The sequence below is a fragment of the Cebus imitator genome, unplaced genomic scaffold (genome assembly GCF_001604975.1).
Source record: "Cebus imitator isolate Cc_AM_T3 unplaced genomic scaffold, Cebus_imitator-1.0 Scaffold132, whole genome shotgun sequence".
Taxonomy (NCBI): Eukaryota; Metazoa; Chordata; class Mammalia; order Primates; family Cebidae; genus Cebus; species Cebus imitator.
The window spans coordinates 1,229,561-1,299,616 of NW_016107447.1; the positions used below are offsets into that span (position 1 = coordinate 1,229,561).

A 70,056-nucleotide genomic window follows, 5' to 3' on the forward strand; every position below is an offset into this window, starting at 1 on the left:
TCATTGTTCAACACCCACTTATGAGTGAGAACATGTGGTGTTTGGTTTATTGTTCTTGTGTTAGTTTGCTAAGAATGATGGTTTCCAGTTTCATCCATGTCCCTGCAAAGGACATGAACTCAGCCTTTTTTAAGGCTGCATAATATTCCATGGTGTATTTATGCCATATTTTTTTTATCCAGTCATCATTGATGGGCATTTGGGTTGGTTCTAGATCCTTGAGGAATCGCCACACTGTCTTCCATAATAGTTGAACTAATTTACACTCCCACCAACAGTGTAAAATTGTTCCTATTTCTCCACAACCTCTCCAGCATCTGCTGTCTCCAGATTTTTTAATGATCACCATTTTAACTGGCGTGAGAAACTTAAAAGCTTCTGCACAGCAAAAGAAACGATCATTAGACTGAACCAGCAACCAACAGAATGGGAAAATGTTTTTGCAATCTACCCATCTCACAGAGGGTTAGTATCCAGAATCTACAAAGAACTAAAACAAAATTACAAGAAAAAAGCAAACCACCCCATCAAAAAGTGGGTGAAGGATATGAACAGGTACCTCACACATTTTTTTAAAGATGCTGTTTGCTTACTGTCTGTTTTTTCCTTTCTACTCTCTCTCTCATTCTGTTGTTTCTATATTTGATACAAATATTTAAATTAACCATGGCAGCAGAAGGATGGTATGCATTAGGGTTTCTGTTGAACTTGGCCTTGATGCCCAGGGCTCAGGTGCAGGTCTCTCCAACAGCAAGGCAGACGCCTGTTAGCCAGTGATTTTTTTTCTTAGAAAAATAATACAAGAACTTCTGGTTAAAGATGGCAAAATGAGGCTGGGCGCGGTGGCTCAAGCCTGTAATCCCAGCACTTTGGGAGGCCGAGGCGGGTGGATCACGAGGTCAAGAGATCGAGACCATCCTGGTCAACATGGTGAAACCCCGTCTCTACTAAAAATACAAAACATTAGCTGGGCATGGTGGTGCGTGCCTGTAATCCCAGCTACTCAGGAGGCTGAGGCAGGAGAATTGCCTGAACCCAGGAGGCGGAGGTTGCGGTGAGCCGAGATCGCGCCATTGCACTCCAGCCTGGGTAACATGAGTGAAACTCCGTCTCAAAAAAAAAAAAAAAGATGGCAAAATGAAAGTGATGTAGCTCCACTTTTTTCTCTGAAACCCACAGTCCTCCTTCTTTGATGAAATTAGAAAGCAGTTTCAATCCTGAGCTGTAGTTGGTTTTGAAGATAAGGATGGGAGGGCAACAGGGAAGCCCATTGGGAAGGGTTAAGGTGCAGCTCAAGTGAAAACAACAGAGGTGAAAGCTGCAAGCGCAGAGCCTGGCACATAATAGGTGCTCCATGGCCCTTATTCATGAAGGAGGCTTGTTTTCTTCAAGCAGAACAGCTGCTAGCTTGAGCCAGGCTAGGAGGAAAGGTATGGAGAAGAGCCAGCATGAGTGAGGGCCACTGCCAGGAAAGGTGCCTCTTTCTCTCTCTCTCTGTCTCTCTCTCTCTCTCTCTCACACACACACACACACCAAAACGCACACACATACACATGAAAGCACACATACACAAACACAAACATAAACACAATACACACACACAACACCACACACCAACACATACAAACGGAAACACACATATACACAAACATACATACACATATGTACGCACAAATACATACACATACACACACATATACATACACAGAAACACACATACGCAACACATATACATATACGCAAACACACAGAAACACATACACAAACATATATACATGGAAGCACAGACACACATAAACACACACACTTTCTCCATGAGAAGGGGCAGAATTGAGGTCAAAGCCATGGAATGAGATCCTGGGGTAGAACCAGCCACAAGTCAGCCAGTGGGAGGGGTCAGGGAGATCTGGAGGACATGTGGTTGGTGTCCTCATCCCCAGCCTGCAGCCCAAACCTTCTGCCTGGTACCCAGCCTGAGGCTGGAGAGAGGGTGTGGCTGAGCTTCAGCCCTAACAAAGGCTGAACTTCTCTGCTGGCCACAACTGTGGCCCATGGGAGACTCTCATTTGTAGACCAAAAGGTCTGGCCCTGTCCAGCACAGCGATCATCTTGATATGTAAACTTGAGCAAGTTACTCTCCCTCTTCAGTTCTGAATTTTCCCTTCTGTAAAATGGGAATAGCCACATTGCCTTGTCTTCCTCCAAGGACATGGTGGTGTGGCTCTGCTGAACCATGAACAATAGGAAATTGCTTTGTGACTCGCCCAAAACATTAGTCACTGTGTTTATTAGCGTCAGCATCATTATTGTTCCTCAATACACATGCCAACTGTCCCCCACCCTCTCTCTCCTCTTGCCCTCTGGAATGAGCTGAGCTGACAGTGGAAGGCTCCCCAGCACTCACACAAGTCCCTCCCTGACTTCTCTTTCTCCTCCAAGACCCTCCGCCTTTTGCCAGCTGTATTGAGTCAAGCGAAGGTCCCTGCTTTCACCCCAAATATTCTGCCTATTACTGACCACCCTGATGAAGTGGGAGCCCATCAAGGGGCTCACTGATGGTTTGAGGCACATCTCATGCCCTCTCTGACCTCAGCTGCCTCATTTGTAGAAGGAAAGTGTTGATGCAAACCTCACAGTGTTGGCGTGAGCACTACACAGGATCGTGTAGGATAAAGAGCCCATTTCAGGCCGGATGTAGTGACTCATATTCACGCCTATAATCCCAGTGCTTTGGGAGGCTGAGGTGGGATGATCGCTTGAGCCCAGGAGTTTCAGGCCATCCAGGACAGCAGAGTGAGATCTCATTTCTACAAAAAATGAAAAAATTAGCTGGGTGTGGTGGCATGCATCTGTAGTCCTAGCTACTCAGAAGGCTAAGGTGGGAAGATCACTTGAGCCTGCGAGAGCAAGGCTTCAGTGAACTGTGATTGTGCCACTGCACTCCAGCCCGGGTGACAGAGCCAGACCCTGTCTCCAAAAAAAAGTGGGGGGGGATGGGCAGGGTGCAGGTGGGGGCTGGACAATAGGCTCTGAGAAGCATGTCATTGTATTTGTCGGTATAGTATAAAATAACTAAACTATCCAGATATCCATTATTAAGAAATAATCAAAAGAAATACAACACAAACATAGAGTAGAATATTATGCAGCTCTTACAAAGAACAAAGGAAGGCATGGTCAGAGTTCTTGGATGCAAGCAATAGACATGCCATGCCTGGCTGATAGCAGAAAGACCATTTCACAACTCCAGGGTGTACAATCCACACTGGGCTCCATGTAAATACCTGCCTCCTGCTATGTTTTTTGAAACTGTACAACTTGGAAACTTTCCAAAGATATCAGGGAGTTTATAGAAATAATGATCAGAAACCAAGAAAGTCAGCCAAGGTCACCGGCAAGAGTCATCTGGTCAGGATTTTGTCAGTGGCGCTCAACATCACCCCCATCATAAATGACTTTCCAACTGTTTCTGTACCTTTGACTTATTCTTTCAAGACTATATCCACAAAGAAAAGGCATAGAATAATGAAACCTCAGCCATGCATTTTATTTATTAACAAACACTCATGTTTGTATATTCTGTATGCCGGGCTCTGTTCTAAGAATGTTAAGTGGATGGTCTGATTGCTTTATCTGAGTAAGTTTAATCCTCACAACAATTCTATGAGGTGGGTGCTATTAACTTCATTTTCTGAATGACAAAACGGAGAAAACGTGTCCAATTTATTAGACAAATAAGCAAACCTGGGATTCTAAACCAAGCAAACTGGTTTCGGAGCACTATGCCAGCTGCCTCTATAGGGCTTAGGAGACTTCCAGAAGGAATCGCAAGAAACGATTCTGTGGTAATCTCTAGGGAATGGGATTAATGGAAGCAGGGGATCTTTTTTTCACTTGATAGGTTCTATGCTATATACATTTTATTTGTTTATTTTTTGAGACATTCTCACTCTGTTACCCAAGCTGGAGTGCACTGGCACAATCTCAGCTCACTGCAACCTCCGCCTTCCAGGCTCAAGCTATCCTCCCACCTCTGCCTCCCAAGTAGCTAGGATTACAGGTGCACGCCACCATGCCCACCTAATTTTTCTATTTTTAGTAGAGATAAGGTTTCATCATGTTGGCCAGGCTGATCTCAAACTCAAATGATTCACCTGCCTCAGCCTCCCAAACTGCTAGGATTACAGACGTGAGCCACTGTGCCCGGCCTAAGTTTTATTTTAACAATGACCTTGGATGGCTTGTACAATGAAAAATATTTTTAATACAAAGGTTTTACCTATCTGATTTTTTTTGTTTTAGTCTGTGTATGTGAAGCCAAAAACTAAGCTAGCCCTGAGGGAAAGAGGGCTCGAGTGCGCAGTGAGCCACCAAGGAATTCTGCAGGGGTTGGAGCTGGAGGGATGACTTGTTGAGGGCCTGAGATGAGAAGGAAGCAGAGGAGGAGGTGATTGCCACCACTCTTCTGCATGCTGCCGGCGTTTGGTAACTGATAGTTTTCTTTCTGTTTCACTATCCTGGGTCCAAAGAGACAGAAGAGTAGACAACCCTTGGAGACAGCAGCTGTGCCAGCTGCAGAAATGGAGCGAGCTGTGAGCTAGAATAGAAGGAGCGAAAGGTCAAAAACCGTGGCGAAACAGAGCCAGACACCACAGAGAGAGGCGAACCTCAGAGAGGGAGCCCCGCACTAGGCTGAAGTGACAGGCCCTTCCTGACCTGCACTTTCCTGCCCAAGGCCACATCTAGTGCATGGTACTACGTCTAAGAAACAGCTCTGGAAGTGCTGTCTCTGCTAACCATGAGGGAAGATACCGTCCTGTTTCCATGATTCAAACTCTCCAGGGAACCAAGAGGGCGGAGGGTGCTGAGTTCCCTCTGCAGGACCTGGGCTCAGGACTCCCCAGCATGTCCATGCTCTGTTCCTCATCTTAACAAGCTCTGAAAGCCATATAAACCCCCGCTTGCCTGGGCACCAAGAGACCCAGGCCCGGGGTTCTTTGTCCGGCTCGGTGCCTTCCCCTTCTGAGCTTTCCTGGCAGTGTTACTCTCCTCGCACTGTTACTTGGGTTCTCACTTTCGGTTCTTGGGTTAATAGATGTTTGTTTTACTGAATTCATGAGTTCATTGTAAATCTTCTACCCCATGACATAGGATGGGGGTAGAAACAAAGAAGCAAGGGCTAGCTGCCCTTATGTTGGGCATGATTAGGGAACTGGAATTTCATTCTATCCAGCAGGGCAGAGGGGGTAGGAAGAAAGGGAAATCAGAGAAAGGAACCAAGAGGTGAGCAAGGGAACCAGTACCTGTCAACACCAACATGCACCTGGTACGTAGCAGGGCTGGTCTTCAAATCCAGCACCATGGGGCTAATGCATGGGAACAGAAGCAGCTTGTAGGCTTCAGTGGTGGGGCTGGCAGAGTGAGGAAATGAAGGGAGAAGGACAGACTCTGCAGCCCAAATGCCAGATGCCACAGGCCTGCAAAGGCGCTACGACCCAGCTCCAAATCAGATCTCCAGCGCCATCCAGTGGCCACGAGGGAGATTGCAGGAGAAACGAACTGGTGCTTTCTCTCTGTGTGATCTTGGGCAGGCAACTCTGGCTTCCAGGCCTCAGTTTCCACAAATGTAAAATGAGTGGTAAGGCAAGGTGAGGTCACACGCCAAGTGGTGTCCATAGGGCCTTAGCTCATCTGATCCTCATGGCCAGTTAAGATGATCATTCCCACCCCCCATACTCCAGTCTCTCCTGACCACACATAGTTCATTCTTTACTCACCTGTAAAGTCCCCCGTGGCCTCCTGTGAAAATTCCAGCCACTGTTTAACGATCACCTCCCCGGAATTTCTCTCTCCTCTTATCTGAAGTTCCCTCTTTCTGCTACAGGTATAGTCAGGTGGACCGCAGCCCTTCTAGCCTGGAGCTTCCACAACTCAACAGCTTTTCTCAATCGTCAGTTTCTACCTCTTCACCAAGCCTAGCAAGGTGCCTGGCACAGAGTGCTTAAGAGCAGCTGCTCTGAAGTCAGTCAGCCTGGCTTCAAGCCCCATGTGGTAGGCAGAATAGCCGTCCCCACAAAGATGTCCACGTTTTAATCCCTGGAACTTGTGATTATGTCACCTCACATTACAAAAGGGTCTTTGCAGATGTGGCTAAGATAGAGAGCCTGAGATGGGATGATTATCTTTGATTATCAAGGTCATGCCAATATAATCAGAAGGGTCCTTATAAGACAGAGATGGAAGAGTCAGAGTCAGAGGAAGAGATGCGCTGACAGAAACAGGTTGAAGTGATGTGGGGCCAGGACCCAAGGAATTCAGGTAGCCTCTAGAAGCTGGAAAAGGCCAGGAAACAAAAGCTACCAGAAGGAATAAAGACTCGCCAACACATCTTAGACTTCTGACCTAAAAACTGTAAGGTAATAAATTTGTGTTGTTAGCCACTCAATTTGTGGTAACTTATTAGGGCAGCCATAGGAAATATCCTGGTTCAGTTTCTTACTGGTTATGTTACTGTTGGAAACTTAACCTTTCTGTGCCTCAGTTTCCTCATCTGTAAAATGGGGATGATAAAAGCAAGACGGTTTTTTATTCATAAGATGGTTGCAAGGATAAAATGAAAATCAGTTACAATAATGCTCAACACTAAATATGTTAGCTACTTAACATATTTAACAGCATGCAGAAGAGTGGTGGCAATCACCTGCAAATCAGTTATAGTAATGCTCAACACTAAATATGTTAGCTATTACTATAAGAATAGTTAACAGCTACCATTAATTGAGGGCCTGACAGGTACCAGGCACAGTGTCACATGCCTTAGAAGAATGTCCTTGATTCTCCCGATCACCCTTGAGGGTAAGAATTCCAGTCTCTACTTTGCAGATAAGGAAATAAACACAAAATAACTTTCCCCAAATCACTCTAGGAAGCATTTTAAACTTCGTGGTTTCTTGCATGCACCTGGAAAATGGTACTGGTTTGTGTTCTTTGCTGATAGAAGTGTTTTCGGCGGGGCTGGGATAGTGACAGAAGGAAGGCCCCAGGCTGGGTAGACAGGGGTCCTGGCTGATACCTCCTCCTCTTCCCACCTAGTGCAGGAGGGAGTTAAAATCGGGCAAAGCTCATTTATCCACTCCCACTCCATCCATTTAGGGTTCAATTACTGCCTCTCGGTTTCCCACCAATGCCACCCCCACACCGCACCCCTCACCAGCGCTCGGCCCTAGCAGCTTTTGAGCCAGAATTGGGGGCACCATGGGACAGGCCTGGCCGGAGAGCAAAGCGTTCAATCCGCTGGGGAATGGGGTGGCGCAGACTTGCTCAGACCCCAAGGATTCCTGTTGAACCCCCTCCCTTCCCGCAGCCTGCATAAGGAGCTATCTGTTCTCCGCTGAACAAACAAGCAGGGGAAAGCGGCGCCCTAGCGCCCGACCCCCGCACAATGCGCCTTTCTCCAAGGAGACGCTGCCCGGGCGCCGGCAAAGCGTGCTCCGTCTGGCTTCCCCTCCAGCTGGCGGTGCAGCAAGATCCAAAAACGGACCCGGTGGAAATCAGATTTTTTTTTTTAAGAAAAAGAAAACAAACAAATCCAACAAAGAACTGAGAGCAGCACGCGGCAAGGGCGTGCCGGTCTGGCACGTGCCCCTTCCCCCACCACCCGCTATCCCCGTGACCCCCGCAGTCCGCCTTCTGGTCCCGGCGAGGCCAGCTCAGCGCAACGCGGGAAGCCCGCCAGCGCCTCCGCCCGGACAGCCCAATCCCGACTGGCCCAGGTTCTGCCTGGCCCCGGCGCCCCGATGGCGCGCAGCGGGCAAGGTCCGTGGGGCCGCGCCCCAGCCCGAGTGGCCCTCACTTCTGGTTGGCCAGATGGTTCTCCAGATCCTCCAGGCGCGCGGTCAGCTGGGCCAGTGAGCGGTTAAGGAAGCCGCTGGGGTTCGCCGCGGTCCCTTCACTTTCCCTCCAGCCCGGGCCACCAGCCCCAAAGGATATGGTTCCGCGTCAGGTTCTCGAGCGCCCCCAGCGTGCGGCCCTGGAACTCCACGAGGCTTTCGCATTCACAGGGGCTCCGAAGCTCTGTCCCGGCGCTGATGCCCTCCTCTGCAAGCAGGGCACAGAGGGGCAGGAGGATGAGAAATTACGCTAGCCTTGGCCTTCTGATTTCCTTGCACTGGGCCTGTGGTTGAGTATATGGGCTTTGGATTCAGAGACACCTGGGCTGAGTCCCAAGCTAAGTAGCTGTGAAATACTGAGAAACTCACTAACCTTTCTAAGCTCGGTTTTCTCATCTATAAAATGGATATAATGAAAGAAGGTATGCATTAGTGGCTTCGAGGATTCGGTCACCTGTGTATGTGTGCGTGTGTGTGCGCATGTGCACAACTTACAAGAGTGTTTCTCAAACCTTATGGCTCTTTGGAATCATCAGGAGAGCTTGTTAACATATAGATTCTGATTCAGAATGGAGAAGGAGTTCAGAAGTTACATTTCTAATAAGATCCCAAATGATGATGGTGCTTCTGGTCTGTGGACCCCACTTTGAGTAGCACTCTCCAAATAAAGTTGTATGCAATGATGGAAGTGTTCTGTACCTGCCCCATCCGAAGCAGCAGCCACAAGCCACATGTGGCTGTTTAACGCTTGAAATGTGACTGGTGCCACTAAAGGTCTAAAATTTATTTTATTTCAATCCATTTTAATTAAATAGGTACCTGTAATAGCCACTGCCTACCTTTTTGAAAAAGCACAGATCTAGAACACTGCCTGCTTCAAGTAAATACTTTACAGCAGGGGTCCCCAACCCCCAGGCCATGGACCATTACCAGCACATCACATGGACCGGTACCAGCCCATGGCCTGTTAAAAACTGAGCCACACAGCAGGAGGTGAGCAGCCAGCAGGCAAGGGAGCTTCACCTGTATTTCCAGCTGCTCCCCATCGCTCCCATTACAGGAGCTCCTCTCCTGTCAGACCCATGGCATTGTTAGATTCTCATGGGAGCACAAACCCTATTGTAAACTCTGCATGGGAGGGATCTAGGTTGCTGGCTTATTATGAAAATCTAATGCCTGATGATCTGTCACTGTCTCCCATCACCCACAGATGGGACCATCTAACTACAGGAAAGCAAGCTGAGGGCTCCCACTGATTATACATTATGGTGAACTGTATAATTATTTCATTGTATATTACAATGTAATAATAGAAATAAAGTGCACCATAAATGTAACATGCTTGAATCATCCTGAAGCCATCCTCCCCACCACCATCATGGAAAAATTGTCTTCCACAAAACCAGTCCCTGGTGCCAAAAAGGTTGTGTACCACTGCTTTATAGTGTATTTCAACTAGACCAGTGATTCTCAAAGTGTGGTCCTTGAACCAGCAGCATCAGCATCATGTAGGAATTTATCAGAAATGCAAATTATCAGACACTGCCCCAAACATACTGAATCAGAAAATCTGGAGTTGACGCCCAGCAATTTGTGTTTTTAAAGGTCCTTCAGGTGATTCTGATGTACCCTAATGTTTAGAAACCACTAATCCTGATCCAACTCTATCGCCCTATACATCTCAACATCTTGAGGGTTGAGCAGGAGACCTTATAATTAAAATTGGCACATGTTTTTTCTTAGCAGCACATAAAATAATGGTGAATCTTAAAGTGAATGGTATCTTAGATTCACTAAATTTCTATAAGCATGTGCCATTGTTAAGATTACAGGAAGGCCGGGCGAGGTGGTTCATGCCTGTAATCCCAGCACTTTGGGAGGCCGAGGCAGGTGGATTATGAGATCAGGAGTTCAAGACCAGCCTGGCCAAGATGTTGAAACCCCGTCTCCACTAAAAATACAAAAAATTAGCCAAGTGTGGTGGTGGGCGCCTGTAATCCCAGCTACTCGGGAGGCTGAGACAGGAGAATCGCTTGAATCCAGGAGGCAGAGGTTGTAGTGAGCCAAGAGCATGCCACTGCACTCCAGCCTGGGCAACACAGCCAGACTCCATCTCAAATATATATATATATATATATATATATATATATATATATATATATGACAGGGAATGACTTAAAAAAATGCTACAACAAAAGTACCTTAGGAATACAAAGGAAAAGGATTACAAGTAGTGAAATAATAAGCCCAATGCCTGTCCTTTAGCCTTCAACAACACTGCTGTAATAATTTAAAAGTTGTCTCTTCATCTTGGTCTTGTATGTACTATTAACAAACTGCTGTAAGTCTTGTTATTGACAACAGTCCAGCAAAGATCCCTAATTTTACAGATGGAGAAACCAAGGGTTGGAGACAGGAGACAGTGATACTACCATTTGGTAAAGAGCCTTGACCACAGAGCCCAGACTTCTCTCAGAACTCCAAAGCTAGAGGTAAACTTGGGCAGCCAATGCCTCCTCTGTTACAGAAAAGAAAAGTTAAGGTAAGGGTGGGGGTAAGTGACTTGTCCAAAGTCACACTTCGGGGCATGTAAGAGTCAGCACAGGAAGAGCCCTGAAAGAGCAGCTAATTCAGGGACTCCACAATAATTAAAATTAGCTGGGGGCGGGGGGGTGAAGAGAGTGTGTGTGTGTGTGTGTGTGTGTGTGTGTGTGTGTGTGTGTTTGTATATGTATATACACATGTATATACATATACTTTTTTGGGACAAGGTCTCACTCTGTCACCAGGCTGGAGTGCAGTGGTACAATCTCAGGTCACTGCAACCTCCACCTCCCAGGTTCAAGCAATTTTCCTGCCTCAGTGCCCACCACCATGCCCGGCTAATTTTTGTATTTTTTGGTGAAGACAGGGTTTCACGATGTTGCCCAGGATGGTCTTGAACTCCTGATCTCAAGTGATCCACCCACCTTGGTCTCTCAGAGTGCTGGGATTACAGGCATGAGCCACTGCACCTGCCCCCACAACATATACTTAAAAAAAAAAAAAAAAAAAAAAAAAACAGATTCTCCAGATCCAGGTCAGCCCTACTTAATCTGCTTTCTGGAGCTGGAGCCTGATAAACTGGAAGAAGAGTCACATCGTAAGCCTGGGTTAGTGTCTAAAGACCCTAGGGTACAAGTTACCCTGGAGACATTCCCTATATCACCTAGAGCACAATACACACAATTCAGGAGCCCCCTTCTCCTCCACAGGTAGAGTTAGTCTTTTTCCTCAGCTGAGCACCAGATGATGAAGCAAAAGGATTGCACTTATGAGCTGCATTGCTCCCCTGACCAAAACAAAACAAAACAAAATGAAAAACAAACAGTCCTGCCTGTACTTAAAGTATACTCAGTCCTGCCACTTTGACAAGTTCATAAGGTTGGATTCTAACAAGTACAGGGGATGTATGCTGTGACTCCACTTACAAATGCTGTCTGGTGTGCCTTCAAAAAAAATTTTCCCAAATTATTCTGAACCTCCTCTGATTTGGGGGATGGGTAGCTTAGTCTAGGGTTTCTTAGACTTTAATATGCTTACAAATCACCTGAGAATCTTGTCGAGGTGCAAATTCTGATTTATTCAGTCTGGAGAGCACCAGAAATGTTTCAGTTCTAAGAAGCTACTGGGTCACCGCCCTGCAGCTGGCCTGCGGACCACATTTGGAGGTGCAAAACTCTGTCTAGTGAGCCCAACCTCTGGCTATGACTACAAAGAGGGTAGGGGGTGACTAGGAAGGGGAGCTATCAGAGGGCGGGCAATGAGAGAAAGGAAGAGCCCCGAGAGAGGTGCTCTTACCTGGGCAGATGCTGCCTTTGAGGTTCTCCAGCAGGTGCGTCATGGTGCCAAAGTCCGGGGCATAGGACACGTGCAGCTCTGCTGGCTCCGAGGCGATCTCGCGCAGCTCCGCCTCCACCGCCTTGCCCACGCCCACGGCGTACATGACGATGCCTACAGGGCCGGGGACTCAGAGGGTGCCCCAGGCCTCGGAAAAGCTGCCTCCCCCCGTCTGACCCAAGCCCAGCCTATTGTGTCCCATGCCAAGCCCACCTTCCTCCTTGGCACGCGCTGCCCACACCGAGATGTCATCCTGGGAGCGGCCGTCAGTGAAGACCAGACCAACGCGAGGCACGTTGAGGGCACGGGGCCGTGCACCCTGTGCCTCGGAGAAGCTGTGCTCCACCATGTGCCGCAGCGCCAGCCCTGTCATGGTGCCGCGCTCCATGTACTCCACGGCCAGGACCGCCTGCTTCACCTCGGCTGCGGTGCCGTAGCGGCCCAGAGGGAACTCGGTGCGCACGCGGCTCGAGAACTGCACCAGCCCCACACGCGTGCCCTCGGGGGACACATCCAGGAAGTCCACAATCTGGTTCACGAAGCGCTTCACCAGCTCGAAGTTTTGTGGACGCACGCTCTTGGAGCCGTCAATCAGCAGAACAAGGTCCACGTGACCTTCCCGGCACCCTGCACCGCCAGAAGAACTTGAATTGAGGGACCAGATTCTTGACTGGCAGCAGCTGTCTATCCATCTAGTCATTCATTTGCAAACATTTGTTACATAACAGACAAAATTTCCTGAGTCTTTGCTGTGCCGGGCAGTGTAGTAATTATCGCCATCATCACAACCACCACCACCACCATCATCATCATTGCCCTTGACATTTATTCAGTGCTTAGAACAAACCAGACACTGCTAAAAGCATCTTTTTAACAACAATCATAATAATGACCACGATAACTACCATTTATTGATCATCTACTATGTATCAGGCACACTTCTAACACTGTACCAATATTAACAATAATAATAACAAAAACATTATTCACCGACAGCTTACCATATGGCAGGTACTGGGTGACGGGCTTATACATATTCTCAATCCTCCCAATAAGCTTGAGTATTGTCCCCATTTTCTATAACCTGAGGTTCTGATGGATAAAATGATTGCCCCAGATTTCACAGTTAGTACTGAGCGAAGACATGAAGCCAGGCCCGTCTGACTCCAAAACCCATGTTCCTGAATCACTCTACAATGCTGCCTTCCCTATTCTGAGCCAGGGAATTTGCTAGGACCAAAGAGGGCTCAACAAGAATTAAAACATAATCCTGATCGATGAAGACAGGACAGAGCAGGTCAGACATGGCACATGCTCTGGTCAAGGAAAGTGCTAGAAGAGAAGAGCATGTGGCCAGGCACAGTGGCTCATGCCTGTAATCCCAGCACTTTGGGAGGCTGAGGGAAGTGGATCACCTAAGGTCGGGAGTTGGAGACCAGCCTGACCAATATGAAGAAACCCCATCTCTACTAAATATACAAAATTAGTTAGGAGTGGTGGTGCATGCCTGTAATCCCAGCTACTTCGGAGGCTGAGGCAAGAGAATCTCTTGAACCTGGGAGGCAGAGGTTGCAGTGAGCCCAGATTGCGCCATTGCACTCCAGCCTGGGCAACAAGGGTGAAACTACGTCTCAAAAAAAAGAGAGAGAGAGAGAGAGAAGAGCATGCAGCAAGAAGATTGGTGTGTGTGTGTGTGTGTGTGTGTGTGTGCAGCATGGGGAGGTGTTGATAGTTGTGTCATCTAAGAATCAGAAAGCAGGCTCTCATTAGACACATATCTGCTAGCACCTTGGTCTTGGACTCCCCAGCCTCCAGAACTGTGAAAAATAAATGTTGTTTAAGCCACCCAGTCTATGGTACTTTGGTATAGCAGCCTGAATAAACTAAGACAGTCTTGAAAGATAGTAGGAGTTTGCCAAGGCAGTCAGGGACAGTCTAGAAGATGGGATGTAGCAAGTACAGAGGCATGCAGAGCTCCAGACACACTCAGGGAGGGGCAGGTCAGTAAGACTGAAATGTTCAAGTGTGGCAGGAGACGGGCTGATGGAGTTGGCTGAAGCTAAGGCAGCAGTTCCAAAATTTTTATCACAGCCCACAGCAAAAACAATAATAAGGAGAATACATATAGAACTAAAGTTTCAAGAATAATATAACTATTTCTACAGGCAGTAAACTCTATGTTGTCTTCCATTCTTTATTTTTTTTTTTTAATGTTGGTTGTAACCCAGTAAATTGATTTCATTATCCATTAATGTGGTTTTGCTCACCATTTGAAACATTTAGGGCAAAGTCATTTGATCTTTCTTCTGTAGGCATTGGTGAGCCACAGAAGGCTTATGTGCAAAGGAGGAGTGCGATCAAATATATATTTTTTAAATTAACATTGGCAGCCGAGTAGAGGGTTGAGGGGAAAGAGATGGAGGCAGGGAATGGTATCCCCTCCAATGTCACCCCCACACTACACACACACATTCATACCACAGCCTAGGGGCCACAGCAAGGGCAAAGTCAAGGACACTCAGAATGTGGGCAATGGGGCAGAAGCAGACAGAACACCCTCCCACCCATCACTCACTGCTGCAGCTCTTGCCATCTGCCTGAAGTTGCCGCCCCTCAGGGCACAGGCAGCGGAAGGAGAGGCCCTTGCTCACACATTGGAACTCACAGCCATGGTCCACGCCATTGCAAAGGTCCCGGACTTAAAGGAGAGACAGGGAAGGATGAGTCAGGATGAATCCCACAAGCTAAGATCTCTTATCCCTCCCACAAATGTAGGAAAGCCCTCCTTACCCTGACAGCTCCTCCCATCGGGCTGCAAGTCGTGGCCCTCCCTGCAGTGGCACCGTGGTCCACCAAGGGTGCTAACACACTCATGCTGACAGCTATGGTTCCCAAAGCTGCAGTAGTCAATGGCTGGCCGGAGGGAAGAAACAGCAAGGTGTCACCTCTGACTGGAGCCCTCGGAGGCCACAGTCCTGGGTGTGGCAGGAGGGCGGGGTTGTTGCTCACCCCTGCAGCTCCTCTGGTCTTGCTGGAGGACAAAGCCAACTTGGCAGCGACAGAAATAGGAGCCCGGGGAATTGACGCAGTGGTGCTCACATCCATGGGTCCCTTCAGCACACAGATCAATGGCTGGGGAAGAGATGAGGTCAGTCCATGCCCAGGGCTGCCCTTCTCAGCTCTGGTAGCACAACTGCCTGAAGAAATTTCTTTTCTTTTTTAATCAAAATCAGGTGGAATAAGAAATTTTTAAGAACACCTATGCCTGGGCTGCAACCCCAACAATCCTGACCTACTTAGTCAGGGCCTGTCCTGTCCTCAAGATGCTCTCTGACTTACAGAGAACAGATTTGGCCACTTTACCTGTCTGAGCCTCCATTTTACTATTTGCAAAATGGGAATATAATGGAAGAGAGTGATTGCTATTTACAGCTTCCTTCTGTGGAAGATGGGAACTATTGCCCTCCTGTTGAGCATCTTGATGGTCTGGATATGCAAAGATGGCCAAGAGTTGGACTGAAGAGAGGATAATTACCCTGTATAAAAAAGTGAGAATTGGCAGGGCAGCGTGGCTTATGCCTGTAATCTCAGCACTTTGGGAAGCCAAGATGGGCAGATCACTTGAGGTCAGGAGTTCAAGACCAGCCTGGCCAACATGGCAAAACCCCATCTCTACTAAAAATACAAAACTTAGCTAGGCATAGTGGTGGGTGCCTGTAATCACAGCTACTAGGGAGGCTGAGGCTCAAGAATTGCTTGAACCCAGGAGGCAGAGGTTGCAGTGAGCCAAGATCGCAGCATTGCACTCAACCTGGGCAACAGAGCGAGACTCTGTCTCAAACAAAACAAAAAGACAGAAACAAGTTTGGGAGGTGGTTTGGAGCCAGATAGGAGACTAGCCTGAAAACAGGGAGAAAGAGGAGCAGAAAGCATGCTGAACTGTGGGCTCCCACCAGGGACTTGTGTGACCCCGGGCAATACCTTTCTTTCTTAGGCCTGTAAAGTGATAGAGGTGTGCTTTTACTGCCAAAGGCCCTTCCAAACTCATTGGTCTGATGTTGGGGCAATGGGGAGCCAAAGAAGGTTCAGGGGCAGTGAGATTGCAGGGCAGGGGTAGCTCTCACCCAGACAGCTCTTGTTATCTGCTGCTAGCTTGTAGCCCTGGTAGCAGGCGCAGTGGAACGTGCCCGGGGCGTTGACACACTGGTGCTGACAGCCATGTCTCCCTTCAGCACACCAGTCCTTCCCTGAGTACACACAGGACTAGACTCAGTAGTGAACAGATAGGCAGAAGCCTCCAACAAGAGAGAGCTGGGTGGGGATAGGATCAGAGGCAGGCATCACCCTCAAATGGCTTTCAGAGGGAAATAACTCATCTGAGAGGGGTGTACCAGGTAGGAGGGCTTAGGGAAAGAATAAGTCTTGAGGCCTGCGAGTAGGCTCAGAAGAGGGGGCACCCAGTTAGACTTGTCAGTGGGATAGAACAGGACTCCACAGGGGCAGGAGTGGGTAGGGAGGTGGAGAGGTGCTAAATCAAGGTGGGCGGAATAAACTCAAAACGTGGCTAGAACAGATCTTGCAGCATTTGTGGGAGGAGCTAAGATGATAATGGGAGGAGCCATCCCCATGAGGGAAGGCCGTGACCCTTTGGAGCAGCCGATCGCTGTCAGCTTTGAGAATCACTGGTTCCTTGTGTACAGCGGTTTGATGTTGGAGTTTGACATTAAGCCTGTGGTAAGCTGTGGCGGGCAGGGCAAGAAACTGTAGGTTGCTCCTTGTTGATGGATCCTGAGCAGAAGTGGTCACAGCTGAAAACTGAAACAGTCTGCGGTAGGTCCGAGCAACTCTACCTGGAAAGCGCGGGGCCACCCCGAGGGATGGGATTTACTGTGGTGGGAAAGGAATTCAAGCATTTGGATTGAGAGTTGGAGCCTTGCTCCAGCACTCTCCTAACTCACCACACAGCCGGCCCTGGAACTGTAGGCCGAACTCCTGGATGAGGTCGAAGGACTCTACGAGGAAGACGTGCTCGTCCAGCGGGGGCGATGCCATGGCGCGCAAGGAGCCCACGTCCGCGCGCTGCACCCCCACCGCGTAAATTTCAATGCCACGGGCGCGCGCCTGAGCCGCCACCTCGGCCACGCGGTCCTGAGGCCGCCCGTCCGTTACGATGACAGCGACGCGCGGCACACGCTCCTCCGGCGGGCGCGCACCCTCGGCCACGCTGAAGGCCACGTTCATGGCGTACTGGATTGCCAGTCCTGTCATGGTGCCTTGCGCCAGCGGCACCAGGTCGCGGATGGCTCGCTCCATGTCCTCGCTGCGCGAGAAGGCGCCGAGAGGGAAGACACTCTGCACTTGACTCGAGTACTGGATAACACCAACGCGCGTGGCGTTGGGACCCACGTTCAGGCCGCGGACAAGGCCCACGAGGAACTGCCGCATGGTCTCGAACTCGAAAGGGCGCACGCTGCGGGAGCTGTCAATCACGAACACCAGATCCAGGGGCCCAGTGTGACACCTGGGACCTGCTGGGAGATCAGGGAAGATTCTCCTAGGTCAGCAAAACCTCACCTCCGAGGAGATTCCCCCAGGGAAACTCAAGGAGAAATGCCGCAATTCCGGCCTAACAGCGCCCAGCACAGCAAAGGCAGATTAGATAGATGCACTCACCCGGCATGTGCCTGGCACCTGGCCTAGGAGATTGCACAAATTCCCTCATCTCACAGCCCTGAGGGCTATTCCGAGAAGGTATTACCCATTGATGAGGGGGGCAAGGAAGCGTCACAAACTCAAAGCCTGCAGGGATCAGGCAGGCAACATGGATGAATTGGTTGGGTTAGGACGGCGGATCCAAACAGTCTGAGTCACTCTTAAATTGGGCAGGCAGCTCCAACCAAATGCCGCCATGCACCTGCAAATTGGATGTTAGCAGATCCCTGGCTTTTTCAAGAGAAGTACCAAACAGGGATTTTTATGTAAAATTTCCTGGGTTTTCCATGTTTTCGAATAATTTTTCCAAATTAAACATCCCATGGGCAGGTCTGCATGTGCCCCAAACTAAGCTACATTCTACAGATGAAGAAACTGAGGCCCAGAGAGGTGACGAGGGGAACTTAAACCCAGTCACTTATGTTCCAAAGCCCTTGCTTCCCTCTCCCCAGCAGGAGGAGCTGGCTGCAGAGGGAGGACCTGACTCGGCTCCCCTCCTTCCGCTGGTGAGGGCTGGGCCCCAGCTCACCTGCAGACTGGAGCTGGGTTTCCCAGGGCTGAAGAAGGAGCAGCAACACAGGCCAGCAAAGGCCTCTCATGGTGCTTAGGAACAGAGAATGGAAGTGTCAAAGCCTGGATGGAGGAAGGAAAATAGAAAAGCAACAGTATTTACAGATCTCTTATTCTGGGTGATAGGGACTTGGAGAGGAAGAGAGTTGTGGGTTTATTTAATTACTAATTTCTCTATTTTTGTGTATTTTTGAAATGATTCAGAATTTAAAATTTTTTTTATCACAGTGGGATTACTGGGAAACACAAGGTTTTTTTGTTTGTTTGTTTTTTGTTTTAATGGAGTCTTGCTCTATCGCCCAGTCTGGAATGCAGTGGCATGATCTCTGCTCACTGCAACCTCTGCCTCCAAGGTTCAAGCAATTCTCCTGCCTCAGCCTCCGGAGTAGCTGGGACTGCATGCTTCTGTCACCATGCCCAGCTAATTTTTGTACTTTTAGTAGAAACAGGTTTTGCCATGTTGGCCAGGCTGGTCTCAAACTCCCGACCTGAGGTGATCCTCCCACCTCAGCATAAGCCACCGCACTTAGCGCACAAGAGCTTCTTTGTGAAACTGCAGAACAGTAAATAAGAATAGATACATAGACACAAATATACAAAATTTAAACAGGAAAAAAAAAGGCCTTTCTTAAATGTCAGGCACAGTGTTAAATGCTCTTCTCGCTTTGTGGTATTCAATCCTCTCTGCAATTGTAAGACTAAGGCTGTGATTGTCCCCATCATATAGATGAGGAAACTGAGGCTCAGAAAAGTTAATTGCTGTTGCCTACAGTCATTCGGCCAGAAAGTGGCTGCAGCAGGAGAATCCCACGCCTGCTGGTTTCTGTGAGCCAGCCCGCGCATTGGGTGCCTCTCCTGCCAGGCGAATCTCTGCAGACAGAAGCCCTTCCCCACCTCGGCCCACTCCCTTACGCACACAAGAAGCTTCTGTGTGGCTGACTTCGCAACTCGCCAACTCCCCTATAGCCCTCCACACACACAAAGAGATAGATACGCACTGCCCAGCCGTAGGCGGCGGGGAGGGCTGAGCGTGGTGGCGCGGCAGCCAGCGGAACAAAACCCACCGCGCAGGAGAACGCGCGGCTTGGCGCCTGTTTCCCGTCTGCTCTCAGGAGCGACCGCCAGGGGGCGCCCGAGATGGCAGGGGGCGTGGGAAGCCCACATCTGCCCAGCAGGTGCGCCCACCCCGAGCAAACAGCGGGCCGGGGCCCAGGGCCTTGGAGATAAGACCTGGACAGGATATATCCCGCACAAGAACTGGGGAGCAGGAGTGTGCAGGGTTCCAGCGACAGCAGCACTGGACTCGCCCAGAGGGCGGGTGAGCGGCTGGGGCCCGGTGGAGCCGCCATGGACCCTGCAGGGGCAGCAGGTGAGCTCACCCTCCCGCAGCCCCGGAGACGCCCCTTGAGAACTACGAAGGACCCCCCACTGTACAGATAGGAAAACTAAGGCCCAAGAAGGCAGCCCACCGAGCTGCAAAAACAGGATTAGAACCTAGGGTTCCTGGTTCCCCTTCTTCTTTTTGAGGCCCCCGGCGCCTAGAAGTCACTAAACCGCTTTTCCTTCCAGTTTCCACCCTACCCTGGCGCCCCATGCTGAAGCTGTGTTAGCCATTTTTCTGTTGCTGTTTCTTGGCAGAGAGGGCCAGCCGCCCCTAACCCAACCGCAGCCCCGCCCCCACCCCCAATTCTGTGAATGCGCCTATTCTGAGCGAGGCCTGTGCCTGCTTCTCACTCCAGGCGGCCTTCTTGTCCGGATTCTTCTCCCCTTTCCCCTCCCAGGCCTGGTAGAACAGAAATCCCTTTGGCAGAGGCGGTCGTGGGAGGGTGACTAAGCTGGATGTGGCAGCGTTGGTGGAGGTGGGAGGGCAGGGAACCCTTCCCTAACTTGGGCCACGGCAAGGCCACCATCCCTAGGCAGCATGAGGGTTAAGGCATGAGGGGCCTTTGCCACCCGCCATCCTTTCCCACTCAGAGACACCTCTGGGTCCCCAAATCTTGGTTAAGGTTCCCCTCATCCTGTTCCTGGTCTGAGCCAACATCTCACCTGGCACCCTGCCTCCACCCCGGGAATCCTAGAAAGTCAAAATAGCGACTGCCCAAAGTTCATCACCTTTCCAAGCCCCTCATTCTACAAAGAAAGAAACTAGGTCCAGAGAGGGTGGTGTCTTGCTGAAGGGCACACAGCGATGTCATGGCAGGGTTGACACTGGAACCCAGGATTCCTCTGCAGAGCTCATCCTTGTGTTAAAAGAAAGATTCAGAGATGCCCTGAGGTGGGATTGAGTGAGAGAACCAGGAATGGATGAGAGGCCTGTAAATCATTTCTCAAATGTCCCTTAGGGACATTTCAGGGGGTTCCTGGAGAGATGGATGAGAGTAGAAAATGGATGACCCTATTTTGATGGCCTTGCTGGTTGGGGCTTGATTTCAAAAGGACCCTGCAGAAGTGGGGAAGGGTACTGCATGTCAGACAGGGCACCATAGGCCATGCCTCTGCTAAAATGCAGTCGCCTGATCTGGCTTGACACCTACTCCCCGGCAGACCCCGCAGTGCCTCCCAACCCTTTGACTCACCTGAGTCTGCGGGACAGATCAGAGATGCAGCTGCAGAGCGAAGCCGACAGGCGGAGCCACCCGGGCACTTGGACCAGGTAATGGCGTGGCAGCCTGCCCTAGGTGGGGACTGCCAGGCAGCTGGAGCACGCAGAGGCGGCGGCCGCATTTAACCCAGGGCTGGCGGGTGGGGAGGGGAAGCGCAGGCTGCAACCCCTCCCACTGGCAGGGAGGGATTCCTCCCTTCCTCCTGAGGGGGGGCAAACTCAGCACCCCCTGCTCCTACCACTCTTGGAGCTGCAGAGGGGGCTAGCTGCGGGCCAGGCTGGAATTCCGCTACAGCGGGAGACAGGAGACTGGGGCAGCCACACTCCGTAGCCGGAATGCGTTGGAAGCTTAGGAGGCACTTCCTCGAGGAGAGCCCCAAGGGGTGGAGCGGTCCTGGCTGTGGTTGCTGACTGCCTGGCCTGGCTTTGAAGGGTGCGGTCCTACACTGTCCCCTCCAGGAGTGAGGAGAGACTGGGTCCTGCCAAGAGGATAAAGGGCTCAGAAGGACAGCCTCAGTGTCCGCGTCTCTCCTTGGGCCTCAACCTGCTAACCCCCCACATCTCTCCCCACCGCCACTCCTCTACTCGCCCCCTGCAATTGCTGTGGCACACCCACCCACGCCGATCCAGACCCCCAGGCTGGGAAGCCACCAGGCCTCTAGGCTGTAACCTGGCTCACTCCGCAGGACCCATGTTCTCTGTCTTGACTCCTGTAATCAAGGGAAGGAAAGCCCACACAGCGACAGGCCACTTCTCATGGGAGAAAGGGAGGAATATGGCTTTGGCCCCAGAAAGGCTCAGATTCCCCCATGCCACCCCACATCCTGGGGATGAGGTTTTGGGCCCCTTCCTATTTGCAGGCAGGAGGCTAGAGAGCACTCCCAGGCCAGGAGCCCAGCAAAGGCTCCCCCTTCCCCCCACCCCTCACCCCCACATCCTGCTTCCCTAGGGTGGGGAAGCTTCATCTCTACCAATGCCATCAACCCTAAAATACTCTTCTCCATCCCACGGCCAGTATAAGTGTGGGCTTTGTGTCATAGCCACGTGTCCCCATGGCCCTGGGCTCCAATGGGCAAGACCCCAGACCTGCAGAGTGGAGCCTGGGTGGTCCCCTGTGCTCTGTTCAGGCCTCATTGAGCACCTCACAGCCTAAATATTTAGCCTACAGTTTGCAGCCTAGTCTCCTCCTTACCTAACGCTCTCTTTTCCTGACCCCATGGGGGCAGAGTGTAGAGAAGCCCCACCCTTCCCCACTCACTCTAACCGCCTGCCCGCTTCATTTTGCTCAACCTGAGTGACTGGACCCTGTGCCACCCTGACCCTTGGCTGTCCCTCCTGCAGCCTGTCGACCTGCCTGCCCCCTCCCCCCACCCTGCAGGTCATCCCCAGAGCACGCCACCATTCTGCGGGGAGGCGTGCGCAGGTGCCTGCAGCAACAGTGCGAACAGACTGTGCGGATCCTGCACGCCAAGGTGGCCCAGAAATCCTATGGAAATGAGAAGCGGTAGGTGCCTCGGTGGCCCCTCTCAGGTCTCTGCAGCTGTCGGCCCTATGCACCCCTGCATCCACCCACTGGGGCCTCCTTTGGACCCAGAGGAGGCCTCAGGACTGAGATCTCAGCTATTGGTCAACCAAGGGCATTGTCCCTCAGCCACCATTAGCCCCCACTTTGGTCTATAGTCCCACACCAGGAGATTCCCTGTGAATCTGCTGTCTCCATTCGTTCACTCATTCTCCCATTTATTCACTTATTCGTTCATTCAACAACTACTTACTGAATGTTTTTCATGTATGCACCAGGCTCTATGGGCACTGCTGGGCACTGCTGGACACTGAGCATGCAGCTGAACAAGACAGAGAGAGCCCCTGCTCTGTAGTCCACACTCTCACTCAAGTGTGGAAGAGACAGACAGTAAACTCCCCACAAATCAGTAAACAAGATACTTGCAGATTATGATGTGCACTAGAAGGAAAACTGAACAAGGCCATTTGACGGAAACTGAAGGCAGAGGGTACATTAGCTAGAAAGGCCAAGGAGGTCGAGAGACATTTTGGGAGGTAACATCAGAACTGAAACGTGAATGTTAAAATGGAACCAGACTGGAGAAAATCCGGGGAAAGCATGCTGCAATGAGAAAAAACAGAAGGGCGGGGCGCAGCGAATCACGCCTGTAATCCCAGCACTTTGGGAAGCAGAGGCGTCAGATCACCTGAAGTCAGGAGTTCGAGACCAGCCTGGTCAGCATGGTGAAACTCCCTCTCTACCACAAATACAAAATTAGCCGGGCGTGGTGGTGGGTGCCTGTAATCCCAGCTACTCGGAAGGCCGAGGCAGGAGAATCGCTTGAATCCGGGAGGCGGAGATTGCAGTGAGCCGAGATCGCGCCATTGCACTCCAGCCTGGGCAACAAGAGCAAAACTCCGGGAAAAAATAAAATAAAATAAAATAAAATAAAATAAAATAAAATAAAATAATAAGGTTTGGATATGAATGGGGTTTACAGTCATGAAAAAGCGTGGGGTAGAGCAGGAGGAGGAAACGAAGGTTCTGCTGGGTTTACGCTACTACCTGCCGTGCTCACAGGAGAGCCAAGTGAACATGTATGCACGAATCCAACGCTCACTTATCTCCGCAGGTTCTTCTGCCCCCCGCCCTGTGTCTACCTCTCGGGGCCCGGCTGGAGGGTGAAGCCGGGGCAGGACCAAGGTGAGGGCGAACTCAAGGGCTGCCGGCCGCCTGCTCGGTCGGGAGGATCCCAAGGTTGGGCCCGGGAGAGGGGCGGTTCGCAGGCACTGTCTCCCCGCGCCCTCTGGTGGCGAGCGCTAAGCTTGCCTGGCACCTGCGTCCTTCCCGGGTCCTTCCAGAGCCAGTTCGCGTCCCTTTCCAGCTCACCAGGCGGGAGAGACCGGGCCGACGGTCTGTGGTTACATGGGACTGGACAGCGCGTCCGGCAGCGCCGCGGAGACGCAGAAGCTGAATTTCGAGCAGCAGCCGGACTCCAGAGTGAGAGCGCACGGGAAGGGGTCCGATTCCTTCTCCCATCCTTGCCTCTCCTGGGAAAGGAGGGCTCCTTTACTCCCCCCCCAAAGCCAAGAGATCGGTGGGGAGACCGGGAGGCCGGGGTCCCGCGTTAAGGCCGAGCCTGAGAGCGTGGGTGGTGGAGCGTCTGGTCACCTCCGACGGGGCGGACGTCCGATATCTGGAAGAGGCTGTTTTCATCCGACGGCGGAGGGCTGGGATGACACGACCCTGTCCCCGCGAGCCCCTTAGGAATTCGGCTGCGCCAAGACCCTGTACGTCTCAGATGCAGACAAGAGGAAGCACTTTCGGCTGGTTCTGAGGCTGGTGCTGCGCGGGGGCCTGGAGCTGGGCACCTTCCACAGCCGCCTCATCAAGGTCATCTCCAAGCCCTCGCAGAAGAAGCAGTCGCTGAAAAACACCGACCGTGAGCAGGGCGGGGCCTGACCGCGGGCCTGGGCGGGGTGGTGCAACCAAGCCCCGAGAGGCTAAATTGGGGCGCGGAGGTGGGGGTAGGCTGGGCTGTAGGGGTGGGGTCAGAGTGGAAAAGGTGGAGCCGGAGCTGAGAGAGGAAGGGGTCTGGATGTTTATGGCCCAGGCCTGGGGACGAGAAGAGCGGGAGGATGAAAAGCAGAGAGGAAAGGGACGGACACCAAACTCCCGGGTGGGAGTTGGGGTCCCAAAGCAGACAAAAGTTGAACTAGGCAGGAGCTGAGCTAGGCAGGCAGGGATTGAACAAGGGACAGACTAAAAGTTACATAGGCGGGGCACGGTGGCTCATGCTTGTAACCCTAACACTTTAGGAGGCCGAGCTTGGGGGAATCACTTGAGCCTAGGAGTTCAAGACCAGCCTGGGCAACATGGTGAAACCTCGTTTTTTATAAGAAAGAAGGAAAGAGGGAGGGAGGGAGGGAAGGAAAGAAGGGAGGGAAGGAGGGAGGGAGGGAGGGAGGGAGGGAGGGAGGGAGGGAGGAAGGAAGGAAGGAAGGAAGGAAGGAAGGAAGGAAGGAAAAGAAACAGCTGGGCATGATGACCTACGCCTGCAGTCCCAGCTAGGTGGAGAGCTGAGATCAGAGGATTGCTTGAGCCCAGGAGGTCGAGGCTACAGTGAGCTGTGATAGCACCACTGCAGTCCAGCCTGGGCGAGAGGGTGAGGTGCTGTCTCAAAAAGAAAAGGGTGTTTTAATTTTGTTTCTTGAACTGAAAGATATCCAGGCAGCGAAAGGAGCAGACAAATGTTCTGAAGCAGGACTGTCGCCGGTACTACAGTCTTCATGCTTTGGGGCCTTACTCTCCAGCCCGGCCCCTGTGTGCCACATTCTCTGCATGGATCTCAGGAGACTCCTCCAGGCGTGAACTGTGAACTGTGAATGCCCAGTGTGTCTAGGCCGTGGGCATATTAGCCAGGCTGGCACAGGAGACAGAGAATTGGAAATTAATCTGGAAAGTCCAAGGGACCAAGTCAGGCCAGGGCAATGCACTGGCTGCACCCCTAACCCTAACCCTAACGCTGACCCTAACCCTGACCCTAACCCTGACCCTAACCCTAACCCTGACCCTCACCCTTGCCCTCACAGTGTGCATATCCTCCGGCTCAAAGGTCTCCCTCTTCAACCGCCTGCGATCCCAGACGGTCTCTACACGCTACCTCTCTGTGCAGGATGGGGCCTTTGTGGCCAGTGCGCGACAGTGGGCTGCCTTCACGCTCCACCTGGGTAATGACATCTGCAGCCCCTGGGGCTGGGCGCTTCCCATGCACTAGCTTATTAACCTTCACCATGACTCCTTAAGGAAGGTCAACTCTGCCCCATGTGATTAAGGCTCAGAAACACAAAAAGACTTGTCCACAGTCCCCATGAGCTGGTGACTGATACAAGCTATTCTGACTCCATTATCCATGCCCTTTCCCCTCATATCAACTAAGCTGCCTGCCCCTACCTCTGTCCCCAGGGTGGACATTTGTGAGGATGGCCTCAAATGACCCCTCCAGAATTAGACCCTTCAGTCTTAGCTGCTCCCCTGAGTACCACCCCTTCCCGCAAGGCTCATGTGTGATGTGAGGAAGAGCCAGAGACAAGAAGACAGAGTTTAAAGCAGAAGCTTCGGGGCCCCTGAAAACCTTGCCCCTTCCTTTGTTTGACCCCCAGCTGATGGGCACTCTTCCCCAGGAGACTTCCCACCGCGAGAGGGCTACGTTCGCTACGGCTCCCTGGTGCAGCTCGTCTGCACAGTCACCGGGATCACATTACCCCCCATGGTACAGGAAGGGAGGGCATGCCTGGACGGGTCCCCTGAGATCCATGCAGAGAATGTGGCACACGTGGGCTGGGCTGGAGAGTGAGGCCCCAAAGCATGAAGACACCTGTTCTCACTCAGCCTTTTGTGGGACCAGACAGAAGTCATAGGGCAGGGAGAATCCACTAGTGCCCGTGTGGCTATTGGAGTAGCAGAGAGCTGGCTGGGAGGGCAGCCTCTGGACGCCTGGGCAGCTTGCCATCACTCTTCCTACCACCCTTCCACTGCAGATCATCCGTAAAGTAGCCAAGCAGTGTGCACTCTTAGATGTGGATGAGCCCATCTCCCAGCTGCACAAGTGTGCATTCCAGTTTCCAGGCAGTCCCCCAGGAGGGGGAGGTACCTACTTATGCCTTGCCACAGAGAAGGTGGTACAATTTCAGGTAAGAAGCAGAGAATACCAGCACCAAGTGTCCTGGAAAGTGAGAATACAGAGAACCACAGAATGTAAGGTCATCATCATGGTCATGATTGCTACTTCCTGAGCAGTACTGCCTCCTATGGAACATTGAAATCATAGACTCCCAGGACAGAATCATAGGATGTAGAAAAATAGTAGTAAGTCATAGTGTGAAGCAATATTCCTTCCTAAAGAATTTTAGAGTCATATAATATTGGGACTCTAGCCAAGTGTGGTTGGCTCACGCCTGTAATCTCAGCACTTTGGAAGGCTGAGGTGGGCGGATCACCTGAGGTCAGGAGTTCAAGATTAGACTGCCCAACATGGTGAAACCCTGTCTCTACTAAAAGTACCAAAATTAGCTGGGCGTGGTTGCAGGTGCCTGTAATCTCAGCTACTCAGGAGGCTGAGGCAGGAGAATGGCTTGAACCTGGGAGGCGGAGGTTGCAGTGAGCCGAGATCACTCCATTGCACTTCATCTGCGGCAATAAGAGTGAGACTGCATCTCTCTCTCTCTCTATATATATATATATATATATGTAGATAGATAGATAGATATAAAATTGTAGAATGTAAATAAAAATCATAGGTAATAGCAGAGAATTATTGAGCAAAGACTATTCAAAGCATAGATAAAAGACACAGAATGTAGGGAATTATAGAATGTGGAAAATAATAATTATCATTAAGCAGTATTACTCCCAAAAGAATATTATCATAGAATGTTAGGAGATAGAATAATATGTGAAAAATAGCTAGTATTATTCCTTCCCAAAGAATATTCCTTCCCAAAGGAACAATATTCCTTCCCAAAGAATATTAAAATTGTAGATTATTAGAGCATAGAATTGCGCAATGTTAAAAAAAATTTAAAAAGCCACACAGAATTCTAGGATCCCAAGAAAAAAGATCCTTAGAAATCAGCTAGCCCAAGCTGGGCTTAATGGCTCATGCCTGTAGTCCCAACACTTTAGGAGGCTGAGGCAGGAGGATCACTTGAGGTCAGCAGTTTGAGACCAGCCTGGTCAACATGACAAGACCCCATCTCTACTAAAAATACGAAAATTAGCTGGGTGTCATGGCACACACCTGTAATCCCAGCTACTCAGAAGACTGAGGCAGGAGAATCACATGAACCCAAAAGGCAGAGAGTGCAGCAAGCTGAGATTGTGCCAATGTACTCCAGCCTGGGAGACAGAGAGAAAGAGACAGAGAGAGAGAGGAAGGAAGGAGGGAAGGAGAGAGGGAGGGAAGGAGGGGAAAGAAGGAGGAAGGAAGGAAGGAAGGAAAGAGGGAAAGGAGGGAAGGAACAAGGGAGGGAGGGAGGGAGGAAAAGAGAAAAAAGAAATAAAGAGAGAAGGAAGAAAGGAAGGAAGGAGAGAGGGAGGGAGGAAGGGAGGAGGGCTGGGAGAGAGGGAAAGAAAGAAGGAAAGAAGGAAGGAAGGGAAGGAGGGAGGGGAAAGAAATCAGCTAGCCCAACGAGCTTACTTAACTCTGAGAGAACTTAAGGGCACTGTCCAAGCTGAAGGGACAAGTAAACGCCAGAGCCTGGGATTGGTATCCAGTTGGCCTAATGCAGAAGCCGACGCGCCATGCTGGCTCCCCACGCTGGTGGCCACCATGAGAAGCTTCTGCCTGGTCCCCTCGGGTCTCCTCCCAGGCCTCTCCCTGCCCCAAGGAGGCGAACAGGGCTCTGCTGAACGACAGCTCTTGCTGGACCATCATCGGCACCGAGGCGGTGGAATTCTCCTTCAGCACCAGCCTGGCGTGTACGCGGGAGCCGGTCACTCCGGTGCCCCTCATCAGCACCCTCGAGGTGAAGCTGCGCTAGGGGCGTTGGGCGGGGGGGTACCTTCCTGCGCTGGGTGCCAGTGGGAGGAGGGCAGCAGGTTCCCGCCCTGCTCCGTTCTTTCACCTCACCTGGTCCCACCCTCCCCCAGCTGAGCGGCGGGGGCGACGTGGCCACGCTGGAGCTCCACGGAGACAACTTCCACGCGGGGCTCAAGGTGTGGTTTGGGGACGTGGAAGCAGAAACCATGTACAGGTACGGAGTGGGGAGGCAGCAACCTTGGACCCCCGGGAGCGTTGGCGGGGTGCGGCGCACGCGTCAGCCGAGTCGCCGCAGCCCTCACCCTGGTGCCCCACCCCTAGGAGCCCGCGGTCCCTGGTGTGCGTGGTGCCGGACGTGGCGGCCTTCGGTAGCGATTGGCGCTGGCTGCGCGCTCCCATCACAGTGCCCGTGAGCCTGGTGCGCGCCGACGGGCTCTTCTACCCTAGTGCCTTCTCCTTCACCTACACCCCGGAATACAGCGCGCGGCCGGGTCCCCCCGGCACCCCCGAGCCCGCCACCGGCGCCGACGCGCTCCTGGAGAGCATCCACCAGGAGTTCACGCGCACCAACTTCCACCTCTTCATTCAGACTTAGGCGCGCCCAGGCGCCCTGGCTTCCCATCGCGGAGGGCTGCGCCCACGCCAGGCGCAGGGATGTGCTTCTGGGTCCTAGGCCCTGCTTCCTTACCCCTTTGCTGCAGAAGGGCAGCTGAAGGCTCACCCTAGAAACTGCGCCTGGTGGCTCTTACCCGGGTCACTCCCTCGTCCTTACACATTCAGGAAGACACAACCTGAGTGGCACGGTCTTGGTATCCATCGTGTGTGGCTCTTCCTGTCTTCATCCCTTCGCGCTCTATCTCTAAACCTCTCTCTCTCCCTTGCCCCATAGTAACTTCATCTATAGATCTATTTGTGTGGTCCTGTCACTCTGTCCTTTTCTCTCTCCAGCTCCCTCTCTGATCATGTGACACATGTGCTCCCACTGTGCCTTCTGTCATGAGAAGAAGTGTCCTGAGGCCTCACCAGAAGCAGACGCTATACCTTACACACAATTTCACATGCCCGGAGAAGCCAAGTCTGGAACATTTACCCTCCAAGCATCTGTGTCCGCTCTTGAAAAGAAAACACACAGCTTCACACACTCAGGCATGGGGTGCAAGCTCTTGGGACGCCAGGACCCTGGAGCATCAGGTTCTGCCTGGAATATTAGATCCCCCTGGAGCACCGGGTCTCTCTGAGCACTGCGTCTCACCTGGGGCACCAGTTCCCACCTAGAGCACTGTGCCCTGCCCTGGAGCACAAAGACCTGCTCCTCCCTAGACTCTCTCTGACTGTAGCCAGGCATAGCACTCTTCCCTGTGTTTGCTCCCTGGCCTACAGCTTTGGTGGCTGGGCAAGTGCTTGGGACAGTGAGGAGGTTTTGTCGCTTTGACTGTCCCCTAGTCACTTCTTTCACAGACCCAGCTGTCCTGAAGATCAGGGGTTAAAATCAACCCCTATCCAAGGCAGAGTTCGGTCTGTATGAGTCACCTCCCCAAGTGTGCCTCCCGCCATCCTCACACCCACATACCAAAAAGAGGACCCGCACAGAAAACAAAGAACCACAAGTCTGATGGAGCAGAGAGGCTGCCTTTTTTACCTTTTCTGGAGGAGGAACTGGGTTCAGAGGCAGCTGGCATCCTGAGTTCTTGTCCCTGTCCTGGGGATGTTACCCTACTATTTCTCCATCCCAAGCAAGGATGCAGCCCAGGCCCAGAGGCGACCACAGGACCCTTCAAAACCAAGTTTTCCCAGGATAGCCCTGGACAGAACTCCTGGGATTGACTAGGCAGTAATGTAGCTGAGAGAGGGGCCTCTCAGCATGGGGCTGATGGACAGAATCACAATCTATTCCTCACCAGCCTACCCACCGTCTACCTAGTCCATGCTTTATAGGGAAGAAGAAGAAAAAAAGGCAGAACACTGGCTTGGGCTATTGGAATCAAGGACACAGATAGGTATCACGGGTGCCAGCCACCTGTACCAGCCTCTGGTGGTGCCTGATGGGAAAACTGGTCTGAAAGGTGGGTTCCAGGTTCTAACCCTCTGGAGAAGAGCTTGACCTCCTAAGGAAGAGTTCATTTCCTGTAAAACTCCTCCCCCAGAATATGGAAAGTCCCATGAGAAAGAAGAAACTAACAATACCCAGAGAAGAGGAAATGCGGTATACTCTTTAGGCTTCCCAAACTCTTGATTAAGTCCTGTCATCTGCCATCATCATCAGGCTGCAATCCACTGTGAAGGGTGAGGAAGAAGCCTGTGGCCCCTGAATGTGAATCTTGGCTCAGGAACGCAGGGAATGAGTTGAATGGGAAATGTCCCTGAAATGAGTGCGGTCCGTGGCAGTGTTGAAGCAGACAGCCACGTGGTCATAGTATACCACATGGGGAACTGGGGCTCAGGCGCTCATCATCCAGCCCTGCCCCTAAAGTCTTCCTCCACTGCTGGCCAAAGCAGGAGTCTCAGAAGCCAATAATCTAAGTTGGACCAAAAGCCCAGGACCAGCCACAGAGCTCTTAGTCCTCACCCCTCCCAGGGGATCCTGTAGTGTCACCAAGATATGCATCTGGAAGTCTGTGACCAAAGCTCCAGCCCTGGCCTCCCTTCTGAGTTGCAGCTGCTGAAGCTGTCCTTGGAGGCTTCCTTGCACTGAGCCTGAAGCCATTTAACATCAAACCCCTTTCCCTCTCCACCTGCCTTGCAGCACCAGTTCTCGCTCCTTCCCCCGCATCACCTGGCCACCCAGGCCTGAGGACCCCACCTCCCCTTCCGCATTACAATAAGTGTCCTGTTTTCCTCTCCCTCCAGCTCTGCCCTGCCAGGTCTACGTCTTCTCTTTCAAAATTTCCCAAACTACTCCAGGTAGAACCAGCTATATTATTTGTGGGGCCCAGTGTGAAATGGTCCTTTGTTCAAAAATTATTAAGAATTTCAATTTGACTGAACACAGCATCTAAAAAAAAAAACAAACAAACAAACAAACAAAAAAAAAAAACCTGGGTGAGGTGGCTCATACCTGTAATCCCAGAACTTTGGGAGGCCGAGGTGGGTGGATCATGAGGTCAAGAGTTCACAACCATCATGGCCAACATGGTGAAATCCCGTCTTTACTAAAACACAAAAATTAGCCAGGTGTGATGGTACGCACCTGTAATCCCAGCTACTCAGGAGGCTGAGGCAGCAGAATCACTTGAACCTGGGAGGTAAAGGTTGCAGTGAGCTGAGATCGCGCCATTGCACTCCAGCCTGGCGACAGAGCAAGACTCTGTCTCAAAAAAAAAATAAATAAATAAGAAGAATTTCAAGACAGCCACAGGAGATGATAAAACCAAGTGCAGGGCCCTTCCAGCACAGGTTGCAAGCCCATGAAGCCAGCCCTGGCCCCATTTTTCTTATATTCCCACAGAACCTCAGTGGGACCATGTGGGCTGCCCACTGTGGCTCAAAGGTTTTGCGTACATGCCCATTGTCCCCTCTAGGCTGTCAGCTTCATGGGGAAAGGAGCTCTTATCTCTGCATGTCCTAAAGGGTGCATCCAGATGCCTTGCGTGTTGAGCTGGTGCTCAATAAACAGCGAATTGCATTACATTGCATTGGTGGATATTTATGTATTGCTAATGCAAAGTGAAACCAGCAGGTGGCACTGTTCTCCACCCAAGGATTAAATGCTCATTTTATTTAAATTTAAAAACCAGGCCTCAATCCCAGCACTTTGGCAGACCAAGGCGCAAGGATAGCTTAAGCTCAGGAGTTCGAGACCACCCTGGGCAACAAAACAGGACCCTCCCCTCATCTCCACAAAAAATTTGAAAATTAGCCGGTGTGGTGGTGCACGCCTGTAGTCCCAGCTATGGGGTGGGGGCAGGGGGATCCTGAGGTGGGAGGATCACTGGAGCCCAGGTAGTAGAAGCTGCAGTGAGCTGTGATTGTGCCACTGCACTCCAGCATGGGTGACAGAGGGAGACCCTTTGGGGGTTTATACACACGATTCTACATACTTCCAAGGAATTTCCAAACACTAAAACCTATTTATGGATTAATTTCATCCTCTTCATATTAGAATCATTTACCAAGCTATAAAAATTAGATATACTGGCCACATCACAGAACAATTCTATTAAAATCTCTGGGTGTGGAGCTCAGACATCTGTATTGTTTGAAACCCTCCCATATGAATCCAGTGAGCAGCCAGGATTGAGCCACTGCCATACTCAGTATTTCCTCCTCATTTTATAGACGGGGAAACTGAGGCTCTAAGATAGGAGGCTAAGGCCACAGCAGATGGCAAAGCCTACAGTTAATTCGAAACCTGCACTCCTACCACTAAATCTGGGGCTCTGAGTTTCTCTTAATTCTCGTTCTCCCACGCTGCTGTGTGTAGGTGATGTGTGTGTTGCAGAGGGTGAGGATGGGGCACGTAGTGAGGACAAGGCCAAGACCTCCCAGTTTACCAGCTCTCATGCTGCCTGGTGTTCCACCATTATTAACAAGTTAGTTGCACAGTTTAAGTATTGACCTTGGGCTGGCTCTCCCTCTCTCTCTCTCTCTCTCTCTCTTTCTCTCTTTTCTTAACTTCTATTAAGTTATAACTACAGCATAGATAAAATTATCTGATACCTTCCCTCCCTGGGCAGGGCACAGACAGCTGAGGGCACAGACCTGTGAAGGTGGCAAGGGAGAGAGGAATTGGTTTTAAGGGAAGTGAAACCCACAATACATCTATACAGTTTTGGTCAGATGTGGTGGCTCACGCCTGTAATCCACTTTGGGAGGCTGAGGCGGGCAGATCACTTGAGGTCAAGAGTTCCAGACCAGCCTGGCCAACATGGTGAAACCCTGTCTCTAGTAAAAACACAAAAATAGGCTGGGCCCGGTGGCTTACGTCTATAATCCCAGCACTTTGGGAGGCTGAGGCAGGTGGATCACCTGAGTCAGGAGTTCAAGATGAGCCTTGCTAACATGGTAAAACCGCATCTCTACTAAAAATACAAAAATTAGCTGGGTGTTGTGGCTGGCATGTGCCTGTAATCCCAGCTACTTGGAGACTGAGATAGGAGAATCGCTTGAACCCAGGAGGTGGAGCTTGCAGTGAGCTGAGATCACGCCACTGCACTCCAGCCTGGGTGACACAGCAAGACTCTGTCTCAAAAAAATAAAAATACGAATACAAAAATTTGCCAGGCATGATAGCATACACCTGTAATCCCAGCTACTTGGGTGGCTGAGGCACAAGAATCGCTCGAACCCAGGAGGTGGAGGTTGCTGTGAGCCGAGATTGTGGCACTGCACCCCAGCCTGGGCAACAGAACCAGACTGTGTCAAAAAAACACAAACTAACAACAAAAAAGTCTATAAGGTTTTGTCACAGGTCAGCTCTAAGCATACTCACCAAAAGGGCCCCCTAGAGAGGCCTGGCTCTGTTCCAGACCCCAAGCGACAAAGGCAGGCAGAGTAGGGGTGACACAATAATGCATTTAGAGGGCAAAATGATAAGCCCCCACTACGGCTGACTGCTGGCCATCAGTTGGGCACTTTCACCTTTGCTATCTAATGTAACCTAATCATAAACCTTGTGGCATCCTGTCATATTTACAGGTCCTCAGGGAGAGAGAATTATATATGTTGTATATAACATGGGGCAGAAATCTTGCAGGCCATCTTAGAATTCTGTCTTCTCCCCAAACAACATAGCAAATCACTGGAAGGGAGATGTGTTTCGCTTGTAGACCTTCCCACACCCCATGCAGATATTGTCCCATGCTTTGCTGCCTCCGAAGATTGGCAAGATTATGAACAAAACGTGGACTCATGCCTGGTTTCTGTATTAAGTGGTTATCACATTCACCTCACACACGAAAGGGCCCTCATTCGAGACCGGGCCAAAACATAAGATTTTTCCCCTAAACTTAGAGACTTTAATCAAGGTTGGGAAACAAACCAAAAACTAGTTAAACCTGTGACTACATTTTGGCCAGGCCTGGTGGCTCTTGCCTGTAATCCCAACACTTTGGGATGCCGAGGCAGGTGGATCGCATGAGGTCAGGAGTTCAAGACCAGCCTGGACAACACGGTAAAATGCTGTCTTTTCTAAAAATACAAAAATTAGCTGGGAACATGGCTCGTGCCTGTAATCTCAGCTACTTGGGAGGCTGAGGCAGGAGAATCACTTGAACCTAGGAGGCAGAGGTAGCAGTGAGCTGAGATCATGCCACTGCACTCCAGTGTGGGCAAAAGAGTCAGACTCTACCTCAAGAAATAAAAATAAAGGCCAAAAAATGGACTAATAGTATCCAAAATCCATTTTGCATCCACTGCCCGATTCTCAGAAATAATATTATACCAATCAGAGTTGGCTCTCCAGACAGAGAGGTTGACCACCAATGGGGCTATGCCACCCAGCCTTTAAGATGGCTTCCAATGAGTCTTGTCTCCAGGTGCTTCTGACCCTGGGTAGTCTCCTCTCACAATGAATAGGGCTGACCTGTGTGACCCAGGCAATATGATGGAAGAGCTAGTGGGTGACTTCCAAGCTAAGTCATAAAAGTCACTATGGCTTCCACTTGGGTCTCTTGGATCACTTGCTCTGAGAGAAGTCAGCTGTCACACCACAAGGCCTGTCAATCAGCCTTATGTGGGATCACGCAATGAGGAACTGAGGCCTCCTGCCAACAGCCAACACCAAGCTATCAGAAATGTAACTGAACCATCTTGGAAGTGGATCCTCCAGCCCAGTCAAGCTTTCAGATGACAGCAGGCCCTGACCAATGCTGTGACTGTAACCTCACGAGATGGAGCCAGAATCACCCAGCTAATGCTCCTGAATTCTGACTCATAGAAACAATGTGAGATAATATTTATGTTGTTACAAGCCCCTAAGATTGGGGGTAATTTTAAATATCAATAGATTATATGCGAGCCTTCTTAAGGTAATACTTTACTCAAAAAGATGGCACCGATGATAATAACAACATATATTGAGAACTCACTGTATACTAAGCTCTGACTTACCTCCCTACAGGCTGTTGGAGCACAAGATAACAGCTGGTAAGGCCCAGGGCAGTGGCTCTACGCCTGCAATCCCAGCACTTTGTGAGGCCAAGACAGGCGGATCGCCTGAGGTCAGAAGTTCGAGACCAGCCTGGCCAACATGGTAAAACCTTGCCTCTACTAAAAATACAAAATTAGCCAGGTATGGTGGCGCGTACCTGTAATCCCAGCTACTCAGGAGGCTGAGGCAAGAGAATCACTTGAACCCAGGAGGCGGAGGTTGCAGTGAACCAAGATTGTGTCACTGCACTCCAGCCTAGGCAACAAGAGTGAAACTCCGTCTGAAAATAAATAAATAAACAGCTGGTGAAAGCTGAAACACAAACCCAGAGGTCCTGACTCACAGCCTCATACCATCCAAAGCAGCCCTAACAGGAATTTCTGCAAGTGGAAATGTTCTGTGTCTGTGCCGCCTGACACAGTAGCCACTACTCACATGTGGCTAGTGAGCACTTAAAACGAGGCTAGTGCAACTAAGAAGAGAATTTTTATGTTTAAAACTGTAATTAATTCAAATTTATAATATAGCCATAGTGCCCAGTGATTACCATATTGGACAGCACAGATCTAACAGATGTGAGGGGCTTCAACAAGACAAGTTACAAGAACAGAGAACCTCTCAACCTCATGGGACTCAAAGAAACAGTGGAACAAAGTCTCAGGAGAGATTTAGGCTGACATGGGATTTGAGACCAGACTGACTGCTTCAGATGGGGTTTGTGGAGCATGAAACAACCCCCAGAAAGGAGGCCTTAGGTGATATAAAATCCTTGATAGGCAATGCGTCTAGAGCCTGACTGCCTGGGTTCAAATCCCACCTCTACAACTGGTAAGCTGTATAGCTTTGAGCAAGGTTTTGTTTTGTTTTGTTTGAGATGGAGTCTCGCTCTGTTGCCCAGGCTGAAGTGCAATGGTATAGTCTCAGCTCACTGCAAACTCCACCTCCTGGGTTCAAGCAATTCTCCTGCCTCAGCCTCCTGAGTTGTTGGGATTACAAGCGCCCACCACCATGCCCAACTAATGTTTGCATTTTTAGTAGAGACGGGATTTCGCCATGTTGGTCAGGCTGGTCTCGAACTCCTGACCTCAAGTGATCTGCCTCCCAAAGTACTAGGATTACAGGCATGAGCCACTGCACCAGGCTGAGCAAGGTATTTAACCTCTTGGATGCAGTTTCCCCATCTGTCAAATGGGGCTACTAATAGCTCCTACTCTGTGGAGCTCAGACAATTAAATGGGCTCAGGTATAAAGCCCCAAGAATGGGTTCCTGGCCACACTGTGTGAATGTGAGGGTTTGCTCCGACTACTACCAATTCCTCTTCGCATCCTTTCCCCAACCCCAGCAAAGTGCTGGGCGACATGGTGCCAAAGGAAGACCGCCATGTCCAAGGACCTGGAATTAAGGTTCGACTCTGCAGACACACTAGGGGCAGGTTGCCCACTTGGTAACAAGGATCTTGCCCACTTCAGAGGGATGTTATGATGGTCAAGAGAGATGGCCAGTGCTATTTCCGGAGGCTGCCAGCCAGTCTGGCTGCAGTGGTACCCTGAGTGAAGCAAACAGAAACTGGTATAGAGAGCCCACCTCTAGATGGGTGCCTGCTGCTCAGCAGCTCTCCCTTGTTGCCAGGTAGGCCGACAGTGGCCAATTTTTTAGGTTATTTTTCCCAAGAAAAGCAAGAAATCTGGATTTTCATGAGAAACCTGATTTCTCTGGTTGGCGACTAAATTCAAAGATTTTTGGGCTGGGCGAGGTGGCTCAGGTCTGTAATCCCAGCACTTTGGGAGGCCCAGGGGGGTGTATCACCTGAGGTCGGGAGTTTGAGACCAGCCTGACCAACATGGAGAAACCCCATCTCTACTAAAAATACAAAAATTAGCTGGGCATGGTGGTGCATGCCTGTAATCCCAGCTACTCAGGAAGCTGAGGCAGGAGAATCCCTTGAACCTGGGAGTCGGAGATTGCAGTGAGCCAAGATCGCACCACTGCACTCCAGCCTGGGCAACAAGAGTGAAACTCCATCTCAAAAAAAAAAAAAAAAAAAAAAAAATTTTTGTGTTTGCTATTTCAGCACAGTGCCACCTAAACAAAACCCTGACATAGGAGTGACACGCTGCGCAAGCCATCAGCGTGCATGTTCTGGTGTCTTCCCCCCTCTCTAGGCCCCTTCCTGCCTTCCTACATCCCTGCTCCCACCCCCTGCCCACCCCCAGCATGTCTGGCACCTGGTAGGGGATTTGGTCCGGGGAGTTTCTTCATGCTCCACTGAGATCAAGGGAGTGCAGAGCCCCAAAAGGATGACTCGTTGTGAACTAAAAGGACAGAGGCAGGCAGTCTAGAAAGTACCAGGTTTTATTATCTTTTTTATCAAAAACAATATCAGTAACAGACAACAGTGTGAGAGGTGCCTACAGAGGAGGTGCTTGCTCCAACTCAGCCCAGGGGGGAAAAGGGCAGTGGGGGACAGAAGAGGATCCAGCCGGCTGGGACCCTCAGTGGGGGTGGTGACAAGAGCTAATGGCCACTGGTGCAGCAAAGAAGGATGATTCCCCTCACCCCGGCCACTGGGGTCAGGAAGAGACACGGCCTGCCCAGGCTAAGCCACCAGGCCTCCCCTTTCAGGAGAGGGAGGGTCCCAGACAACAGGCCCCAACTGGGGCCTCATCGGCCCTCCCCCATTCCCCCTTCCCCTACCTAGGGAGACAAGGGTCGTCCCAGCGCAGCTGAGGCTGTGACTCGTTAAGCCAGTTTAGTTCTCTAGAACAGTGCTGTCCAATAGATGGACATGCTCTCTGCTGTGAATATAGTGGCCATGAGCCACATATAGTGACGGCTCTAGAAACGTGGTTAGTGCAACTGAGGAAGGAATTTTTAATCTTATGTGATTGTAATTGGCTTAACTTTAAACAGCCGCAGGTGGTTACTGTATTGAATAGCACAGGCTAGAGCTTGAAGAAAGCAAACCAAAGCACGCCCGCTGGGTCCCAAACAGAAGGCAGAAAGGACAGAACCATCCACCTCAGCTGTTCAGTCCCATCAGAAGGCACCAGGAACAGGGCAAGAGAAAAAGGCAAAAACCCACCCAGCCACGTGAAAATTCACTCACTCGACCACCCAGCAACATCAAACTGGAAATACCACACTATTTCCTGAAAAAATATATTTATCCATTTTTCTAGGACCAGGGAAGAATAATAATATAAGAACACAGACACAAATACTCCACCAACCCCTTCATTATATTTTGGGATCTGCTAAAAAAAAACTATGCTTCGGCAAAAGCTATTTTATAAGCGGAAGCAGCTTCAGAAAGGGCCAAGATCATCAGGAGGGGGGTTTAAAGTATTTTTAAAAAACTGGGGAAGGGGTTTAATGAAAGAGAACAAAGAGAGGAGAGGGAAGCGGAGGCCCTATCTAAAGCTATAAATAGTAAAAAAAAAAATTAATAAAAATTATCTTTCCGGCTCTTCTCTCATTTTCAAGAAACAAACAAAAACAAAAACAAAAAAAAACGTTAAATACAAATTTAGCAGGTGCTGTGGAAATGTGCAGATTGAAGACACCTCAGCACCTCCACGCTCTTGCCCAGGCAGAGATACACTCTGCACAAAGGAATGAACCATTAGAAAAACAAACAAACACTAAAAATAGATTTACAAATATTCTATAAATCCATTTCGGCATGAACTCTCAGCTCTTCTCCCCATCCTCCCCCCTAAATAAAAAAAGGGGGGTTTCTAAAAGTCACTCAAAAGAGCCTAGAATGGCCCAAGATATATACCACAGAGACTCCCGCAGTGTGATCACAAGTACCCATTTGCGGAGACATCTCAAGATGCAGGCGATTCTAGGTCCTTCCCCCAGTTCCTGGCCGAGAGACAGGCTGTGAAAGGGAGGGAGGAAGGCCACTGGGGGTGGACATCCAGCCGGGACTCACACAACACCCATTAGCCCCCTGGCTTCAGAGGAGCTCTGGATGAAGCATGTTCGGTATGGGCTTGAGGCCAGACCTAGATTCTTAACTGGAAGTTTAAGACATGATCCAATCCCAGGCTTGCCTTCAGAAGGGCCAAGTTGAACCCATTTTTCTGCCAGGGCAACTGAGGCCCAAAGATCAAGAAGAACCTAGCAGAGCAGTAGAAGATGACGTCTCTTCTGAACACTTCAAAGGTAATCAGAGCTGGAGATACTGACAAATCAGTATTAAGTTGACCTCCCCCTACCCTAATGTCCACCCTTCAAAATCCCCTGGCTTCCCTCCCCACAAAGTCCAAGCCAGTGCCCAGGAGCAAGCTTCACGCGTAGAACTCGTTGGTGGGGGCTTTCTTGTAGATGGGTTTCTTGCCCAGGTCATAGCTGCCTTCATCCTTCTTCTTCATGCGGTATACCAGCAGTAGGATCAGGAAGACGGCAAAGAGGATGCCCACGATGCCACCCACAATCAGAGCTGGAGAGGAGAGAGGAGAGGCAGGGGTGAGAGCTCCTCATCAGGACCTAGGGATGAACACCTCTCTTTCCCCCCGTCAGTTCTCTTACAACCAGACATCCTCACCGTCACCACTGCCTGTGCCAGGCAAGTTGATGCCCATTTTTTTTTTAGGTGAAGTCTCGCTCTGTCACCCAGGCTGGAGTACAGTGGCACGATCTCGGCTCACTGCAACCTCCCCATCCTGAGTTCAAGCGATTCTACTGCCTCAGCCTCCCGAGTAGCTGAGACTACAGGTGCATGCCATCATGCCCAACTAATTTTTGCATTTTTAGTAGAGACAGGGTTTCACCATGTTGCCCAGGATGGTCTCGATCTCCTGACTTCCTCATCTGCCTGCCTCAGCTCCCCAAAGTGCTGGGATTACAGGCATAAGCCACTGTGCCCGGCCAATACCTTATTTAAGTTGACCTCATGGCCCCAATTATAAGAAGGGGGTTGTTAGCATTTTAAGTCACTGAAGACCACAGGGCTAGTGACAAGGCCACTATTTACCCACATCTGCCTGTGTCTAAAGCCTGGGCTCTTTCCAAACACCAAGCGGACTTCCCTGCAACAGCCTAGCACTAACTGAGCCAGGAACAGGAGAAAGCAAAGCGGCAGGCTATGGAAATCCCTGTAGACATATTCATCCTGCAGTCCTTAGCACAGCGGCACATTCTAGCTCTCCCTGTGTGCGTATTTACCTAGACAGCCTACACTTCATAGGCAGGTAGGTACATCCAAAGTGCACACATCCAGAACATACTAATTTCCAAGCTCTTAAGCTACAATTACATACACAACTCAGTAGCTAAGGCCTGGTTTCCACTCCTACCTCTCTCACTTCCTGGCTGTGTGATTTGGGACAAGTTTCCTTCATCTCCATCACTGCAAAATGGAAACAGCCATACCTTTCTCATACATTTATCCTAAGGATTAAATAAATTAATCCACTTAAAGTGCTTAGAACAGCTCCTAGTGCATAGCATATTCTCAAGATTCATTCACTGTAAAGGTCTGAGGTTTGTATCTGTGTCCCGAGCCCCCTGAATCAGGTGTACACAACAGGAGGTGCTGAGTAAATGACACATTCAGGCTCCAAGAGGAGAACCAAGCTGGTGTTGGGCAAAGATGGGATCTGAGTGGGTCTGGTGGGTCTGATCTGTCCACTTTGCCAGGTGGCCTGAATGACTCATTCCTGTTTGCTAGGGGCAGGGATGCCTCACAGAATCCCTTCTGTGGCAGATTGAGTCCCCTAATTCGGTCTTAGGCTAAGAAGATTAATTTTCCATCCCTGCACACACTACAAATCTATGTACACAATGGGGACAGAGTGGCACAGAGGACTCAAGCAAGGTTCTTTCTTAGGTATGAGCAAGCATCAAAAAATTCCTATGAAAAAGCAGCAAAAAAGTACCCCCAGGAGGTGCCAAAGAAAGCACATGGAATATGAGGCATCAACCCTATTCTTGTCTCTATCGCCTTTCCCTCTGATGTCCCCAGTTCCTCCATGAGGCCCTGGGTCTGTGCTGGGACACCCCACAGGGTCAAGTTTCAAGCACAGGCTCAGAAGCTGACTGTGGTCCTAGGTCTAAATGCCAGGTCTACCACTTCCTGGCTTTGTGACTTCATATAAGTTCTTTAGACTCAGTTTTGTGTTGTAGGGACTCAGTGAGGGGCACAGGAATCATACAGCATATAACAAGCATTTAATCAAGCTCCTGGGTGCTGAATAAAGCTTCTGGAAGGGGGATTCCACTTCACCAGCTAACAACGTAACTTTTCACATAAGGCTCTTATGCTTGTATAATTCTCAAATGGAAGATTCAACAGATAAACTGGCTTCAGTTCTTTCTTACTATGTGGCCCAAAGCCTGGCCCTCAGTCTCCCCATGTATAAGAAGCAGTTGCTTGGATTAATCAGTGGTTTTCAAATTTTTCTTTGGAAGCCATAGAACTTTTAGTTAATTAAAGCAACACCTAATGCAAATCCAAAACCTTAATCAAATCTTTTTACTTTTGAAAGAAAAGTAAAAAGAATTTTGGCTGAGATGCCAAGAAGCCAGGGTCAGGGCTGAGGTGGGCCCAGTAACCTGGGGTTGTGCCCCCAAGGACCCTCCTTACCAGAGACAGGTGAGACCTTTCATCTGTCCTGGATGAAGCCAGGCCACTGACATTTGGCACAGGGCTCTTTCCCTATAGCTCAAGCCTCCTTGGAGCTGCTGGCCCTGTTGATTCCCAGGAGACAGGAGTTACCAGCATGGGCCCAGGGTGCCCACTTGCCAGGCCGGTTCATCCAGACTGGCCCTCAGCATGACCTTGGGGAGTTCCCTCCATCCAGCTGACAACACTCTGGGACATATCTTTCCTCACAATGCACATTCCAGTAAAGAACTCTCGGTTGAGGCCAAACTTCTGTTTCCTGAGGCTCTCACATGAAGACACCCTGTGCCTCACCTACTGAAGGGGTCAGTGACAATTTAACGACAAACAACATTAACAAATCAGAACAGCTCTTTACAGTGTACAAAGTGATCTCATTTTTTTTTTTTCATGGACTCATTATATCAACCCCAGGAGGTATCACTGTACCCATTTTACAGATAAGAAACTGAGGCTTATCCAGTTCAAAAGCTTCTCGGCCAAAGTCACAAGGCTGCCAAGTGATAGAGTAGGGGAAGGGGAAAATAACCCAATTTGAAGGAGCCTCCAGACTTTCAAGGGAAATTAACTTTTAATGATTAACTCCCTGATGCCAAACCCATACAGTGAAAGTCCTTTGAAAAATAAATGAAAAGAACTTAAGGCAAGGGAACGACTCAATGCCTATTTTCTAGAAGCCTTTGATAGGCACTTCTTCCTCTCCCTCCATCAGGCTGCACAGTCAGAGCCACCCCATAAGGAGGTATAGTCTTTCAATGTTCTAGGGCAACCTAAGTGGGCAAAAGGAAGGGGAATCAAGGAGCCTCATGGGCTGGAGGCATCTCTGCCTGCAGGTGCTCTCCGCCATGGAGCCCCCTTTCCCCCTTCAAGGCATTTTAGAAACAGCATGGGACCTTACCTGCCAGGACCTCTGTTCTCTCAAAGATGCTGCTGCCCTGCACGGTGCTGGACATGGACACCTTGTTGGACACATCCTCACCCTCTTCAAAGGGTGAGATCCTCTTGGGGATAACCTCATTCTCCTCCAGTTTCTCGGGTTCGGCGGGGACCTGGCTCCCAGGCCCTGCCCTCTCAGGGATGTGATTATCTAGAGACACCTGGATGGGTGGAAAGGGGAAGAGACACTCAGCATATTTTAGGAGACACTCAGGGCAGGGGACAGGAACATTCAGCCAGGCAGAGGATCTGGTTCTGCCATATTCAGCTAAACCATGTGGTCCTGGAGCAGGAACTGGCAACAGCCGCTCCACAATTATGCTGCCAAAATCCTTATCCCCAACTTTTCTATATCTGTCCCAAATGAAAAATGAATGCAATCAGCTGGGCACGTTGGCTCACGCCTGTAATCCCAGCACTTTGAGAGGCCGAGGCAGGCAGATCACCTGAGGTCAGGAGTCTGAGACCAGCCTGACCAATACGATGAAACCCCGTCTCTACTAAAAAATAAAAAAATTAGCTGGGCATGGTGGTGGGCGCCTTAAATCCCAGCTACAAGGAGAATCTCTTGAACCCAGGAGTCAGAGGTTGCAGTGAGCCAAGATCGCACCATTGCACTCTAGCCTGGGCAACAGAGCAACTCCATCTCAAAAAAAAAAAAAAGAAAAGAAAAAGAAAGAAAAGAAAAATGAATGCGACCAAGGCAAAAGGGAAGCAGGTGCTCGCATGCACTGCTGGCCAATGGTTATTCTAGAGCAACTGCTCTGGAAGCAATTTGGCAAAACCTGAGACATTGCTTGCCCTTTAAAGGTGGCAATTTTTCCCTGGAAACTCCATCATAAGGAGCTCTTCAGAGACTGTGTACAAGATGCTTGCTGCAGCTACTCTGCCTATGAAGTAACCATTCTTTTATTCCTTTACTTTCTTAATAAACTTGCTTTCACTTTATGGTCTCACCCTGAACTCTACCTTGTGCAAGATCCAAGAACCCTCTCCCTTGGGGTCTGGATCAAGACCGCTTTCTGGTAACATCTTTCTGGCGAACCACAGAAGGGATAAGACAGAGGAGACCCCGACCCAAAGGAAAGAGACTGCAGCGCTGATTGGAGGACTTTGGATATCACCTTTTGTCAGAACTAAGAGTTATGAACGGCCCTCACCATACTGGCACTTTCTGACTGAGCTCCTCTCTATTGTAGATACAAGAGGGAATATCATTACCCTATTCAGCAGGAAGAAGTTACAGAAGATGGATCTTTGTCCCTCTGCAACCCTTAGGATTAAGGGTTCTCTTATAAAAGGGAGCAAGGGAAATGTCAGGTGTTTGAACCAGAGTGCCTACCTCTTGATTAGGGGCCAGGTAAAATAAGACTGAGACCTGCTGGGCTGCATTCCCAGTAAGTTAAGCATTCTAAGTCACAGAATGAGATAGGAGGTCGGTACAAGGTACAGGTCATAAAGACCTTGCTGATAAAACAGGTTGCAATAAAAAGCTGGCCAAAACCCACCAAAACCAGGATGGCAACAAAACTGACCTCTAGTCGGCCTTGCTGTTCATTATTCACTAATTATAATACATTAGCATGCTAAGAGACAGTCCCAATCAGCGCCATGACAATTTACAAACCCCTGGCAAAGTCAGGAAGTTATTCTATGTGGTCTAAAAAGGGGAGGACCCCCAGTTCTGGGAATTGCCCTCCTCTTCCTTTCTTGGAAAACTCACCACTCTGCAAAAATAAAAAAGATGCTTGCTGCAGTGTTTTAATTTTAAAATTTAAGAAATTATAGACCATTTTTTCATCAATAAAGGGAATCGGGTAAACTATTATGCAGCCTATAAAAATGACAAGAACATTTAATTATTCAGGGAAATACTCATGACCACTCTAAGTAAAAAACGCAGTTCATAGAATTATATATATACCTTTTTTTTTTTTTGAGATGGAGTCTCACTCTGTTGCCAAGGCTGGAGTGCAATGTTACAATCTCGGCTCACTGCAAACTCTGCCTCCTGAGTTCAAGCTATCCTTCTGCCTCAGTCTCCCAAGTAGCTGGGACTACAGATGCACACCACCACACCTGGCTAACTTTTTGTATTTTTAGTAGAGACAAGGTTTCACCATGTTGGCCAGGCTGGTCTTGAACTCCTGATCTCAGGTGATCTGCCCACCTCAGCATCCCAAAGTTCTGAGATTACAGGTGTTAGCCACTATACCTGGCCTGTATACATATTTTTATATCAATGCTAGGAAATAGCTATAAATGTACAGAAAAGGAGTTGGTGTTGACGGTGACGACTCCTGCAGGGAGGATGGCCTTCCAGCAACCTACAAAATGAGACTGGGACCAGATTTTTTTTTTTATTTTAAACAGGGTCTGGCTCTGTCACCCAGGCTGGAGTGCGCTGGCACGACCTTGGCTCACTGCAACCTCAGCCTCCTGGACTTAAGCCATTCTCCCACCTCAGCCTCTCAAGTAGCTGGGACTACAGGCGCAGGCCACCGCACCCGGCTAATTTTTGTATTTTTTGTAGAGACCAGGTTTCGTCATGTTGCCCAGGCTGGTCTTGAACTCCTGACCTCAAGCCTTCCAAAGTTGTGGGATTACAGGCCTGAGCCACCATGCTCAGCCCAGGGCCAGATTTTTAAAAAGCCTTCCTGCATAGTGGGGTAAGATCCCTCACTTATTCTGCCTGTGGGGGCTGCATTTTCTGCCTTTTCCAATAAGTTTGCTATAGATAAGCAAAGTGGAAGAGGTGGAAGCATGTAGCTACTTACCAAAGGATGGATCACTTTAGGGCCCATCTTGGAGTCTTCCAAATCATCTGTAAGGTCAGAATAGCTGTGTGAGTGTGAGGTCCATTACCCCAGGAAAACGACCCCTTCAGCCAGGCCTGGTGGGAGTTCCACCTTACAACTAGCTGTCAAATGCTTAGTGTCCACCAAGGGAGCTTCCCTATCCCTACACCTCAGTCATCCATCTGGGGCTCCTAAGGCCCACCCCCTGGCTCTTTCACCGGAACGTGTGAGCTGGCAGCTGGGCAAAGGCTTCGTTAGCTCCAAACCCTTGCTATGCAAAGTGTGGATCCAAAAACCAACAGCAACACCTGAGAGCTGGTTAGAAATGTAGAATTTCAAGGCCAGGCATCGTGGCTCATGCTTGTAATCCCAGCACTTTGGGAGGCCAAGGTGGGTGGATCACTTGAGGTCAGGAGTTCGAGACCAGCCTGGCCAACATAATAAAACATGTCTTTGCTAAAAATACAGAAATTATCCGGGCATGATGGCAGGTGCCTGTAATCCCGGCTACTTTGGAGGCTGAGGCAGAAGAATTGCTTAAACCTAGGAGGCAGAGGTTGCAGTGAGCCAAGATAGTGCCACTGCACTCCAGCCTGGGCGACAGAACAAGACTCCATCTCAAAAAAAAGAAGAAAAATGTAGAATTTCAGGGCTGACTGAATCAAAATCTATATTTTAACAAGATCCTCAGAGAATTAACTTTTGAGAAGGAAAACTCCAATTGCAATATTAAAACATTTACTGGGTGACTATGTGAGATGATGAATGTGTTAATTAGGTATGCTGTAGTAACCTTTTTACTATCTATACGCATCCCATAACATCATGTTGTATGCCTTAAATGCACATAATAAATTTATTTATTTATATGTTTATTCATTTTGCTTGAGATGGAGTCTTACTCTGTCACCCAGGCTGGAGTGCAGTGATGCGATCTCGGCTCACTGCAACCTCCACTTCCCGGGTTCAAGAAATTCTCCTGCCTCAGCCTCCCGAGTAGCTGGGATTACAGGCACCTGCCACCACACCAGGCTAATTTTTGTATTTTTAGTAAAGACGGGGTTTCACCATGTTAGCCAGGCTGGTCTCAAACTCCTGACTTCGTGATATGCCCGCCTCAACCTCCCAAAGTGCTGGGATTACAGGCATGAGCCACCATGCCCAGTCATAAAATTTATTTTTTTCAAAAACTGAACACACACTTACTGAGTGCTTGGTGTGTGCCAAAAGCTTTAAATCAGTTCAGTTCGCATAACACTGATGTACTGTCTTAAGTATTCCCATTATACAGATTAGAAAACTGAGGCTCAGTTCACACAGGGTGGAGACTTGAACTCAGGACTATGTGAGTGACTCCAAAGCTATAACTTGCAATTATTAACACCTCCCTGCACAAAGGAGGGGCAGGTCTCATTAGCTGTCTGGGCCCTTCACCCACCCCCATCCCCTCTGAAGCGGATACTTGTTCTTGGTTTCCCAATCACTTCTCTGCTCACTCGTGCCCCCTCCCACCTCATCCCCACTTCTAAGCTGCTACTTTTCCTTTCTTTGCAGTAACATGATCTCGGTTCACTTCAGCCTCAACCTCCTAGGCTCAAGGGATCCTCCCACCTCAGCCTTCCAATTAGCTGGGACTCCTACAGATGCATGCCACCACGCCTGGCTAATTTTTGTGTTTCTGTAGAGCCAAGCTCCCACCATGTTGCCCATGCTGGAACTTTTCCTTTCAAAGAAAGGAAAACACTCTTTGGGTCCTCCTTCCCCACTCCCACCCTGTCCTGCCACCCATCCTGCCCTCACCCCACCCCCACCATGCTCTGCAGCAAAGAGAAGAACCTATGAGGAGAGGTTCAGGCTGGAGCTCAGAAAACCCAGAGCTACCAGTGACTTCAAAGCAGCACACAACTTGCCCATGAGGGGCTCTCAGGGATGGAAACAGTTAATCCAGTTACTTTTATCTCCCCCCACCCCCCCTTTTTTTTTTTTGAGAAGGAGGAAGGCACTTCAGGAAAAGCCCCACAAAAATCCAAGTCTCAAGGCATGGTCACCCTCCTGGTCGGTGAGGCCACCACTCCCTCCAGGTTTGTGCTCACACCTGCCCACCACACCTTCCGTACCCAGATCTCCAGAGCCAGACAGCTCAAAGTCATCAGGTTCCTGCCCGGGCCCCACTACATCCTCATCATCTGGTAGGGCTCCGGAGAAGTACCGGCCTTCTAGGAGGTCCTGGGGGTCGATGACCTCAGTCTCTCGTATCTAGGATAAAGAAAGGAGACACATCAGCCAACATCCACCATGCTCCATGACAGTCAAACCCCGAAAGCTAGTGAAGTGTGAATTCAGAAACTAGGAAGAGACCAGGCCACGGTCTGACCTGCGTCCTGGATCCCACTCTCCCTTTAACTTGCCATGTGTCCTTAGGCAAGTCTCTTTCCCATTTTGGGCAAATAAAAATAGTAAATGAGGCTGGGGACAGTGGCTCATGCCTGTAATTCCAACACTTTGGGAGGCCAAGGCGGGTGGATCACCTGAGGTCAGGAGTTCAAGATCAGCCTGTCCAACATGGTGAAACCCCATCTCTACTAAAAATGTGAAAATTAGCCGGGCACGGTGGTATGTACCTGTAATCCCACCTACTCAAGAGGCCGAGACAGGAGAATTGCTTGAACCTGGGAGGCAGAGGTTGCAGTGAGCCAAGATCGTGCCACTGCACTCCAGCCGGAGCTACAGAGTGAGACCCCTGTCTCAAAAAATATAAAAATAATAAGTCATCAGTTTCCTGCCCGGGCCCCACTACATCCTATAATATTCAAATTTGAGGTAATAATCAAATTATTAATATGGCTAGGTATCATTTACCAAGGACTTGCTATGTGCCAGTCCCTGTTTTTAGTAACTCTGAAGGCATGTTATTAACTTAGTTTTACAGCCCAGGAAGTCATTTTCTTTTGGTGACATGGCTGGCAGATGGCAGAGTGAGGATTGCACACACAGGCCTGCCTGACTTCAGAGCCGGGAGTCCCATGCACGGGGCCCTGGGATGCTCCACTCCAGGGCTCTGTGATGCAGCAGCCTCTGATTCACACAGGGCAGAGAGTGGGCTGCTGGCTCCGGTCTTACCCAGTCCAGGACACTTTTCCCAGCTGAGTCAGTCTGGGCTGGGACAGACAGGGCTGGCTCACACACACCCTAGGACAGCCTCAGGTCAGGGTGCTGCCCAGACCTGATGACTCAGAAGTGCACTCCTGGATTCAGTCTTGCCTTCCAAACATCTCCCACAGATCTACTCTGCTGCCAGCACAGTGCAGACCCCGAGAGGCGCAATCCCCGCCTTCCCTGACCATCCACTCCAGTACCCATAAGTGTCCTTCAGCTGCTACCCTGTGGAGACACAGCTGATCACGACAGAGTCTCAGGTTCACTCCCACCAAACAGCTTTCAAAAGGAAAGTATCAGAGGTCTAGGGCAGCCCTACAGTATATCAGTCACCCCGCTCCCAGCCTGCAGTTCCACGGAGTGGGAACAAAGATCCCTCAAGGGCACAGAAAACATGTGGATGCCCATCACCCTTCCTCCGGCTTCTGGGCCCAGGCTTCTGTTTGCCCCGATAATAGCAGCTCTGAGCAAAGTTCATTATTCTACTAATTAAAACATGAAAGTGCCTAGTATTTGCCAGGAGAGTTGGGGTTTTTCATCAAGTTCAATACGCCATGCCCCTCCTGCTGCAAAACATCCCATCTCCCCCAGACCCCGTAACTGCAGGAGCCGGGTGTCTGCCTAGAACCACAGAATGCCAGGACCCAGGAAGCTCCTGTCCTCCCGTTTCACACAACTTGGATTTGACCCCAGCACAGGACTTGCCCAAGGTCATACAGAGCATTCGCTACATAACTCAGGATAGAAAGAGGCCAGGTCTCTGTTTCAGACACCCCAGACTGTCCTTCACTCAGCTGAGACTGCCATTGACACAGGAGGGTGTCTGAGAAGGAACATCTTTCCCTTAGATAAGGCTATTGTCATTGCAGGAGAGGCTCAGGAAAGCTGCTTGGGAGGTACTCCTGTGTTCCCGCCACTGGGCTTCCGGGGAGAGGCAGGTGGAACCTGACCTCACGCTCCCTCTTCCGCCCCCACAGGGGGAGGATGCTGGATTCCCGGAAGAGAGCAGGGTCAGGCTGCAGGGAAGGCAGTGGGCAGGAATCACTCTCACCCCAGGGAGTGGGGAGAATCTCTGCTGAATGCTTGGCACCCGTGGGGGTGGGAGGCCAGAGAGGTTAAGCCCTGGTCAGAGATGACTTCATGGCTCGGGAATCAGGAGCTGCTGGGCCGCTGGTGCTGGAATTTAAGCCCCCGCACATAGCCCGTGCCTGTGGCTTTGGTTTGGCAGAGCAGGAGGAAAGCTCCTCGTGGCTACCCAAGTGCCTGTACCTAAGGGCTGGGTCCCTGTGCTCCTACCTCCATCTCCTGCTGCAGATCCCCCAGGAGCCCAAGTGACAGGCCTGAACCAAGCACACAGCCTGTCTAGGTCCTTTTCATAGTCCCTTTTTGGAAAGATGAAAACAAGGGCTCAGAAAGGTAAAGTCACTCTTCCAAGGTCACACAAGCAGGAAGTAGCCACACTAGACCAGAACCCAGGCATCACTCACCTGGGCTTTAACCACAAACACATAAACACATGCAGGAACACATATGTACACTGGGTCATCAGCCTACCCCAGGCTCCAAGGAAGCCCTGTTAAGTGGGGGTCAAATCCAGCCAGGAGAAAGAAAGAAGGTACACTTTGGCAATTTGTTGACAGGGTCACAGTCCCCAGCTGGGGCTGTAGTTCCATTACAAGACTTGTCTTAGGCTGAGAGACCTTTCTCTACCCCTCAGTGCCCCCAGAAGCCAAGGAATGTTGTTTATGCATCAGCCTCTCTTTTAGTACGTCAAAGTGCTAAGGAGTATTTCAAAACAACCCATGGGATTAGCGTGCCCACTGACCGTCAGGAATTACCTCCGTTTTACATTAGAGAAATGAAGGCTATGAGGGCAAGTGGGGTGTGAAGATCTTGCAGCCAAGTCAGCGGCAAAACCAAGGCTGAAACCAAGATCCCCAGCTCAGCCCTCTTCGAGGGCACCGGTTCATCCTTAACCCTTCTTTTCTATACAGGGTTTCCAAAACAGAAACGAATCTAGTCTAAAGTCACCCCGGGGCTCTGTGGCACGGCAGGGATTTAATCCTATTCCAAACTCTGAAAGGATGGAGTCTTCAAAGGCTGCATTTAGATGAGCCCAGGATTTCCCTCCTACAGCCAGTCAAGGGGCTAAGAAGAAACTCCTTCCATCTCCCACTAGTGATGAGATGACACAGGGAATGAAGTCCCTCCTGGAGCTCTGGAAACCCACTCTCTGCCCTGTTTTGGACCTCTCTCCACCATGACCTCTGACAGGAGGGAAGGAAACTCCCCGGTGGGCAAGAGCCATTTAGGACTCAGCCAGCAAGACCAGGCCAAACCCCGCGGGACTGTGGGCGATCGCTCTTTTTTTGTGTAAAGGTTGGGAAGGCACCAACAGCCCCCCTCTCCTCCACCCGCTTTTCAGATAAGGCCCATTCAGTCTGGGGTGGCTTTGAAGAACCAGGCCACCCAGCAGCCGGGCCCAGCCCTGACCAGAAAGGGACTCCACCCTGCTCCTGGCTAAGAATGTGGTCTGTTCTGCTCAGCTCACCCCACCTTTGCCCAGGCACGTGTGTTCATGTGTGTACATGCACAGGCACCCTCCCTGGGCCCTCAAGTCTCCCTGTATCTTTGTCCTTTTCATGAACACGCAACAGAAATTACCAACTAATAAGACAGTGGTGGCCAAGCACAGTGGCTTAATCCCAACATTTTGAGAGGCCAAGGTGGGAGGATGAGCCCAGGAGTTCGAGATCAGCCTGGGCAGCACGGTGAAACCCCATCTCTATAAAAATCAGCCAAATGTGGTTGTGAACACCTGTGGTCCCAGCTACTTGGGAGGCTGAGGTGGGTGGATCACTTGAACCTAGGAGGTCAAGAGGTCAAGGCCGCAGGGAGCTACGGTCGTGCCACTGCACTGCAGCCTGAGTGACAGAGAAAGACCCTGTCTCCAAAAAATAAAAAAATAGGGCTGTGGGCCTGGGTCCCACAGATGCAGCTGGCCCTGTGGCTGGTGGGGATCTGGGATTGGTGCCTGGGGGTTTAGAAATCCTAGATTCTTCCCCAGACTGTTGGGGAGAAAGAAGGGAGGGCAAGTGCTCTTTTGTTCTATAGAAACTAACACCTGCCAACAGACGGCATCTGATTTTACAACCTAGCAAACAGACAAGAAGACAAGGGACTTTGTCAAGGTCATCCAAGCAGCTGGCAGCAGAGAAGGACTTAGAACCTAGGTCTCCTGGCTCTCAGACTGGAATTGTCTCCTCTTCCCTTCAAGGGTCTTGGCTGCCCCTAAGGGTCTCAGCAAATCCACAGGCGGCAGCTGTCACTTCAGTTAGATTTCCCATCTAGTTCTTTGGCTATAGGCATGAACCTACGAAAAGGTCCCATCCCAACCCTATCCCCAAATCCTATGGCTTCTGTCACCCCAGGAAAAGCATGAGCAACTAAAGGAGTATCCACTACCTGCCAAGCACCATGCTGGGTACTTTGTTTATACAAGTTCATTTAATTGGCAAAACAGCCTTGCAAGGTGCTCTACCCATTTTGCAGATGAGAAAATTAAGGTTCAGCTGAGTCATTTAACCAATGTCATGCAACTAGAAAGCAATAGAGCTGGGATTCAAATCCAGCTCTCTCTCAAGACCACATCCTAACCACAACTAGGCTTCTAACTGCCACCCACTCATCACATCTCTCCAGCCTAACCCACCAGCCAGTCTGCAACACGCCACCTGGGCCAGGGCTCCAGGGCATCCCTGCTCCTGCCCCGGAGTAAACAGAGGTGAAAATGATATTGCTTAAACAAAGGAACAGAAACTTGGCTGGGGCGCCAGGGAGGAGTTCAGGGTCAGGGCTTGGATAACTGTGAACTAATGAGAGCCTCCCCCCATCTGGCTCCTCCCCAGGGGAGGTAGGGGCAGGGACACACTTTACCCTTCTTTCAGGAGACAAGACCAGAAGGGTAATAACTGGGCAAGCCAAATTTAGTAGGGAAAGGGGATGGTGAGTACCCGAGGCTCCAACTCCTAGACCCACCAGAGTGATTTCTGGCAGGAGACCCCCAGCAGCGTGCGCTAGTAGTCACTGTTCTCCCCTATCCCACCCACTTCTTAAGGGCCACACATTCCCCAGAATGGCTAAAACCTGGGGCCCACATTGTGATTCTACCACCCAGAGTGGTTGTGCATAAAGGCAAACTCACAAGTGTGAGTCCTGCCACTTCCTAACTATATGAGCTTGGGAGTTTATTTCATCTCTGAAATCCTGTTTCTTCTTTTGTAACTGGGGATGGTAGCACCTTGCAGGGTGATGGGGATTAAGTGAAATGCATTCGTGTGTGCAAGGGATCCAGCACGTGGCCTGGGACACAGCAGGTGATCAATGAACAGTGGCTGTGATTAACCCCCACCTGCCTTCCTCCTGGCCAGTGGGATTAGTGCTCAGAGGATCAGAGACCTGGGAAAACGTGCAGAGGCAGTTCCATTGCTGGAAGGAAGCTAGTCTGTGGACAGAGAGATGGTGATTTGCAAACTGTAAAGGAATGTAACCTCTAATGGGTTATCATTTTGCTTCTGAGCCCAGAGACTTTTCAATAGCGAATCAGGTCCCTTCAGACTGTGCACACACAAAAAAGACACAGAGATGGCCAGAGACCTGCCTGAGGTGACACAGTTTTGACCACCTGTCCTAAGCAGATAGAGGTAAAGATGATTTTTATCTTTCCCGAAGGAGCAAATGGCAGTAACCAGAAACACCTGAAATTCTACTTAGGAGCAAAAAAAAAAACTAGAAGGTTAAAAAAAACCCTACACACCAATTCTTGGTCTGGTGCTCTGATACCTGAATAGTTAAACCAGGTCTGGGAGTGGGGGTGGAGTGAGGGTTCAAATGTCCCCTTCAAGGTCGGGTTACTCTGAACACAATCACTCAGGAGACAACCAGCCCTGGCACGGCCAGCAACCAGCTTTTCACCAAGCCTCCGGGCAGCCCATTCCCTAGCAAGAACTGCAGGATCCTAGGGTGCCAGCTAGAAATGGGGGAAGGGTTCGGGAGTCTCTGGACATCTCCCTGCCAGGAGCTAATCCAGTACCCTTTTCCCTAACTCCCTGGATGATCGTGGACAATTCTCTTCTCTGAGCCTCAGTTTCCCCATCTATAAAAGACCGGTCTCAAAGAGACAAGCCTCTCCTCTGTCCCAGCCCAGTAACCAAGCTGGGCATTGCTCCGATTACCAGTGGAGACAGCCAGGAGGGGGCTGCCTCCCTCAGGGCCTCAGAGACAGAGGTGCATTGAAGCTGGAGCTTGTAATCTAGGCAGCAGATCCGAAATCCCTGCTGGATCCGAGGGACAGGGAGGCCCTCGGGATGTAAACAAACCTTCTGTGTTCTCAGAGCAGAGTAGAGAGCCCACGCTGAAGCCTTGTCTTGACTGATTAGATCAGCCCTGGGTGCTGGCTTCCTGCCCCTTCCCAGCCTCCCCTACCGCCCCCTGGGGAAGCCATGCTCCAGACCTGGGCAGTCTGTCTCACAGATGGCTCCAGCAGGGCTTCCCCAAAGCAAGGAGTATCCCCACTCTGGGTAACCGGGCTGCCATGTGCCACACCTACCCCCATGCCCAGAGGTTAGAGTGGTACCGCCAGTCCCCGCAGGCCTGGCCGCTGACTGCTGGGCTTCACCAAGTCACTGTTTCCACACATACCAGCCTCTCCCTGCCTCCCCTTTCCATTACCCCAGGTGTCACCTGACCAGCAGCCTCTTCTACTGTGCCAGAGAAAACTGGAGCAGCAGAGCTCCGGGGCCTGGAGGATGGGGGAGGGGCGAGATGCAGCCCGAAGGGGTGGCAGCCACTAAGTAGGAAGGTCTGGGCTGAGGGTGGGGGTTGGGGGAAACAGGAGGCTTGAACCAGTCTGGGAAGTGGGGGAGGGAGGAAGGATGACTGTAGAAGGTCAAAGCCAGAAAGACCTGCTGAGATCAGAGTGACCTTTTAGGGAGTACTGGAGCCTCCTGAAAAGGATAAAAAGGTCTGAACCCCAATAACTGTAACTGTCAGTTTACATTTTCAACATGTGCACAGACACCACCTCCCCAGAGCCAAAGTCTGGCCAGGTTAAGAACCCTTGTCTAGGTGCTAACAAAGCCAGCCCTTTACAAGTTTGCCAAACACCGATTATGACCCTTGAGTGTCACAGGTGTTTTATAGAGGACACTGGGGTTCACATCAACGAAGTGACTTATTAACTGTGTATGTCCCTGGGTGAGCAGCAGAGCTAGGATGGGGGCTCGAGTTTTCTGTACCCTCTTTCCAGTCACCCAGCCTTCAGCAGATAGGGCCAGAGAGGCCCCAGTGAGGTACAAGAATGCGCCCAAAGGTCACCCCTGGGTTAGTTAATGACAAACCAGCCCACGAAGTCAGGCTTGTTCTTCCAAGGTTAAATGAGACCCTAACTGTTGACATATGTGTTCTCTCTCCTCCCTCTCTAGGGCACCATGCAGTGAAAACACACAAGAAACTGGCTTTTGAGAACACTGTACCTTTTCAGTCCACCAACAAACACCCCACCCTTCAAAGTGCTATTTGAAGTCACTCAGCCTCCTTAGGACTAGAAACTGCCCCTCCAACACAGGAGGTTGACCCTGAGTCCTGGCAGTGTCCAGAGTGGTCCAGTAGCCTTGGCAACCCCCCTGCCCCCTCTCCCTCCAGGCTGCAAACGGTTCCGCACAGGGCTGAGCAGATCCCAGCAGGAGAGGTGGGGCTGCCCAGAGCTAGTTCTTGTTTAAACATCAACTCATTCCATAATTAGCAAACAGCCCACTTCTAAGATAAACAAATAGGAGATTTGGACTCCAACGGCCCCACCCTAGACTTCTACCTTCCCACCTCCCAGCTGTGGGGGTAAATAAAGGGGATGGGAGAAAGCTTTCCAGGAGACCTGGGCTCAGAATCTTCAGACATAGGACCCCCTGGCATGAAGGTGGCCTGGGCACGGAAGGCAACTGTCACTAAGTAACACCTCCTCCCTACCAGGCATGGCACTAGGTGCCTTTATTTACAGTCTGCCGTCTCCTTTAAGTTTCGCCATCCCGATATCATGATCTTCTTAACAGACCAGGAGGCTGGGCTCAGAGGTTGAGCAGCATGACCGAATTCATGTAGCTAGTAAGACGTGGATTTAGCACGTCTGGAGTTAGGTCTGCCTAACACCAAACCGAAGTTTCAATGCCCTCTGGCCAGCCCCAGGAAGCAAAGAGGAGGCATCACAAACATCAGAGAATCCTGGGGGCAAACCGCACCTGAATGGCACCAGCTTTGCTCCATGAAATAACGCAGGCCAGTTGCAGCCTTGGTTTGCCTTAAGGGGGAAAAAAGTACTACCTGCTCTGCAGAGGTCTAAAGCCCAATTTTGAGGACTGGCTGCACACCGTACAAGGTCAAGGTCCGCACGCAGGCACCGGGCTGTGAAGGTACAGGACTCAGCTTCCTGCATGTCCCTTCAAGGCCCTGGACACTGAAACAGTGACTCCCAAAGGACGAGGTAAAACTCTGAGCCCATTCCAACACCCCCACCACAGAGCTGTCCTATTAGCCATGAGGTTGAAAGGAAATGGGTGACTCAGGCAGGCTACACTAGCAGGCAGTGACTCATGGCGCATGGTCCGGCCCCTAATCCCAATGTTAAGCGTTTATTTGGAACTCACACCTGCCTGCCTAGACCAGGAGGTTGAAGGACAGCTTCAACCTCTTCTCCCAACAGGGAGCTGGGGCTGGGAGCCCAGCCTGGCTTTCCCAGCTCCTCATTCAGGCCGGCTCAGCACTCCAAGTCCTTGGAAAAGTCCTCTGTTTCTAGGAGCTGGGGATGGCAGGAGCTGAATGTTCCCCCACCCCCACTTCTCTTCTGAGACTGGGATTTGTTTAGACTCTTTATCAAGGAGGCCAGGAAAGGGCCCCTCCCCTCATCAATGGGCTCTAGAGGGCAGGAAGGACCCTTACAAGGCAATGGTCCAGCCTCCTTATTTTAGAGTTGAGGACACTGAGACCCAGAGACAGGGCATGTTTGCTCAAGGTCACCCAGCAAGGCCGAAGTACGACCTAAGGGCATCTACCTTCAAACCCAGCAAATTTCCTCATCTGGAATATTCTGAGGACACTCAAACCAGCCACCTTGCCCTATCAGTCAGACCTGGTTCTGACCTTAGCAAGCCACTGCATTCCTCTGAGCATCCATTTCCTGTAAAAATAGAGAAAATAGTACCTCACAGTACTGGGAGATACGCATACTAGCAATAAATAACATTAATGAACCTTTCAGAATAAAATAACATACATGAATTTATTCATTCATGCAAGCATTTCCTGAGAACTAACTAGGGGACAGGTATTTCACAGAAACAACTAGAGCAGAGTTCCTGCCCTGGGTGTGTGGGGGTGGAGGGGGAGGCGATTGAGAATTTGGTGGAGTATGTTAATTCCCTCAAGTTAATTCCTTCAAGAGAGAGACCCCTTTTGAATAGCAGGTATTTCAGTTATTAATCAAATTCAAAGCTGGAAAGGACTCTGGAGGCAAATCTTTCATTTTAAGGTGGGGGATGTCACCCCAGGGAGAAAGAGGCCTCCCCTGCGACTTATGGAACTCTCCAAATCATGGCCCACATATTTTCCTGGGTGTTTACTAACTCCCTGGGCTCAACAAGTCCCAAGAGCTCTCACTTTTCACTCAAGGGTCCTAGAAGCCCCTAGGCTTCCGCTGCCAGGCCCACTCCTATGTAATCCAGAAGAGGACGCAGTAGACCAGAAATGTCCTTAAGCTGAAGTACACTTGATGGGTGGGAGACACTTCCCCAGAACTGCCTGGGCTTGGGGCCAAGTCAGTAAGTAGGCTGTGGCCCTGGGCAGCAGCACCTTTGGGTGGAGGGGGCTCCCAAAACAAGGCTGCCTTTAATTGGTCAGAGAGGGAGTGGCAGGAAGGCAGATCAGGGAATGCTCCCAGCTGGACAGGAAGAACTGGTTTAGTATAGCAAGCCCCGCCAAACAGAGGAGAGGGCAGCTGGGTACTGAGCCTGGGTTCCCTTCCAGAACATGGGGGTGGTAAGGGGGATGGTGGAACAGTGAGGGGAACACCACCCACAATGGGAGGACTCCTAGTCAGAGATCCTGGTGTCCTGGATGCTCTCTGCTAACCCAAAGTAGTACCATTTTACCTCTCACATTTGGAAAGCAGGCATAATAGAATCCCCCTGTGATAGGTTTTCGGTGAGGATAAAATGCAGCATATCTGTCATATAAAAAGTACTCTACAAATCCTAACTGCTATTAGCAAAGTGCTTCTCCCTGGGCCTCACTTTTCTCCACCTGCAAAAAGAAAAGGCCATACTGGATCATCTATCTTGTCAGTCCAAGCCAACTGTGACTAGGTCTGATTTTTCCAACCACAACCCAGAAAAGAGGGAGGAGATAGGCCAAAGGGGAGGCCCTGTGCCCCAGTTACAACCAGGTCTGTGACATTAGCCAGGAAGGGGAGAGCTGAGGTCAGGATGAGACTTGACACCTTTCTCAGGAAGCAGCTGTGCAGGGCTGACGTCTCCCTGACGGGCCACCCAGGCAGGTCCACTTCCCCCAAACCACATCCTTCAGAATGCCCCCAGGACACAGCTGTCTGCTCCTCGCCCTGAAGTACCTGCAGGCTCAGCAGCCCCTGGGAGGAAACTGGCATGTGACTGGGTAAATGGTGACCTCAGCAACTCCTGGGTCCTTTCCTCTTTTTCCCTGTACTGCCCTTCAGATGCTTCCCCAGTTGCTAGACCCCAACATATCCTTCAGGGCCTAGTTTAGAGCACTGTGCTTTGGTTAGGCTCGTTCCCCGTTGGATTAGGTTAAGTCACCACCTTCACTCTGGCCTTGTTTTCTTTTACCTCAGAATTCCTTTGCCTTCCGGGCCTAAAATCTCAACAGATTCTAAATCTGTCTTGAGTTACCAAGGATGGGACACTGGAGTAGCACAAAGAGTAAAAATTAAGATAAAGCCACAACTTGGAAGCCTGGTTGCCTAAATTTGAATCTGACTTATGCTTTTATTAACTGTGTGACCCTAGGCAAGTTACCTAACCTCTCTAGCCACAGGACCAGTTTAAGAACAGTACACAGTAGGATTGTTGTTGGAATTAAGCTCCTTGATAATACCCATTAGAAAGTTACTAGAACAATGTCTGCTAATGTTTGCAATCATCATGGCCTGTCTGGACTTGTGCCAGTAGTATTGCCTAGGGGTCTCATTCATTCCTCATCAAGAGCCTGCAGGCAGAATCAACCTCCCCCTAAGTAAACTCAGAGGAATAGGAGCCTCAAGGCTTTCAAAGAAATTAACATTAATGGTTAAACTCCAAGGACTCACTCGCTCTGAAAACTGGGGCTAAAGGGCACAAAGGGGACACAAAGCTCAGGCTCTAGGGGACAAGTTTGCCTTCACCAGCAATTCCCATGCCCCCAACTTCCCAGATGAGATTGCCTCCCTTCTCCTCAACTGGCTGCGGGGATGGATAGAGCTTCTGCTGGCCCAGGGACGGCTACGACCGAGACCAGTGGACAGTGAGAAGGAAAGGTTTCTCTGGGCTCATTGAGGTCTTCTCTCCCCCTGTCCCCTTCACCCCACTCAAGGTGGATGCTTCAATTTCTCATCTGCAATTTGAGGAAAAATGAACATACTTCTTGCAGAAAGCAGAGGCTCAGCTCCTGGCTAAGTGTTGAGTCTAAGCCATTCCTCTCCTCTGTCCTTGAAAAAGCAGGGTCCCCAACTTTCTAGAAACCCTAAAGCAGTAGCAGTCCCCTCTTGCCCCATTCCCTCAGACCCTTGGTGCAGTATTGGGAAGAGATTCAGGACAGGACTTTGCCCTAAGTCACAAGTCAATGACAGAGCCGGGGCCAGAACTGAGGTCAGGGCTCAGTTCTCCCTGGTGTGTGAAAGAGGGCCTCGCACAGCCCTAAACCCCTCCCCCTTCCGAGTACACGCAGCCCCCCACCCCCACATCCCCAGGCCATCTCGGATCCTAAAACCGTCCGCTCTGGGCGCCCAGAGAGCGAGGAGAGGGATACAGCGCTCCAAGCCTGCCCCAGGGTCACCAGGGAAGGGACGAGAGTGTAGGAGTTGAAGAGTTGACACCGGCTTAGTCACTAACGAGCCCGCAACCTGGGGCTGAAGCCAGGGGAGGCGGCAAGAGCAACAGGCGAGGGGCGCACGGCGCGTGGAGAAACCGGCCCGTGACCCCGGAACAAAGTTTCCAACAAAGTTTCCCGGGCCTCGGTGTTCAGTTGGGGGCGGCGTACCCCCTGATCTGCCCCCCGCCGTATCCCAGGCTCCCGGGAACAAAGGGGACACCGACCTGCCCCGCCCCCTGTCCCCCCTCCCGGGGACCTCCAAGCACCCACCGACTCGGCAGCGGCGGCGCCTACGAAGAGCAGCAGCAGCGCGAACAGACGGGCGGAGGCCATGGCACCGCGAACGGGAGAGGACGCGCAGGCAGCAGCTAGTGGCCCCGGGCGGGCGCGCGACCCATCTTATAGACAGCGGTGCCGGGGCCCCGCCCCGCCCCGGCCCGCCCCCGGCCCGCCGCCCGCACCCCGCCCGGAATTCCCCAGGAGAAGTGAGGCCTGCGGGGCGCTGCGCCCGCCCGCGGAGCTGGAAACCCCAAGGGACCCGCCCCCCGCGCGCCCGCTGGCTCCCAGTCAACCCCTACTCCTACCCTCCAGGAGCTCCCACCCCGCTGATTTATTTGACCCACTGCTAGGCAGGTCCCCAGAGATCGCTGCGTCTAACCCCATTTTATAGTTGGGGAAACTAAGGCCCGGGGACGGGAAGGACTTGCTAGGATCTTGAATGTAGACCAGCCTTCAAACCGGGGTGCTGCCTCTGAAGGTACAGAACTTCCCAAATAGGACGTCAGCAGTGTTAAGACAGGGGTCAGCAAACTATTCCGTAAAGGGTTAAATATTTTAGGTTTTGAGGGCCTTACCATTCCTGTCAAACTCGAACGTCGTAGCCCAAAAGCAGTCATAAATACTAATGGAATGAGTGTGGCTAGGTCCTAATAAAACGTTATTTATGGACACTGACATTTGAATTTCATATAATTTTCATATGTCATGAAAATATTATTCTTTTGACTTTTTCCCCAACCATTTAAAAATGCAAAAATCGGCTAGGCGCAATGGCTCACGACTATAATTCTAGCACTTTGGGAGGCCGAGAATGGGAGGATCACTTGAACCCAGGAACAGGAGATGAGCCTGGGCAACACAATGAGATCCTGTCTCTACAAAAAGTTTTTGAAGAAATTAACCAGGCATGATGGTGCACTCCTGTGGCCCCAGCTACTCTGGTGGCTAAGGTGGGAGGACTGCTTGAGCCAGGGGAGGTGAAGGCTGCAGTGAGACAGGGTAGCTCACTGCTCTCCAGCCTGGGTGACTGAGTGAGACCCTGTCTCATAAATAAATAAAAACATAAATAAATAACATTTTAAAATAAAAATGCAGGCCTGGTGCGGTGGCTCACGCCTGCAATCCCAGCACTGTGGGAGGGCAAGGCAGGGGATCACTTGAGTGAAGGAGTTCAAGACCAGCTTGGCCAATGTGCTGAAAACCCATCTCTACAAAATACAAAAATTATCCTGGCGTGATGGCCTGTGCCTATAATCCCAGCTGCTCAGGAGGCTGAGACAGGAGAATCATTTCAACCCGGGAGGTGGAGATTGCAGTGAGCCAAGTTCTCCCCACTGCATTCCACCTTGAGCAATAGAGCAAGACCCCATCTCAAAAAAATAAATAAATACAAATGCAAAAACTAGGCCCGGCATGGTGGCTCATTCCTGTAATCCCAGCACTGTGGGAGGCTGAGGCGGGCAGAGCACGAGGTCAAGAAATCGAAACCATCTTGACCAACATGGCAAAACCTCGTCTCTACTAAAAACATAAAAATTAGCTGAGCGTGGTGGTGTGCACCTGTAGTTCCAGCTATTCGGGAGGCTCAGACAGGAGAATCGCTTGAACCTGGGAGGTGGAGGTTGCAGTGAGCGGAGATCATGCCACTGCACTCCCACTTGGGCAACAGAGCAAGACTCCATCTCAAAAAAATAAAATGCAAAATCTATTCTTAGCAGTGGGCTGAACAAAAACAGGCGGTGGGCCTCAGCCACTCTGAGACCACTCTGACTCTGGTCTGAGAGGAGCTGACCTCTGTTCTGAGGGCTTCATGTTTCAGATTTTGAACTTCCTCAAAAGTTTGATCTCTCTGAGAACTGGTCTACAAGTTTTATTTCTTAGGTCAGCTATACCCTTTATAAGAGAAAGTTGTGTGTCCTCCTTACCCCCTATCCTCCTAACAGTGCATTGGTGGGAGCAGGTGGGGGGAAGAAGTGGAGGGAGGTGCTATATGGAGATCGTAAAATTCTCTGAGGCCCCAAGCACAGGTACTGTTGGCATTATTGCAGCCTGTGAAGGCGGGCGTCCTACGATGATCAAAGTACAAAAGAAGCCTAGCCCTGTCTCTCCCTGACTTACATATAAATCTTTCTAAGGTTATAACAGAGCCTTAGAAGTAGGGCATTTTGGCCTCTGTTGGCGTATTATGAATTCATACACTTTGTGGAGTGGAGAATTGGTAGTGACTTCCCTTTTCCCACCCCTTGATTATTATCAAAGAATAAAAGTCTCTTGTGGCAGAGAATCTTGGCAGTAAAGCAAGCTTCAAATGCTGACCGTGGGATTCCCACAGATTTAAAGGTAAGCCATGACTTTCAGTAGTTCTTAACATGCTTCCCTAGGATTTGGAACGAAACTGAGAAAATGAAGAAATCTCACGTCAGAATAAGAAATCCTTTTGCAAGTTATATGGTTTGCAATCTTTGCTTTCCACAGAGTTGCAGGAGGGCCTAATCTAGTTGTCAGTAGATAGATCATTAAAATAGTTTTTGATGAGCGATAACTATGTGATTTTAGATATCTGTTGTCACTTTGCTGTAACAAAACTCCTTCTGTTCCTACCAACTTTTTTAAGTAAAGAAAGTTTCTCAGCACTTACAGCCAGTGGTGTGCTGGTAAGTGTTTGATAATTGACTAGGGGAAGTGGCGAGTGCTAATTTGCCAATTTCTGTAGTGTACGTACTTCCAGCTTGGCTGATTTCAAGCTACTGATGAGATGTCCCTGAACATGGAGCTGGGAACAGATGAGCAATATTTCTATCACGCAGATACAATAGGTGTAAATAACCTCAAAAGCATAGGTAACAGTAAAGTATAGTGAGATAATTAGGGAGTGATGAGTTTTGAGTATTTATTTCCTTTGTTTTTAATATAATTGTATGTTCATATAATTTTATTATTATTAGAGACAGAATCTTGCTCTCTCACCCACGCTGGAGTGCGGTGGCTCAATCTCCACTCACTGCCACCTCCATCTCCTGGGTTGAAGCAATTCTCCTGCCTCAGTCTCCCAAGTAGCTGGGATTACAGGCGCCCACCACCACACCTAGCGAATTTTTGTATTTTTAGTAGAGATGGGGTTTCACCATATTGGCCAGGCTGGTCTCAAACTCCTGACCTCAAGTGATCCATCTGCCTCAGCCTCCCAAAGTTCTGGGATTACAGGTGTGAGCCACTGTGCCCGGCTCATATAATTTAATTTTTAATAATAGTTACGTTTCACAACTGGCTAATAATATTTTTGTTTGCTTTTTTAAAAATAGGGTCTCTCTCTGTAGCCCAGGCTGGATTGCAGTGGCAAAATTATTGCTGATTGTAGCTTTGACCTTCTAGGCTCAAGAGATCCTCCCACCTCAGCCTCCTGTGTAGTTGGGACTAGACATATCCCAGCTAATTAATTTTTTTTTTTGTTAAAGACAGAGTCTTACTATGTTGCTCAGGCTGGGTTTGAATGCCTGGGCTCAAGCAGTCCTCTCAACTTAGCCTCCCAAAGTGCTGGGATTATAGGTGTGAGCCATGGCACCCAGCCACAGAATTTCTAAAAATTGACTTTCATGAACCACTACAAGATGGCTTTAGCACACCACGGTTTGACAGCTATAAAAAATAAAAAACAGGAAGAAAACTGTTGCTAAAACCGATTTCGTTCTAGCAATATTCATTGAGGTTTTTTTGGTTTTTTTTTAAGACGGTCTCACTTCATCACCCAGGCTGGAGTGCAGTGGTACAATCTCTGCTCACTGCAACTTCTGCCTCCCAAGTTCAAGCAATTCTTGTGCCCCAGCGTCCTGAGTAGCTGGAATTACAGGTGTGCACCACCATGCCCAGCTAATTTTAGTATTTTTAGTACTAAATGCGGTTTTAGATGCGGTTTTGTCGTATTGGCCAGGCTGGTCTCCAAATCCTGACTTCAAGTGACCCACTCGCATTGGCCTTCCAAAGTGCTGGGATTGACCCAGGTACGGTGGCTCACGCCTGTAATCCCAGCACTTTGGGAGGCTGAGGCGGGTGGATCATGAGGTCAGGAGTTCAAGACCAACCTGGCCAAGATGTGAAATTCCGTCTCTACTAAAAATACAAAAAATTAGCCAGGCATGATGGTGGGTGCCTATAATCCCAGCTACTTGGGAGGCTGAGGCGGAGAATTGCTTGAAGCCAGGAGGTGGAGGTTGCAGTGAGCTGAGATCGCGCCACTGCACTCCCACCTGGGTGACAGAGGGAGCGAGACTCGGTCTCAAAAAAACAAAAACAAAAACAAACAAACAAACAAATAACAAAGTGTTGGGATTACAGGCATGAGCCACCCTGCCTCCCCTCATGGAGGTTTAAGTGAGCTAATTGGAGCGAAAAAATTGCCCCAGCCACCTAATTAAGACAGGTGTTTCTAAAACAATTTTACTTTTTCTGTTTAATAATTATTTATCAAAGTTTGTAGGACTGGCTTATGTGATTGGATGTTTGTCTCCTCCAAATCTTATGTTGAAATGTGATTCCCAGTGTTGGAGATGTGGCCTGGAGTTGATTGGATCTTGGGGGCAGATCCTTCCCGAATAGTTTAACATTACCCACTTGGTGATAAATGAATTCTCACGCTCAGTTCACATTCAGTCTGGTTGCTTAAGAGACTGGGACCTCCACATTCCCTGTCTCTTGCCATGTGAGATGCCTACTCCCACTTTACCTTCTGCCATTATTGGAAGCTTCCTGAGCCTCTCACCAGAAGCAAATGCTGGAGCCATGCTTGTATAGCCTGCAGTACTGTGAGCCAATGAAACCTCTTTTCTTTATAAATTACCCAGTCTCGTGTATTTATAGCAACACAAACAGCCTGACACAGTAAGTATATACTTATGCCAAATTGTATATCTTAAATATGTATAGCTTATTTTATGTCAGTTGTACCCTAATAAAGCTGTTTAAATTGTTGTAGGACTTTTTAAAAGAGTCATCAGTCAGCCTCTGAAGCATAAAAAAAGTATATTATGATAAAATTTTGTGGCGGAACATGGAGTAGAAATTTGAGTTCAAGTAGAAAAAGAAACGATGCAAAATGACTCTTAGAAAAGGGCTTGTTCATGTATTTTTTAAATGGATGGTTGTGGGTATCGAATTGCTAGGGCATTTCATTTAACTGGATACATTTAAAAGAGTGATGTAATTGTTTTATTTAAGTGTATACATTTACAATATGCCAGAAATTACAATCTTTGTAACTATTTGAACTTTTGATTAAAAATGTAAAGCTGTCAACTAAAAATTGTGTCAAGGAGTACATGGTTTTAAAATAATTACTTAGAGAATACACTAGCAAAAAAAAAAGACTGAAAACAGCTAGTTTAGACAGTTAATGGAAGTTCTTCTATAAAACTATCTCAACCTCCTGAAATTAAGGAAATAATTTTCCCTTCCCCAAGTTCTGAGAATCTCTGAAGGGATGCAAATGTTTGAGTATAATTATTTGTGGATGTTTGGGTCTTTAACCTGGGCTCCATGATTGAGGACAGAGGATATTTGAATGGTCAGTTCTCCTGTAGGTTATGTCTCTGCATAAATTGTCTTAGAGCAAGAAACTTAAGATTCTTTCTTTATATCCACAAAAAGAGGATATTTGGGGGATCCTCCTTTGGGGGGATCCTGACCCCCAAAATGTTAAAAATGATTTGTCTAAAACCTAAGATTTTTGAGAAGTTTTACTGGGTTCTTCTTTGGCTTCCAAAAAACAAAATGCAGTACTCAAAGGTTTGTAATACTGAATAGGAGTTCTTAATTTCCTGCATGGGGCTGAAGTACAAAAACCCAACCAACCAAACAAAACCCACAGTGTTTAGGGCCAGAAGTTCTTCATTAAAATCCTGTTTCCAGGACTTGCCAATTGGAGGAAAGTTTGTGAGTCCCTTTGCTCCACCTTAAAATGGAGATAATTCCCTCTTGAAGTAAATAGGAGAATGAAATATAGTAATGTGGTGGGCACCATTAATACACACTCAATTCTGTGTATTCTAACCTGAGATTGAGTGAGTCTGAGAGATGTCATTGGTCAAATACTTCACATCCTCCCCCTAGCTTCCTTTCAAGCAAAAGGAAGTGATCCAGGACTCAACGGGCAGCCCTCTCCTATGGAGCTAAAAAATGAGCTGAAACCCAGCCTACAGCAGAGGTGAAGGTGTCCCTCCCCCTTTTCTCAGACTTCTTAGGCCAGAGTTAATCAAGGCTGGGTCCACACCTGGTATATCCGGAGACACCTTAAATGCCCTCTTCTCCTAGAAGCCTCCATCATCTTCTTCTTTTAGTTCTCATTTCTTCCTGCCTTGAGATTTCTAGGATTCCATCTGTCCCACTCTTTGGGCAGGCATCCCTTTGTCATTCATGTTAGTTTTAGGTTAAGAGCACAGTCTTTAAAGTTAGAGAGACCTAGACTGCAATCTTGACTGTGTGGCATGGAGCAAGACACTTTTTCTTTCTGTGCCTCAGCTCTCTCATGTGTAATTTGAAGGACATTATAGTTCTTAACACCACAAGAATGTTAAGACTACAGTGCAATATGGAGCATCAAAGTATTATCTATTTTTATAATCAAGGGGGTCGCCCCATAAGAGTCTCGAATTATTTCCCTCCCCAACAGCTCCTCACACATGGTAAATAACACGTAATCACATTACTATTTTCAGAACAGAATAGGGATTGGGCTGTAGGGCTATCTCCCAGAATGGTGCCAACCCTTTCTGGTCTTCCTCACTTTATGCAAATCTCTCTCCAGTTACAGATAATGACAGCCTGGAGTTTCCAGGGGCCATGGAATGTCCAGCCACTGCCTTGCATAACCACAGAAATACTAGGCCCAGAAGGATCCTCTCAAATCATCCAATCCAACAGTACCCCCATTGTAAGATAGGCAAACCGAGGTCCACACGGTGAGTCAGCATCCACCACAGGCATTTTGAGGAATTCTAAAAATAACACCTCCAATTACTGTTTCCACTTGCTTTGCTTTATTTTTTGTCATGACATTTTTCTTACGTGCCATCATGCACTTATTCTTTTACTTGTTTATTTCCTGTTTCCTTTGCCAGATGTAAGTTTCACGAGGGCAAGAACATTGTCATGTTCAAAAATGCATCCCTTGCACCTTGTCCAAGGTCTGGCACAAATTACGTTCAGTAAATACGTGTCATATGGATAATTGGATGAATGCCATTTGGACGTTTTCCCTTAAAGGCTCAGATGTAGCAATTCACTCACTTGGTCAATTATCCAAAAAACATCTGATGAATATCTTGCCTGTGAGAAGCTTTTCAATAAATTCTGTCCAGCAAGACCCATCCGTGTTCTTAAGCAGCTCCCTGATCAGTGGACAATGGCTGCCAGTTACACTGTAGACTGGGGATCTACTATATGCCAAGCTGTGGGCTGGCAGTTTATATGCATCTTCTCTGTTCTTGCCATTGCAAGGAAACATGCCTCACTCAGGACTCCTTAAGAAAAAGCTTAGGAGTTATCGGGAGGACCAAGAGGGCTAAAAACCAAAACTGAAAGGAAAACATCAAGAACTGAGATGATGCCATAGGCTAGCAGACTTACCTCTTGCTCTTTAAGCCTGATTGGTCTTTCTTTAAGAGTGTCTCTTCTTTTTCCTAGACGTGTACCTCTCTTTTACTAACTTACTGGTTCTCTCTTCTAATCTAAATTTGGGGAGGGGCCCACAAGACTGATTGGCTTGGCCAATGGCCTTCCTTATTCCTTAAGTGAGCACCTGCAGCCCAGACCACTTTTTGGATTACTGTTTGGCCTAGAGGGTGAACATTTGACTTCTCACATACCCTGAGCAGAGGGTATGTTTAATCAGAACAGAGTGTTGAGCATCATCTTCACTTGGACGCTGTGAAGTAAGTAGTTTTATCTCTATTTTAAAGATGAGAAAACAGGCTGAGACAGGAGAAATGACAACAGAACTGTAACTGTACCAAAGCTGCCCTAACCTACGACAAACCAATGACTGAGAAATCCATTGCTGTTTGCCATTGAAATTTGTGGGTTGTTTGTTACATAGCAAAAGGTGACTGATACATGATTAAAACTCAGGTTTCTTTGATTCTGTCTGCCTCACCATGCTGTCTCAACTGAGCTTACAGCCCTGATGGCTGTTCCCGATTCCCAAGTGTTCTGTCCTAAAAGGAGCAGAGAGAAATATTGTATTCATCCATTCTCTGCTGTTATAACAGAATCCTGCACTGCTGGTGTTCTGCGTATACTGACATTACTTGATGCTAGATTGTATATTGATTGACTTGTTTATCTTCTGTCTCCTCTGTGAGATTAGAATTTGCTCTTCAGTCATTTTATTCATTTATATCCATACCACCTGGACCAGTTTCTGGCATATAATAAATGCTTGACGAATATTTATCAAATAGATGATTGATTGAATGAAAAAATGATGATAAAAAGGAAAGTGGAGAAAACTTTTCATCTTAAAACCAAGCCCTGAGTCCTTTAAGGTCAGAATAAAGAATTTCTAGGTAGGGACAGGAAGTTTAGTACATGATTGGGTCAAGAATCAAAGTAAGAAAACTTGAAGGTGTGAGGCTGGGCACAGCGGCTCATGCCTGTAACCCCAGCCTTCTGGGATGCCATGGCGGGAGGATCACTTGAGCCCAGGAGTTTGAGACCAGCTTGGGCAACATGGTGAGACTCCTTCTCTACAAAAAATGAAATAAAAATAGCCAGGCCTGATGGCATGCACTTGTAGTCTCAGCTACTCAGGAGGTTGAGGTGGGAGAATTGCTTCACCCCAGGAGTGACTGACTGCAGTGGGCTACGATAGCGCCACTGCACTCCAGCCTGGGTGACAGAGCAAGGACCCGTCTCTAAAATAACAAAGGCCAGGCACGTTGACTCATGCCTGTAATCCCAACACTTTAGGAGGCCGAGGTGGGTGGATCACCTGAGGTCAGGATTTCAAGACCAGCCTGACCAACGTGGTGAAACCCTGTCTCTACTAAAAATACAAAATTAGCTGGGTGTGGTGGTGCATGCCTGTAAATTCCAGCTACTCAGGAGGCTGAGGCAGGAGAGTCACTTCAACCTGGGAAGTAGAGGTTGCAGTGAGCCTAGATAGTGCCATCGTACTCCAGACTGAGCATTAAGAGTGAAACTCTGTCTTAAAAATAAAATAAAATAGGCCAGGAGTGGTGGGTCACGCCTGTAATCCGAGCACTTTGGGAGGCCAAGGCAGGTGGATCACAAGGTCAGGAGATCAAGACCATCCTGACCAACATGTTAAAATCCCGTCTCTACTAAAACACAAAAATTTTGCGGGGTGTGGTGGTGCGCGCCTATAATTCCAGCTGCTTGGGAGGTTGGGACAGGAGATTCGCTTGAACCCGGGAGGCACAGGTTGCAGTGAGCTGAGATTGTACCACTGCACTCCAGCCTGGCGACAGAGCAAGACTCCGTCTCAGAAAATAAATAAATAAAAATAAATTAAAATAAAATAAATAAAATACAAAAACAACAGCAATAAAAAACAATAAACAATAAAAACAATACAAACAAAAAATTAAAATATAGTATCACAACTATTTACATTTACATTGTATTAGGTGTTTAGAGATGACTTAAAGAATGTGGGAGGATTGCATAGATTATATGCAAATACTATACCATTTTATACAAGGGATTTGAGTTTCCCTGGCTTTTCATATCTGCCAGGGGTCCTGGAACCAACCCCCTATGGATACCGAGGGATAGTAATGGTTATACTCAGAGGTCCATCCACCCACTGTCAT

At 49.6% G+C, this 70,056-nt stretch overlaps 3 protein-coding genes across 4 annotated transcripts; 1 reads left to right on the top strand and 2 right to left on the bottom strand.

Annotated features, from left to right (window-relative positions):
• Positions 1-7,543: 7,543 nt before the first annotated feature.
• MATN4 (matrilin 4) lies at positions 7,544-21,116 on the bottom strand. Of its 2 annotated transcripts, none has more exons than XM_037742995.1 (11): positions 20,627-21,116; positions 18,010-18,083; positions 16,727-17,296; positions 15,893-16,015; positions 14,778-14,900; positions 14,559-14,681; positions 14,344-14,466; positions 11,982-12,395; positions 11,730-11,882; positions 7,990-8,097; positions 7,544-7,907 (listed from the first exon to the last, which is right to left on the bottom strand). In XM_037742995.1, exons 2-11 carry the CDS (start codon positions 18,077-18,079, stop codon positions 7,849-7,851), a joined length of 1,866 nt encoding a protein of 621 aa, XP_037598923.1. In that variant the 5' UTR covers positions 18,080-18,083; positions 20,627-21,116; the 3' UTR covers positions 7,544-7,848. The 2 variants fall into 2 exon arrangements, with proteins under 2 accessions (XP_037598923.1, XP_017396698.1); XM_017541209.2 differs by having other exon boundaries at positions 18,010-18,113.
• Positions 20,540-28,991, top strand: RBPJL (recombination signal binding protein for immunoglobulin kappa J region like). Its single transcript, XM_037742976.1, has 11 exons — positions 20,540-20,703; positions 22,031-22,156; positions 23,289-23,359; positions 23,541-23,656; positions 23,924-24,098; positions 25,249-25,386; positions 25,819-25,928; positions 26,197-26,349; positions 28,027-28,182; positions 28,307-28,410; positions 28,518-28,991. Exons 1-11 carry the CDS (start codon positions 20,540-20,542, stop codon positions 28,789-28,791), a joined length of 1,587 nt encoding a protein of 528 aa, XP_037598904.1. The 3' UTR covers positions 28,792-28,991.
• Positions 28,992-37,618: 8,627 nt separating this feature from the next.
• On the bottom strand, positions 37,619-60,362 carry SDC4 (syndecan 4). The gene is made up of 5 exons (XM_017541214.2): positions 60,224-60,362; positions 47,767-47,905; positions 45,629-45,675; positions 42,814-43,012; positions 37,619-39,731 (listed from the first exon to the last, which is right to left on the bottom strand). Exons 1-5 carry the CDS (start codon positions 60,284-60,286, stop codon positions 39,580-39,582), a joined length of 600 nt encoding a protein of 199 aa, XP_017396703.1. The 5' UTR covers positions 60,287-60,362; the 3' UTR covers positions 37,619-39,579.
• Positions 60,363-70,056: the final 9,694 nt, after the last annotated feature.

Coding starts and splice junctions, on each gene's coding strand:
- MATN4 (XM_037742995.1), bottom strand. CDS start 18,079: ATGAGAGGCCTTTGCTGGCCTGTGTTGCTGCTCCTTCTTCAGCCCTGG. Junction 16,016..16,726: donor GTTCCAGGGCCGGCTGTGTG/GTGAGTTAGGAG, acceptor GTGTGTACTCAG/GGAAGGACTGGTGTGCTGAA. Junction 8,098..11,729: donor CAAAGGCAGCATCTGCCCAG/GTAAGAGCACCT, acceptor CCCTGCTTGCAG/AGGAGGGCATCAGCGCCGGG.
- RBPJL (XM_037742976.1), top strand. CDS start 20,540: ATGCCTCTGCTAAAATGCAGTCGCCTGATCTGGCTTGACACCTACTCC. Junction 22,157..23,288: donor TCCTATGGAAATGAGAAGCG/GTAGGTGCCTCG, acceptor TTATCTCCGCAG/GTTCTTCTGCCCCCCGCCCT. Junction 25,929..26,196: donor GGATCACATTACCCCCCATG/GTACAGGAAGGG, acceptor CTTCCACTGCAG/ATCATCCGTAAAGTAGCCAA.
- SDC4 (XM_017541214.2), bottom strand. CDS start 60,286: ATGGCCTCCGCCCGTCTGTTCGCGCTGCTGCTGCTCTTCGTAGGCGCC. Junction 47,906..60,223: donor GCGCCGCCGCTGCCGAGTCG/GTGGGTGCTTGG, acceptor TCTTTATCCTAG/ATACGAGAGACTGAGGTCAT. Junction 39,732..42,813: donor GAGAACAGAGGTCCTGGCAG/GTAAGGTCCCAT, acceptor TCTCCTCTCCAG/CTCTGATTGTGGGTGGCATC.